The sequence below is a fragment of the Trachurus trachurus genome (genome assembly GCF_905171665.1).
Source record: "Trachurus trachurus genome assembly, chromosome: 12".
Lineage (NCBI taxonomy): Eukaryota > Metazoa > Chordata > Actinopteri > Carangiformes > Carangidae > Trachurus > Trachurus trachurus.
This window is the reverse complement of record NC_139908.1, coordinates 15,955,378-16,027,466: the sequence shown is the minus strand read 5'-3', so window position 1 is coordinate 16,027,466 and position 72,089 is coordinate 15,955,378. Positions and strand designations below refer to the sequence as shown.

The following is a 72,089-nucleotide window of genomic DNA, read 5'->3' as shown; positions in this document are numbered from 1 at the left end:
CTGCCCGAAGGTTTGTCCACTGGATTCACCAGGCGCTTTACAGCCGAGGAGCAGGTGGGAGCAAACAGGACGGCTTAGAGGAAAACGGGAGAAAGGTCCTGTTGGGACAAGAGGGCAGGTATAAACGTGGAGGTCATTGAGGAGACACGAGACAGCCAGAGAGAGTTAAGAAGGGAAGCTGAAGACAAGAGGAACCAGGGAAATCACAATCATATAGCCTACCCAGTGTTAATGATGGGTTCTTATAGAGGTGAATGGAGAAGGATCTAAGTGCCGGTCAACAGCACACGGAGGGTCAAGTGAGGCTGCCGGCAAGAGCCTTCTGCCTTTCTCTCTCTTTTTTTCTTCTAGAAAATGTCAGAATGATTCAGGAGTCCTAGAAATAGACACGGCCGTCGAACATGCCAGGGATTATAGATATTTATTGTTTCAGAACTGTCATCATAGGGCCAAGAATTTCTATTTGTGCCCATGGTTGTTTTTGAACGACTTACATTTTTAGAAATGGCCTCAATCCCTTATCCTTATTAGATATCGGATGTCTCAATGCTGATGACAAATCTGAGTCTGGCCGGGCCCCATCTTAAATCTCACTTCGACGGACAAACGACGTCCTTTGACGTTTCCAAGATCTAAGAGTTAGGGACAGTGCTATTTCTGACCAGGGTTCCCTAAACGTCGCAGCAACCTGTCCGAGCTTGTGATGTAAGTGAATGCGCATTACTGTAAGATGGATAGACTCCTAATTTATTGATACCTACCATCTAATTGTAGAATGGTGTATTCCTGGGACCTGGATTTCATATCGGCACACACAGCATCATAGCACACGTGATGTTTTTGTCTTTCTTCCATACTGTATCTTATCACATCTCATTGTTTGATTGTCTCATGGCAGTTGACCCGTGTTTAACATAATATTACCCCCTTATGTTATAGTGTTACTATAAATATCGTCATAGCTCCATCAGAAAACTTGACTCCTTCACGACTCTTTTATCGTCCCTGTTATTTGTTCACCTTTTGCATATGTTCTACCTGTATTTGTATATTAGTTGGTACAATACACCCTCTGCAGTGCACACTTTGCCTCTGAGGTGTTATAAATTATATTATCATTGCTCTTACGATGTGTGACAGACAGTGTTTACTTTCCTTTAGTTCCTCTTTCTTATACAGTAGCTGCTGAGCTTTAATTTAGCCAAGCTTCAATTTGTGGGACAACCCCACAGAAGATGCGGCATGTATTTAGTATCACTGGTTGTGCTAATTCCCCTCAGACTAATGTAGATCAGTCTATTAGCTCAACGTCAGCTGCCTAGCACCACCTTGTGACAAACAGTCCTCAGAAAACCAGTCCCACCAAATTACAACTTGCGCTTAAAAAATTCACTTACTCCCCTATGCATTTGAATGAACAGACAGAGAGCATGTCTACACCTCCTTTTTGAGCATCTATCCTCCTGCTGCTCTGTAACTCAAGTCATTTTTATTGTTGGCACCAACTCTTACCACATGACAGTCACAAGGCATGATTTCAGCGGAACGCTCTCTTCTCAGCAGTGGATTTTATTTATGTTCATCTCTCAAACAAATTCCCACTGTTGCTTAAATCAATCCACAAAAGAACATCCCCATGACCTGAGGACGTTTTTCCTCACAGGGATGTAAATAAAGCTTAAAAAATAAGATGTATAAAAAATAATAATCATAAAAAAAAATTAAAATCAGCCACACAGCACTGTGATGTTTTATGTATGAACCCACCCAAAGCCTTTGTCAGTACTGTGACGATGTTAAAACATGAAAAATACCATGACTATAACAGAGAGGTAACATGGTAGCCTGCTGGTTAAAAACATCATCCTTTATTTAGAGCATGTGCAGTGTTCTACATTACACCATTCTTCAGTTTTTTTAATGCAGTGGTTGAGGTTTGCTGCGTAAATATCGTGTCACAGTAAATAAAATCTAATTTGTGTGAGAGTTAACTCTTTGAAGACTAAGAAAATGAGAGAACAAAAACATATATTTGGGGACGTCAGCAAACCCGCTGGCAGACACGTTGGGTCAGCTGGGGTCTATACACTAATTAGAGTGGAATCTGTATGGCAGTGCATGCTGTCACCCCATCACATAGGCCAAGTTCATTCAGGACTAATTTAATTGCATACTTTATGTCCAAATTATTCTTGCCCCAGCGGCTACATTGTATGGACAGGACAAACACTTCTTATGTCATGATTTTTGGACACCGAGGACGGAAGCAGGGATATCGGACGATACGCTCTTTTCCAGGTTGCAAATCATTATTATTATGAAAGAATAAGAAAGATGAGACGGGCACACTGAAAGCACCAAACCACCACCCAAAGACACATATACTACACCATGAAAATTTGCATAAGTTGTTTTATTCATAGTTGTTGTTCTTTTTATATTTCTTTTTTTTTTTTAATTGTTTTGTCTTTTGTTGAAGTGGACATCCCATAAAGTCAAGCCTGAAGCCCTTTGCTGAGTTGTTTGCACATCACCCTCTGAAATGAAAAGAAAGGGTAAGAGGAGGAGTGGAGTGGGGTTTTCCTCCGTCTCTTTCTCTCGCTCTCTCTTTATCTCACTTACAGTATCCCAACTCAACCTTTATTTTCATTTGTTTGAACAAAGAGTGTACCTTACAGTATATTTACACATCATACTGACTGACTGTTTAACAATTTCCACTTAGGTAATGCGAGGAAGATTGAACTTTCGTGGTTTGCTTTTCCGTTTTTCATATTTTTCTAGAGTTCTTGTTCTCCTTTGATCCTCTTTTCTCCTCTCATGCTAACTTTGTAGTTGTTTGTAGTTTTCCTTGTCATCATCACTGCTATCATCCTCATCATCATCATCATCATCATCATCATCATCATCATCATCATCATCATCATCATCATCATCATCATCATCATCATCATCATCATCATCATCACATCATAATCACATTATATTGATATAACTCTTTTCAATAGATTCCTCTCTGACAACTGTACAATCGTACACAGTGTTTGACTTTTATATATATTTTTGGGAATATATTATTTAAACCTAATAAAAGAGGAACATAATCCAAAAGAAAATATATTAGTATCCCAAAGTAACAAAATCATGCATGTTTTAATGTATTTGTCCATAAAAACAAAACAAAACAGAAAAAAATGAACGTAATGGATGGGATCTGGTTTATTTACAAACTGATCTTGGCACTGGTTTTGTTGTCTCTTGCTGGAAACTGGAATGGTCATAAAGAATACTTCTTACTCTACCGAGTGTAACACTCCTGGTATCGTAAGTCAGTGACCTGCTATAAAAGGCAGGTTTGAGAGACATATTCTTCTTTTTTTTTAAAGCACAAAAAAGATAAAAGAAAGTGGGAAACAGAACTACATTAGAGAGTCGACCAGAGGGAAAAACAGAAACGGTGTGTAGAAAACGTATTTCACTTCAGCTTTAGACTGTGGCAGTTTCCTCTTTTAGGCAGAAACCCTGTGACATCATGTCTACTGACAATTTTTTTATTTTTTTCCCCAGAAATACAGGCTCTCTCTACATTTCTTCAGGTGCGATCACTGGTTACCATTGTTAGGGTGAAAATCCAAAAAAGAGAACATTGATTCTGTCAAAATTCATCTTGTAAAGCAGCATTAACTGACTCAGGCAAATAAAATAAAGGAGACAAAAGTCACCGAAAACCACCGGCGCAGACCTACTACTCAGTCCCAGGTCTGGCAGGCAGGGAGGGGTAGCTGTCTAAAATTTCCAGTGTTGCCTTGCACAAACAAGTGCTTGACTGTTGATCCAAAGATCTTGTGTGTGAGCAAACATAAGGTTGTGTTGTGTGTGTGTTTGTCTGTGTGCATGTGTGTGTGTGTTTGGGTGTCTCTGCATACTCATATTCAGTGCAAACACATTGGGTAAAAATCCCATCTTGGCCATGGCCCATCAGCTCTGTTGTTTCAACTGAAACAGTTTAATCTACAGAATCGTCTCTCCCTGACCACCTCACTACCTCATTTCCTTTGCAGTTGTCTGTTGCACCTCTTCAAAGAGATAAACCGCCAGGCACACTCACATGCCTTTTGTTTATCCAGCCTGATGGCGGGCCAACCGCTGCCAAGCAGCCCGCTTTACCCACCCTCCCGCCCCCACACCCAGCGTCAGGTCCTAGCACAGCCCAATGTACTTGAGATTGTTCTGGATGATCACGTCCGTGACAGCGTCGAACACAAACTGGATGTTGCTGGTGTCAGTGGCACAGGTGAAGTGCGAATAGATCTCCTTGGTCTCCTTGTTGCGGTTGAGGTCCTCAAACTGCCGCTGCACATAGACAGCCGCCTCCTCGTAGGTGTTTTGACCTTTGTAGTCAGGGAAGCACACTGTCAGAGGAATGCGTTTGATCTTCTCAGCCAACAGGTCCTTCTTGTTGAGGAAGAGGATGAGCGACGTGTTGGTGAACCAGTTGTTGTTGCAGATGGAGTCGAATAGGCGCAAACTCTCGGCCATACGGCTCTGTAAGACAAAAAACAGAAAGAAAGAAAATCAGACCATTAGGAGACATTTTAACTGCTAAGAAACGTGATCTGCTCAACATATCCCACTATCAAACCTTTCACATAATCTGAGTCATATGATGTGTCAAAAACCTAAGAGAGAAAATGAGTCAGGATTCCAGGATGGAAATTGAAGACAATAGGCTATAAGAGGAGGTCTAAAGTCATCCAGCACATTTCATATCCACTCGATTGGCCAAAGGTACGCTCCTCTGTTATGTCAACAGAGACTCCAGACAGACAGACAGATGAACACCTGCTTCTGAACTCCCATTCTCCTGTGGAGCAGCAGATTCCTTCTTTTACCACCACTCACTTTCTCTCAAGTCTAAAATGGTGACTCCATCAGTCAGAGTAGATGAGATGAATCTTTATTCTGTTACAGTAGCTACGGACATATCTCACTCCACTGTGAAGAATGGCTCTTTAAAAATGCAGCGATTGTTTTATATGGAAATGTGAACGTGCCCAGTGGCGACAGGGACAGAGGCTGTTGACAGACAGGCTGTTTACACTGAGGACACACTGGTCTGACCTTATACAGTTTGTCGTTACAGAATCACTCAGCCACTGGGACTTCTAAAAGCTTACAGACGGACAATAAGAACAACACTGACTTCTACCTCTTTAGCTTCTCCCGCTGCACTTTCAGAGTTCATTTAAATGCTCAAAATCTAATTTATTCTTTGTTTTTTTTCTGGTGCACCATTACTGCTCCGGCACTAAGGTTTCTTCCTCAGCATTTAATGTCCTAAATAAATGTCTGAACTCCTCCAGACATTGGTGCATTATCATCTCTAGCTTGTAGGATCACATTAGGTGCCACATCCCCCCCTTCAAAGTTAAGAAGAAATCTGAGATTTATTTGAGAAGTTTATTATGGAAAACACTAATGTCTTTCATGTGAGACAAATGAGTTAGTTAGAAGACACAGGAAGGGGAGGACTCAGATGAACAGGAGCAGGAGTCTTCAACGAGAACAGAAATATGAACAATGTGACTGGTATCTGCATTAAAACACAGTGTAGACACTCAGCTGTAATTAAAATGTTATTATGTTTTTTTGGGGGGGTTTGTCCGTCTGTCTTATTCTCATGAAGGGGGAAACATGTTGTGTGAACTTTATCACATCTGGTAGAAAAATCCACTTAGATGAAATGCACTGATCAAGTTTTGGTGGTCATAGGTCAAGGTCACTGATATAATGCTTTAATGGCAGCAACTGACAAGAGAGATGTGTTAATTCCCCCTCTTTTTATGATTATTTATCTTTTTTTTCTACATTTGATTCCACCAGATATTTCCAAAATATTTCCACTAGATATCTACGTATGATAATCTATGTTCAAATCTCACTAGATTTGCAGAATGATAAAATATGCAGTTTTTGGTGCAGAGGAAAAAGTCTGTGTGTGTGTGTATGTGTCAGTTTGTGAATGTGTGTGTGTGTGTGTGCATCCATCCATGTGTTTCCTTACACTCGGTGCTCATGTGACGTTGAATGTATAAGAGAAAAGAGAAAGAAAAAGGGGGAAAAAAAGTTGATCTGTTCATGGCAGCTGCTGGCATGTGGCGACTGGCCAGTAGCTTGTGACTGGGAGGTTGTCAGATGGAAGACTGCTGTTTAAAAGGTTACAGAAACAACATGATGCTCTGAGCAAATCACAAGATCTGCACAGCGTGAAAAAAAAAGAGAAGATACCGAGGCGAATAGCTAAGGATTAGACAATCATAGTGCAGATTCAAAGTAAACCCTGATTATTCAGTGGTGTAAGTGCACTATTTTTGGATAATGATGAAAAGGCTACAGTTATGAGAAGCTAAAGTTGTAGGTAACCCTCACACACGGCCCCAAACTTGTCTTAACAGCAGCTAATGGAGGTTTAAAAATACATGACCATTACCAATGTTCCACAAACACAATGAACAGTACTTGAGGTCTGCTGAAGTATTGCAAACTGTAAACTGGATACTGCATTCAGTGTCTCCAGAAAGACTTTCTGTCCTATGAAAAAGAGTGCATTTTTAAAACACTAAAATGAGACACTGTAGGAGGAAGGTAATAAACTGAGGTTTTGTTCAAAACAAATTGCATAAGCATGTGTTTGCAAGAATCTGTCGGACCACAGCTCTGCACTGACGTGTTAACACTGCTCTTTGTTTATCCATATGTCTTTCTTTTTGCTCCCGTTCCCTCACGTGTTGTTACCAGATGAGATTGAAACATAAGCTCTCCTTTCTGTGGAAGAATATGTCCTCTGGGACCGAGGCTGGTCCCTAAACATTGTACACTGCACAAAGTCATGTCAGACTGTTTGACCTCACTCCTCCTCCTCCCTGGGTGTCAAAACAAGAGCCCAGCTGTTAAGAGAGTATGGCAGGAGACAGCCAGCTGCGCCCGGGGGGGGGGGGGGGGGGGGGTGTTGGCTGGGGGGTGGGTGGGGATGGGGGGTCTCTAGTGTCTTTACCTGGCCACTGTGCTGCTTGTACAGTGAGAGTTTCTTAATGGGGAGCGGGAGGATGGGGGAGAACAGCACTCAGGGGTACTAAAGCATGCAGACCTCCTTCCTTTGCTTGAAACACCCACTGATACAGATGCATGTGCACACACACACACACACACACACACACACACACACACACACACACACACACACACACACACACACACACACACACACACACACACACACACACACACACACACACACACACTGCTTTCCCCCCATCACCTCCTCCTGTCAGAGTACTCCAGAGGCACAGGCCTTAATTAAGCTTAAGTATTAATGAGGAAGTTCATCCCAGTGTCATTGCTTTGTTTCCCATAAATAAAAATCGAGCTAAGTGTGCAGCCAGTCACCCCATCCTAATTCATTACGGTTCATCTTAAATGTCACAGCTTTACAAGGACAAGGGTTCTGCTCTTATCTACAGAGTGAGATGAGGGTTTTTTTAATTTTTTTTTTATGTCACCATGTTTTTTTCCTGCTGCACCTGAGAGTTGCATTATTCAGGCCGCTCCCTCTCTGCTTCCCCCTCGCTGTTTAATTACTAAAAAACTCTGCTACTGTGGGCAGCCACACTGCTGCGCTCAGGCACGAAACAAACAAACACACACATTGCATTTGTACATAATATTATGTTGTGGAAAATATCCATTATCCTCGCATGCTGTATCATTACTTGTTATTCGTATGAGTTTGAGTAGGATGTATCAGAGTCTATCCTGTAAATTATAACTAATGATTGCTTTATTATACTATTAGGGATGAAGGGAGGCTAGTAGTATGGGTGAGCTAACTTAATTCTACATGTCACCTGAGTAGCTGTAGTAGCATCCTTCAGACTAGAGGCTATTGTTGAGTATTTCAGCAACTTTTTAGACAAGATGTGTCTGGAAGGAAAACGATAAGCTGTTTCTTTGTTAATGCTGTCCCCATTTTGAAATGCTAAACCCAGATAACACAGCAGAGGCACTGAGACCTATATGTGAGTAAGCACTGTCTTTTAAGGAGTGGGTAAAAAAAAGAAAAGAAAAAAAGCATGACATGATCTCTTCACTGTCTCGTCATGTCATTCCACTTCCTGGAAAGCTGATTTTCAAAACACCAATGTGTCATATGGAGCAAATCAATTATATGACAGTGATTCCTTTGATAGAGCATTAATGCTGTGACAGAGGGAAGGAGGATTTTGCAGAATACATTTTGAGACGCAGGTCTGTGTGCGCGCTGAACAATAGTCGATGTGATGCATGAGTCTCTGATCAGGGAAACTGTTGTTTAATATTCAGATCAGTTCATGTGTTTGCTGCAGTGTGAAAGGAAAAGCACACATGATGGAATTACAGAATTCATTGAGACAATAGCAACAGAGCTGACACTGCAGTCAGTGTCAGCCTTGATGTTTGGCTTAAACAACCACTAACCTCATATCTCATCTTTTCATTTTTACCACACACACACACACACACACACACACACACACACACACACACACACACACACACACACACACACACACACACACACACACTGCAGTGCTCTAATGCATATAAACCTGCACAACACATTCACAATCGCACACGCACAGCCGCACAATACAGTAGATGCATGCACATATACACCTCATATCTATTCTCTCCAGCGCTGCTGTTTGTTGTACAGCCCCCTCCTCCCCCTCCTCTCCTCCCCTCCTCTCCCCTTCTCATCCTGCCTTCCCTAGTCACAGCTCACTGTCAACAGCGCAGGATTAGGAGCATTTGACTGGCCTGTTGCTAAGCAACAGTAACCATGGCAACCGATTCATTATGAAGACAGGGATGGGACAGGGAAAATGTATCAGGGAATGGGTAAATGTTGTACTGTAATTATTATGGTGTATTTTCGTTCCTGCGGTGCATCGAAACTCAACCGTCGTCGCTCTGGATGGAAGGAGTTTGTTTTCTGCCGGTGTGACATTGTAGGAAGCTTTGAAGGTTAAGATCACTAAGACGATCACAACAAGCTACAATTACTAAAATGACACCTCTCCTTCTAATGAGGGCGCTCAAAGCCACTGAAACAGTTTTTGCACATATACTGTACACAGATGCAGTTTTCTGGAGATACTGAGCAGCAATCATCCAAACCAAGGCGCACACAGACCGACAAACTGATGACAGTGGTAGAAGTGGCTGAATTAAAAAAACAAAATGGAACACAAAGTTGTGCTCCTTCTGGCTAACCCATCAAGTTTCCATCATCAGTAAGTGCTCTGTTGTTTTCCATAAGATAAGACGATTCATGGAGCCCCTATTCAAACATCCTCATCAACAAGGCATAGTGCCACTAGGGTTCACAGATTTGCAGTACTTGCAAATAAGGCTAAGAAAAAGATGAGTCAGAGGTGCACTTGAACAGAAATTGATGAGTCACCTATGACTGTGACTTTGTCGCACTAAAGGATTGTTTCATTTCAAAGATTTATGTCAAGTCCATTAATTAACAGTTTTTCATGCCTGTGTTCAGTTGTGCTCATCTGCTCACTAGTGGTTGTGCCATAGATTTCCACGTTCATATTCTGCTGACATGGAGTCATGGGGTCAGTGTTTTTATTGAGTCAAAGAGTAAATATCGCTGATGCTGGAGGGAAACAAGCTCGACTGCTAAGGCAGTTAATTAAAGCAGCAGCTCGTCTTATCAATGCACGAATTGTAATTATAACACTTTGCTAATTTAATTGCAAAAGACACATTAATTAGTTATCAATATATACAAGGGAGGTTTAAACTAATACATTAGCACTACTTTTCCTCTGCGCTGGTCCAACCTAATGAATATAAAAATGAAACAGCTTTTTCGCTCTAGTGCATTTTTTTTATGGTTGAGTTCAGGTTATGTTCATGTGTTGACTGTTAATCAAGAATCATCTTGCTCTAGCTTATCTGACCTTCTCTCTCAATTAGTATTATTTGTCTTTATGTAAAAACTGAGTCATCTCTTGTGCAGGCTGAATTAATGGGTGGAAAACATTTTCTTAGAAATATCTACTCATTTCCTCTGAGATCAATCTGCGTTAACAATCTGTTGTTAATGAGAGGCTTTTTAGCCAATCACCAAGATCTGCTTTCTGCTTTCTGTAAATGTTTTTTTGTTGTAAGTTTTGTATTATGGTTTGTTGCCTCTATATTTTTTATTCTCTTGTATGTTTCTTTCATTTTCTGTACTACAGTAGCTTGTCAGTCTTTTTTGTGAATCGGGGTTAGCTTAACAGCCCACTCCTTATCTTCAGTCATACCGTACTTAATCTTAACCAACTTAAACAGAAGCCAAACTGTGGTTAATTGCAAATACGTATATTCCCCTATATATGGTAAGCCATGTAAAACAGATTTACAGACACAAACACTCATCTATTTCTCAAACTGCAGATCATATTGAGCATGTAGAGGCTAAACTATGTGTTAGGTAACAGCTGTTCAGCAGTGTTGTGTCAGCTGACAGTGGTTATGGAAGCAGGCAGCTCCAAGATGCAGGAATTCACGTTGGAGCTTCTGTAGATGTTGAAGTTACAACAGCAACGATAAAGTACCTGCACTCAGTCCTGATAGCACTGGCATTAGGTGTAGAGTGACTATGGCATTTAGATTCTCTGCTGCAATATGCTGTCTGTGTGATCATCCTGTAGATTTATGAGGGTGTGGCCAGATGTCCTCTGTGGCCTCCATTTGTATGCTAGTGCAGCACTGCTTTTATGAATCTCCACTGGGCTTTTGTATAATTGACCAGCCTGTATTATATCACAAATGACAGCAGCATCAACTCTGAATTTATGTTGCCGTTTAAGTACTTTATCTCTGACTGGCTCAAATCTACAAATGTAGTCAGCATTATTGTGGTGTGATTGCATCAAACTAAACACATCCTCCATGCACTATGCAATATTCATTTGGTTCAGTTTAATCACTTTATGTGTGAGTAAATCATCGCTTTTGGTCATGCTTTGACTTGCACCGATACACTTATTCTGCCGTATTGTTCATCCTTTGTATAGAGCTGTAATGATACTTGTGATGAAATATGAACAATAAAATAAGGATATGAAGTTGTGTGTCTGCGATAGGACCACCTATGTAATGAAGTTATAGCCTGCTAGTTACATCTTGACATACACCCTACAAAATGTTCATTTCTGGATTTGTTCATAATTTAACCACCCACATATTTGTTTTAATGCCCTTGAAAGTCATGAATATTGGATTTTAATTAACGCACTATTGCCATCAGTATCTGTACTCACTGATTGATTGGTTTTACATTTGGCATTGACATTTGTTTAAACTTCATTAACTGCTCATTACTAATAAAACAGTATGTTAAGGATGTTTGCATCCGCTTATTGTGACAAATGTTGAACTACAGCCAACCCTGGAAAAGTTATTTATCTGAAGGGCATTGTCAGTGTGCACTGTGGAGCCACTGGTTTTCCTGCTTTTGGTCTTTCTTACAGTAAAGTTGTAATATCTTGAAAGCGACTAATGCCCTTGCCACACACATGCAAGAAAACGGTTTAGAAAAGCCCGATCATCACTAGATTAATTTGTGGCGTCCTTTCTGTTCCATGCTCTCATCAATAATTTTGACAAGAACAACTATGGGATGCGGTTCAGTGGTTAGTGCTGTTGCCTCACAGCAAGACAGTTAGACTACAGACTGACAACTTTTTCAGCATGTACCCCACTTATAACTAATTACATGCTGGGATAAGCCCTAACTTCTCACCCTGAATAGATTAAGTGGTTTCTAAAATGCATGAATAATCATTTAAGGAGTTTTTTTTTTCATCCTCACACAAGAAAAGCGTATGACCGCATGTGAATAGCACATCTTGTAATGAGGGATAAAGCTATGCATGCATGCTCATCACAGACAGCAATGGCCGACCTAAAAAATACCTCCAAATACATCTAAAAACAGACAGAATGTACCAGGTGGACTGCAAGTTGAAGCAGTCGATAGACAAAAGACAAACACAAGTTATTTGCTAAAGGGTTTCACTTGAATCAGATAAGGCTAAATGTCAGTAGATACTTTTTTTTTTTTTTTTGGTAATGTATATGTTCAGCAGGCTCTGTAACAGGATGGCTGCTCCAGTTTCAGGATGTCTTTCTTCTTGGTGCTTCTGATCCCTGGGTTTCTTCTTGCAATAATAAAAGTTGTTTTTTTTCCTGAGTACCTGTGAACTCCCATTGCTACACAGTGCCTTCACAATCTGCTAATTCTCACAGGTACAGCCTCACACTTTATTCTGTGAACTCAATTAACACCATACTGCATTCTTCTCCTCAGACTTTATTTTTAACCTATAAAACTAATTGATTTCATGTTCCAACCTCGCACAATGTACACCCTGTTTTATCCGGGTAACCCACGAATTATCAGGCCAGTTCAGTTACAGAGATGACGAAGTTTCCTGTGTACTCCACGCTGCTATTTCTAGTGGAGACTGTATAAAGACACCAAGGTGAACCTGGATACTGGAACGTCTTCTGGGAAAAAAATGTAATCATCCCTGTGAAGAAATAGAAAATAGCTGACCCCTCATAGTTGACCTAGTCATAAAAAGGTAGAATACTATCCGTTGTTGACCTTCCATTATCAAAAAAGCAGTTAAACAAGCAATAACTACTCAGCTATTCCAAAACACTCAGATAAGAGGATGGATATGCTGTGGATAGGAAATTGTTCAAATTCCACAGCCGTGAAAAGGAAGATAACAAACACTGGCCACTCTCTTCAATCAGATTTAAAATGGCTTTAATTGTGAATGCATTTCACCCATTTCTACAAAATTAGCCCACTCATGCCCCTAGTCAAAGACGTTGGATAAGGACCATAAAATCTGGATAAGGATTTCCTAATTGTTTTATTAGACAAAACTGAATGGGCTGTACAGGATCATTTAGGTCCAGTGGATACAGTGGTCATGTTTTTCATGTGAGGTTATTAGAGGAACTACCCACAGCAATTTGGTCTTAAAAACATGGAGGAATAAATTATGAAAATATATTGGGTATATAGTAAAGTAGAGTTTTTTTTTTTTTCTGTGGCCAACCTCTAAATCAGTTCTCTCTACAGAAAAGATCATTCATGCAACTTCTGGCCCCCCAAAATTGGGTAAACAAGTTATTTCTGCTTAGACTTAAAGCAGTACAAAGCTGCATCATATAGTGAAGATCTGTTCAAGTCAAAGTCAGCTTAGTAGAGTGAACTCATGCATGTTTGTTTACCTACTTAAAATGATAAGCTGCTCTGCAGTTTTGCGGTTTCAAACTCTTTCGGCAAGCTAAACACTGTGTGCATTTGTTCCCAGCAAGCTGTCTCCATTTGACGTTATCAGTGCATCAGTGTGTTGAGCAAGGTGCTATCACTGTGACATGACATGGTTTAAAAGAGACCAAAGTAAGTGTAAGAGAGTTAAACCGAAAAAGGCAGATATTATGTTGTTGACTGATAAAATGAAGGGAGTAAGTCTTCTGTTATACAATCATGGCATTAATTATTGCAACTGAAATCCGCTGTTTCGAGCTCTCTTCCTTCCTATTTTTTTTTTTTTAAGTATTGCTTTAATTGAAAGTAATAACCAAACAGCGCAGTTTGCAAAGATGATTTTGAAAATAACCTCTTTTCATCTCAGATTGTCCCTATAAAAGTGCTGTCGCAAAGAAAAGATAAAAGGAGCAAGAATGCGCTCCCTCTATCAGTGCAGCCAAAGCACGGCTGCTGTGTTTTAGACGGGGGTGTACAGAGAGGAAGTGACACAGCAGAACAGGCCTGCGCTCCCTTTGCTTCTCAGAACTGTAAAACCATTTGATACAAATATTTCTCATTTGGCATCGATATCTGAAAAATCTTTGCAGTAAATCAGATAAGTACTATCTGTCTCACAGAAGTGATGTATCCCTGCCATTTGAGTTATGTAATCCTGTGGTGAGATATGAATGTTCCACCTCTTCTCACGAATGGTGTAAAAACTTAACTGGAGAGAATATTTGTATAATTTGTGCTAATTGGGTGGTGAGGGCCTTGGACCTCTTCAAACCACTGTGTTAGTGCTGATGTGTCACGCAGCTGCATGTAAGTGATTTTTACGCATACAAAAGTTTATATGCACAAATGTCGACCCTTTTAAAACAAAATTTTCTTACCGTCTGGTTGTCCTCGTAGAGTTTGAGGTCGTAGCCACTTAGCTCGACACAGAAAATGATTGCAGTCACGCCTTCAAAACAGTGGATCCACTTCTTTCTCTCCGAACGTTGTCCGCCCACATCGACCATCTTGAAGGTGAGCTCCTTGAAGGTGAACTTGTTCTCCACAATGCCGGTGGTCATGTCGCGGGATCGCAGGATGTCCTCCACGGTGGGGATGAACTCAGCTGCAGAGATGCGGTCCAGGTCATTCAGGTAGTAGGCAGTGTTGTCCTCTAAGTGGTACTCGTTGGACCGTTGAAAGCACTCCTGGACCCCTGAGTCAGCCCACAGACGTTTCATCACCCCCTGTAACTCTAGAGTGATCTCCCCCTTGCTTTCAGCCGGCCCTGTGAGGGCAAAGAGCTGCACGGCGTCGTAGGCGCGGTCAGGATTGTGAAAGTCGATCTTGAGGGTGGTGAGGGCCCGGATAATGCGGGTGAGGGAGTCGATGGCATTGTACAGGATGAGGGGCTTGTACTCCTTGCATGCTTCCAGGTTGAAGCCACCACTGTGGATGATCTTCATCTGCTTGACGATGGTGCTCTTGCCCGAGTTGCTGGTGCCCAGCAGTAGCAGCTTGATCTCACGCCGCTGCCGTTGACTCTCTGAGCGCAAGTGGCGGTCGATCCGCCGCGAGCGCCGCGCGGCTTCCTTCTCCTCCGAACTCTGACGGCATCCCATGGTCCTCCACCACGTGGTGAGCACAAAGGAACTCGTGCTGCTGCTCGATGTGATAGCAAATTATAACGAAGCGGTGGCTAAAAAGGTGCTTGTGGAAGAGTTGGAGAGGGTTTTCACTAAAGGTAGGAGGTTGCTGGGGAAGAGGCGAGACGAAACTTCACAGCGGACCAATTTAACACTAGACAGGAGAGCCACCACACAGAGGAGTGACTCAGGAGTATTTCATTCTTTTTGTTCAGGGGCAGTCTGTGAGTCCTGTGTGGGCAGAACCCAGACTTGTGGGATGCCCACACAGCGCCTGGCACTGAGGTTGGACTGCCTGCTGAAGCCAAGGGAGCTGGGGTTCATAGCAGGGGCTCCCCCTGAGGAAAAACTCTGGAGGAGGGCTGGACGTGAAGCGTTCAGTGTTTGTCAGTAGAGAAAGTGTTTGGACTTGATGTGTGCGGATTGCAAAACCCCCTCACTCTCCTCCCACATGGCTCTCGCGGTGCGTTGCCCTTGTTTGGCTTCTGCAACCATCAACTTCAGTTCGATATTTGGCCTGTTCCGCTCTATCCTCCAGATAAAATCCTTTCTGCTTCTTCTGCGGTGTGGTATCTCCCCGAGAACTTAAGGCCTCTGAGTCTGCCAACACATAAGACAGAGAAGAGACATGAATAGCAAGTTTAAGATCAGATAAGACCACATAAGACCAGTTTCATTACTTTGCGTCTTATTAATAACGTGTGATGTGCATGTGCTAAAGGAGTAGCTCGCTCTTGCACAAATAAACACATTTGTGTGAGAGGGACATGTGAGGATTGAAACCACTTTTATATGTATGTGTATGGAGCTGGAGGCACAAGTTTGTTAAGCTAGTGTATCATAGAGTAGACGCAGGGGGAAAAAATTGTCTGACTCTCTGTTAAATAAAAGAAAAGGCAACAAACATTTCTGAAGTTTGATAAAGACAACATTTCTTGTTTGTTCAAACCCTGAATAAACATGTAAAACTGACAGTGGTTAGTTTCAGGGGTGTTAGAGACGTTTACCAAAATCTTTGGAGAGAGCTAGGCTGAATGTTTGTATCGCTCCTTCCAGTCTTTATGCAAACTGTGGCTAATCGCCCCCTGGTTTTAGCTCCATGCTTAAAACACACATGTAACAGTGATATCAATCCTCTTATCCCACACTTGGAAAGAAAACACATTTCAATCATTGACCTACTTGTTATCATTAAAACAGCAGAAACAGAAATACTTCACCTTTCTTCAACAAATGGAAATGAATCATCCAAAAATCATTACAGTAATGATCATTGATAATCCGAAAGAAAGCATCACGGGTCACATGCGTACACTTCCCATTCAGCCACTGCCATGCCACGCTGTAGTCTGTGTACACTGCCTCTTCAGATTTCTGCTCCAGTCACACACCCCATCTTGCTCAATCTGCAGTTCTGTGTTACCATAGACTCTGAGCCAAAGTAGATCTCTGACCACGCCTATCCATTTAACACCACTACACACACAGAGACTCATTATGTTCACAATCAAGGTCAAACATACGCTCAGAAAGAGGCAGAGAAAAACAAACTCCCCGCTTTGGAAGGAAACTGATTTAGGATAAGCAAGATGAATGTACTTCCTTGTGATCGGTAGCATCTTCTGCTATTCAGCTCGCTGCCTCTCGCTGTCCTCTGTCTGGTCGACATCAGGTGAAATGCTTATTTACTATCACAATGGAAAATAACAGGCTCAAACCAGCAGGTGCCTCTCATTCTTTCATACCGCTGTAAAGCCCTGTCTCCTTGCCCAGACATCTGTGTTGTTATCCTTCAGATTCCTTCAGATTCACACTGTGATCAGAAAAAGAATAAGAAATATTCTGAGAATATTTGGTTTCATTCTGCTCTCGCTTTGATATGTCAGCTTTCCAGGAGGCTGCACTTTTACTCCGATAGAACAAATATTGAATGCTAATCATTTTGGGGACATGAAATCGAATAAAGCGCTGCCTTGTACTACGTGATAAATTTAAAGCAAAAACCAATCTGGAGCAGAGAATGCCTCTGGGATTCTGTGATAAATAGATGCACATTGAAACAGGCTGCATGCTATTGGATGAGTAACGAATGTGAATTCATACTGTGGCCTAGTTTTGTTTGTTAAACTATACTCTGTATGATAGATAGATAGATAGATAGATAGATAGATAGATAGATAGATAGATAGATAGATAGATAGATAGATAGATAGATAGATAGATAGATAGATAGATAGATAGATAGATAGATAGATAGATAGATAGATAGATAGCATTTCTCAGTGACTGAGTGAGGTCGACTCTTCAAAAGACTGAGGGGACAAACAGAGCAGAACAAAGCCATAACAAAGCATCACAACACAAACAGAGTGGAGAGCATTGTTTCCTGGCTTCAGGCACCTGACTACCCTCTCAAAATGGCATAGCCAGCCAAACCGGTTAATGCACATCACTGATTTCCGAGAGCCTACGAAACACATTAAAGCCGCATATGAAGTCTTTTCTAGTTTCTAGTTTCAGAAACATGCAGCACATGCGTTTCTGAAGTTATACCACTTTAGATAAGCTGTGAAGCCATGTGCCACCACTGCAAATTATGTACATATTATTATCATGTTACATTCTTATTCATCACATTAGCCATGCCATGATAGGAGAATCCTAATAACTGGTAGGCCTACATAACTCAGCTGGAATAAAGCTGTGAACTTTGAAATGTATAACTAAAAATACATAAAATTAATTAAGAAAGAGCCCACAGCATCCTTGTTCTTTGTAACACACATACTAGGCTAATTTAGATTTGCAATATGAGTGAATGTGAGGAACTACAGTTAACTGTGTAAATCCAACGAAATCCCATCTGTAAGGCAGGATTTCACATGATGCCTTCAGTGTCATCGTCCTTACTTTCTCACGTTTATCTGTCCTCATAAATGTCATCTTCCAAAAAAGTGGACATGTGTACTGTCACACAGTTGGCTCTGGTACGAAGAAGAGACGTGTCACTTTAAGAGTAAATGAGTGGAGGCAGATCAATGGGGGCCACGGAGAGAGGCCAGCATCTCCATGTATCATGAGGGCTGAGGTAATGTGATAGCCAAGATGAGGCCGAGCCTGGTCACTCTCCTGCCTTCTCCTCCACAGCCTCTGCTGCACGTGGCCTCCATTACTCTCCCAGGTGCTTACCACCTATTATTAATTCACCATGCTGCAAATAATTACAATCACGCTCTTTATTAGAGATGAGTACATGTAGTCACAGTGAGTCTCTGTTGTATAACGCTCTCTAATTTTCCTGCTGCGGTTGCCGAGCCCACAAAAACGCTATTAAAATTAGGGTCAATCACATTAGATTGAGTGGTGATTTTAATCCATCAAAGGCTGGATGTTATTGCTCAGACACAAAATTTCTATGTTAAAGTATAAAGTATTAAGTCTACTGATGATTAAACACACAAATGAAGTACCTGAGTGTTTGAATAGTGTGCGTATTTTTCTAGATTTTTAACCACTTTACACCTGAGGAGATAAAGTGATAAGCTATTTGGGAAGTTAGTCACAATGTGCCGTTGTGATTCTACCCAAACAACCAAAAACATAACTTTCAAAAAGAGGAAATGAAAGCTCAGTGGGCTTTCACACAGTTAACACCTAACCTATTGTTCCAGGTCAGTACAGCCACTGTAAAACATATATAGACACTGCAGTTGTGAATAATAGCAGCTACAGTACACAAGCATGTGTTGGTGTGGAACGAATCCCATTATGCCACTGGCAACGTGATTTAAATCAAATTAAATCAATCCACCTATGATGCCTAAAGAATGGGGCATATGGAGATGATAATGTGGCACAGCTGAATGTGTAATGATGGGATTTACCGAGAAGGGAAAATCCTGCCTGAACTCAGGTGTGTCGGAGATGAGGAAGAACAAATGCGGAAAGTGCATTATTTTTGTGAATGGAAAGCAAAAGTGTGCAACGTTCAAAGAAGGGGTGAGAGGCACAGGTGTGCTTTTAGTCACCTTGTAATGGTTTATGAATGAGATGTGCAGGTGTGTTTGTCAGCGCTGTGGTCAGCAGGCTTGCATTTCAAGAGGTATCGGATGAGGCGCTCCAGCTAGAATAAACCTGGTGGTGGACCGGCGGCAGGAAGAACACTGCACCTCAAAACATCTGCTACTCAGTCATAAATAACTGTCGTCTTCAATGGGGGACCAGAGAGCAATCATGTTTCCCATTTCAGTAGCACCGATTTACATCAAAACTAACTAAAGCAAGAAAATAGCCCATTTATCACAAATAAACAGGCCAACGATTTTTTTAAACAGCGACCTGGGGACTGGCACCTGCGTTGTTAAAGTGGAAGAAAACACTGCTGAGTATTCGTTATTAGGGTTGAATGGAAGGACACATGCAGACCAATTTAACTGTGACTCTTCAGACTAACATGATACGAGGGAAACGTGACTCTTTGATGACTGTACAGTAATTCATATCCATATAACCGGTGGGTTAACAGGCCCATTGAACCCTGTGTGTGGCAGTCATTCATGCATCAGGGCCTGGGGGAAGGCTGCAGGGATAGGGACCTGCCTACATGGGCCCTCGTCCCCCCTATTGGATGACAAAGAGTTTTCAAACAGAGAGAGGGGCATACACTGGGCCTTGCATTGTGTACTAAACATGTTATTATAAGTACTAACAGAAAGTGCTATGTTATCTCAGTCATACTGATGGATGTTGGTGATGGTTAAAGTAGCATTCCTCCCTCCAGCGAACTAACATACAGTACATGCACACAGAGGATGTAACCGCTCACATGCCTTACGATCAGCTGCACAATGCTTATGCTTTCTTCTTCCACAGGCAGCTGTTTCAGTGGCTGGAAGGTTGCTTCCTGCTTCTGACTAGTTTTCCCCTGGCTGCCTGACAAAAAGAGGTTAGTGAAAGACTTAAGGCTGTCTGGTCAGTGTCCATATACAGTGTCAGAGTCTTACTGGAATCTAGCACAGTGATTTTGACAATAATATCTGAAACCCCGGGAGTGAAACAGTAGCTAATCCCCAGATCTGTATTAAGTCCTGCTATTGTGTCAAGATTAAGCAGTTAGAGTGAAACCGTGATCAAACCTTTGGGCCGTATTGCAGATTTATGAGCTCTGTGGTGGCTGTCGAGACCAGCCATTCGTCTTTGTTTTTTTTCCACTTCTGTATTCACAGTGTTTGTTTTCACGACTGTATGAGAGCTCAAATGCTCTGGATGAAATACAAACTGTCCTGCTGTAATAGGCAAAGAGTTGTATAGACATCAACAGATAGAAATATGCTGAGGTGAAAAAAGAGGCAGGGAGGGAAGGTGGGGGGACGCAGCAGTGTAAGACTCCTGGGACAGAGAGTTGGCCAGCCGAGCAGAGAGGGCCTCTAAGCAAGACTGCTGAAGAGACGTTATTAATTTATGTGATGCCACACAGGCAGTGAATAAGCGATGCATTAGCGAGAAAATCTGAGGTGATCAATAGGCGCGCTTGTCCTCAGCTGCTACTGTCTTCAACAGCTTTTACTGCCACCACAAGGTCACAGATAAGACTGGAGCTACGGACAGAAGTCAGCAAAGGCATGCACACAGTTTATGGTTTAGTTGAAAGGGGGTCAAAAAAGAGGAATACATGGAAAGCTTTAATTCTCAAATGAAGGCATATATAACAGAAAATCTGGTAAACGGATGTTCAGGCCAACTAATCCTCTTTCACATAGACATAATTGTTGGCATTTTTTCCACACAGGGCAGTGATTTGAAATACGCCAGGGAGGCACTGGCTGACTGTAGTTTTACATCATGATCAAATAGAATAGAGGAGCTTTTAAATAAAGCACCGAGGCGGTTCTCCGCATATGCATGAGGCTGCCGTTGACCCGGTGGGGGAAGGTCAAGTTTGTGCAGATCCTATGGAGCTGTGTTGATGGTAATAGGCTGCAGTGGAGTCATGGCACTGCACACCTGCAGAGGGGTTGAGTGAAATTTCCATGGATGTTAGCATTTCTTTGAAGGGGGCTGAGGAGCTTAAACTGTGGTAATGACAATTGTTGACAGTTGAAACATACGCTATGAGAATCTCATCTGCCGCTGTAAAAACTGTAAACAGCGCTGCTTTTGAGAGAGCGGTGTGCCACCTACAAAACAGAAGCACAAAGTCATTTTTGTGGGAGGGTAAAATGTTGCATGTGATATATATACAGTGCACTGGCAGTGCTTGGTTGGTCATTGACAAAGCAATCTTAGTCTCGAGGCTGTAGTCATTGGAGGTTTTTAAATATTTAATCAGGAGCAGACATGTTCTTGCAGCGCCCGCTTTTTCAATAGAGCTCTACAGAGGTAAATATGCCCCAAAAGGTCCAGTTTTCAATTTGCACATTCTGAAAGAAATACAAAAGTATTCTTTATAGCTTTGTGAAGAAATTGAATTAATATTAGATCCACATGCAAACAATTTTACAGCTCGCATAACCTGATTTTTTTTTGGTATTTTTATCTTTTCCAAATGAATAGTGTGACAATGTAATAAGATTAAATTCTTCTAGGAAAACAATAAGCCATCTTTCATAAATGGGGCTAAAAAAGGGGGGGGGGGGGGGGGGGGGGGGGGGGGGGGGGGGGGGGGGGGGGGGGGGGGGGGGTTAATATTAAGCAAGCCTTTACATGGCTTAATGTAAAAGGACAAGCCTTATATTAGGAAGAAATATTGGATTTTATCTTTATTTTAAAGAAAAACTCAATTTTGGATTGAAGACATGAGGTTTCAATCTTTGCAGTAGCCTACTATGCTAAACATTGTGGACCACACCATCTTTGTGGTTGATGGGTTACACATGACTCAGATCAAGTATTTAAAGCTCAAACTCACTTTTAGCTTCTTCTGACTTGAGATTTCCCGGAGTATTTTTGAGTGGGCTGGACATCCATTTAAGTAAGTCAGAAAATACTTGCTCTGATAACAGGGTTAGATATATGGGTTAGTTATATGTGGTTGTTGTTGTATGCATGGGGACATTATGTGCCCATTGTTCTACATAGTTACAGATTTATTACCATTAACCTGCTACATGTATGATCTATATTACACATTTTGTATCAAAATCAGCTCAACTCACACAAATGTCATATTTAAAGGTGTACTAATGGAGATGCCTTATTTAAAGTTTCTGATATTCTCATATACTACAGTAGTAGGTCTACATGCACACCTGATGACACAACAAAGTACCGCCTCAAAATGTAAACCCAGAGTTATATCAACACTCCTCTGACTCGTTGATAAAGGACAGATTTATTGCAGGGATACTGCATTAAGTATAAGTAAACCTTAACTGATGAAGATTGTAAGTAGAAAGAAAATTAATTGGTTTGAAGTTTACTATTTTCAAATTTGACAGAGACTGAAAGGTCGGCAAATACCTTTGTGTCAACTTAAGATCATTCAGTGTAGCAGCTCTGTGAACAACTGTAGCTACGAGCAGCTACAGAAAGAATTACCATCATCAATGGGGGGGGGGAAATGATAATACAATCATATCTTTAAGGTGAGAATCTTAAATTGAAATTATTCCGAGATAGGCCTTGTTAAAAAAAAGAAAAAAGGTTTTACAGACGGCAAAACTGACAAATTAGCTAGGAGCGCTACACAGTTATATAACCCAATCTAATAAGAGTGTTTGAGAGTAAATCACACTCTCTTATTTGTGTGCTCTCGTTTATCCTAACTGCGTTGTGTTTAGGCCGTCTGCCTCAGAGTGGGGCCGAGAGGAATCTTAAATCATTTTTGTTACAGCTACTGTACTGGGAAGTCACACTGGAGATGCGACCAGTCTGGCACAGTTTCCAGGAATTCTTACATCAAGCGGCTAATACTGTACATGATAGGAGTTTCTGATAAGATGAGGCTGGCTACTTCAGCGATTATACTCTTAATCTGAAAATCCTTTTCTACCACCCCGAACGAGGAACCGTGAATTCATTTTTTGAAAATGGGGCTGCTGTGATTGAACTCCTTCCAATGTCCCTGGTGGGTTTTTTTTTACCACATCATATTCACTGTATCATGCTCACTATGATCAGTGATGGGTTAATGGCATTTAAAGCCGATAGGAAATTGACACAAACAGGGTGGATGTTTTTTTTTTCAGCTTCAATAGACAGAAACTGGGATTGATTTGAATTGACAGTTGCCTCTTTACTGTAATCAGTGTTGAGCCGAATGTAAAGAGAAGCAGTACACGCACGGCAGAAATCCGCAAATCAGTTTATGATTACAGAGAGATTTCGGATTTGCAACAGCACAAAAGGAAGCTTTAAATTATAGGTGGGTGATGTGCAGGGTGATACTCTGAGTGGTTTTTGTGTGCAATTCGCACAGTGGATGTGCTGTAACTGTATAATGTTGTGGAATCTGGGACAAAAAGCAGTCAATTTCATGCTTCTAGCAGCAGAATGATCAATGTCACCCCCAGTGACAGTTACTAACACAGATCCTGTAGATAACACTGTGTCATGTGATGCTCCTGAAAAATATGTTGTGCTTTGTTGCGAGTAATAACCAAAAATGCACGCTTTGTAGTGCATATCTGAGCAGAGAGGGATAAAACCAAGTATTCCAACCTAGAAGGCCTGCTTCTGTGTGATGAGTCAGAGCTTTGTGGTCGCGCCAGCCTGCATCAGAATCATATGAGATATAGGTCGCAGGCAGAGTGATCTGCAGCACCATTCAACAGTTTTCACCACTTTATGCAAGATCAACCACATGATCTGAAAAAAAGCGGCGTAAGAAATGCCGGACAAGCCCTCATTTTCCTCTAATAAACCAGTCCATCGTATCTGATCTGGGCCTGAGAGAAGATTTGACTATAGAGCAGAAATTGAATCGGCATTCGGCCTTGTCATTTAGGCCTTAAAAGGATCGCTAGTTAAATATATCCGTACAGTGAAGACACATTTAAACGGGGCTGTCAAATAGTCTCAAGAATGAGCCTGTCAGTAACTGTGTGTCTGGGATTTCTCTGCAACAAAACCCCCTGAGGGAGACGTCTGAGAGCCTCTAATGGCAGATAGCACCTTTGCTTTAAAATTACATGTCAGCTGACATTGTATCTAATGGATTACCCAGGATGCTTGTCACAATTTATATTGTCATTACGGTCTGAGGCCATCAGAGGGTTGTTTGTGCTCAGAAAATGGCTGTAAAGCTCAGAATCTGCTGCACCCAGTTGTGTGTATGTAAATGCAAAAAAACATCTAAAGCCTGTGTCTAACAATGCTTCTGATGTGTATCACTGTGTGTAATGGAAAAGTGGTCACTTGTAGTGTTGAAATCATGGAAATTATCACGCTCCCTTTCAGCTGTACAGAGCTTTATATTGAATTGTTAATCGTTTTGGTTCTGCAGCCTCTACATTCAGTGTATGGTTGAGCCTTCTGCTGCTCCCATCACCACTCATAGGCAGCCTCTTCTAGCCAAAAGGAAGAAGACGAAGAAAAGCCTAGCATTAAAATGGTAGGAAGAAACAGAGGAAGAAGAAAAGCCAAGTATTAGTATTAAAATGACAGATCCGTCTAGGAGTTTAAACTAAATCCAATATAATCTGTTCAACTGAATTTCCTATCAGTCCCTTTAACAAAAAGTTCTATATGTAATACAATGCTCATACTTAGCTGTCGCTATCTCTTCATTTGGCTCTCACAATTGTTTGTTCAACATTATGTGTCTTCACTTACTGACAAGCCGCCCTGAATGCGGACTTCAGAGAAAGATGCCTGTATACTGCGCACATGTGAGGACACTACTCATTCATTATGGAAAACAATGATGGGCAGTGTTCTCCTTTCTAACCACCCCACCCCCCCCAAAACAGTGGGCTGTTTAGAGGGTGGAGATGGGGTGGTGGGGTTGGTGGGTGGTTATTGTCGGGGTGGGGTGGTGGCGGAGGGAGTTGAAGGCTCTGTATGCTAGATGCTCTTTCGTGATAATGCTCTGTTTAACGTTCCTGGTCTCGATGGCTGTGTTCCCCCTTCTCCAATCCAGCGGGTCACACTGAGTCACAAGGCCAACCAGCAATGACAATGGCATGTTTGTGCACAGGCTGAGCTATGGGTAGGCTGTCTGATGTGAGGGGATAAGATGGCACAAGGTGGACACTAGAGTCTCGTGTGTGTGCGTGCGCGCATGCACTATGGTGTACATGCAAATGTGAGTATACACGTGTGAGCATCCAGACACGTTTTTCTACTTTTTCAGAGAAAGATTTCCTCTCACGTTAGTGCATATTGTACAATACAATACAAAACAATCCAGGTTAGTGCCACAAACATCTAAATCTACATTCAGCAACATTCACTCCAACATGATATTCATTTAGGTCACAACAGAGTATGCAACAGAAGGAAACAACAGAACGGACACTTTCAGGCTTCACAAAACCCACAGACATTATCAGCAGTTATCGATTTGATAACTAGAACAGGAAAAGGAAAATATGTCAAACTGCAGCAGATGCAACAGCAGTAAGAGCCATTAACAAACAAACCCAATGAGCACTTTAAGAAAATTCTGTGTGGCATAAAACAATAAAGACTGAGGGCTCTGACATGTTGCATAGGGATGGTTGCTTCTGCAGAGGCTTAGCAACATCTACAGCAAATGATGAAATCACCTCCTACAAAACTAAATCTATCTTTTAATCAAATGATAAATAAACCTTTGCCGTGTTGCCAAGGCCCCCAAAAGAAAACAAGTGGCGCCACAGTTTTACTGCTTGTATTTTTATAATGAGTGTGTGTGGAGGGAAGAGATATTAGAGAAATGAGATATGAGAAAATGTCACCTGTTCAAACAGGGAAAGGGAATTATACTGCATGTTAAACACTGGAAATTAGAACCGACTTCTCCACCAGACCGTAGCACTAACACTATCATATTCTGTGTTAATAAACCCCCCCCCCCCCCCCCCCCCCCCCCCCCCCCCCAACGAAATTTGACTTCATTCTGCAGATCTTGCACACCTTCATCAAAACAGACATCTAAGCTCGTATTAGTATCACAGAAGAAGAAGACCAACATCCCTCATCAGTGGGTAGTACATAGCACCCCCCTCCCTCCGTCTCCCTCCCTCGTCCTCCCTCTCCACCACCTCCTTGTTGTCATATGACCGCTGTTATATGTGTGCAGTGGAACACAAAGTTGCTCTGTTAGTCCCCTCTGCTCTGCCCTCTCAGATTTGAGTGCTGGAAGTAAGGCCCTCTCACTCACCGGCCGGAGGCAAACAGACAGGCCCCTGTATGTGACTACCAGCACAGATTAGAAAGGAGGGCAAAGAGAAAGACAGGGATGAATTGAGCTGATGTTGTTTTATGTAACACTGAAAGATAACTTAATCTGCGCTCATTCACAGAGCCCCGCCCTAAGATTCAGTTCGATTCCCACTGACAGCCGTCCTCGCCGATGCTTGTGAGTTAACTGTTGTTAAGTAATTTATTAGCCCTCTCTGCATCAGCGCCTGTCTAGAATAAATGGCTGCCAGAAAGAGTCAGCCGTTTGTGTGGAGATGACACTTTGTCCCAGTACCTGGCGAGGATTAAAGACCCAAAACAAACACAAGTGCTGAGTTAGCTGAATCGGAGCAATGCCCCTGTCTTAACACACAGTGACAAAGCAGCCGATAGACATGGGCTTTAAGGGAGGCAAATTTCCTCTGTGGCTTTTATAGGATCTTCAAGTTGCAGCTGCACAATGTTAAGGATCCATTTTTCATGCGGAGAATTATGTGATAATTCCGCTGCTTATTTATTTCCAGGAAGTAAATGACATCTTGGATTAATCATTTCATTAAGTAGGCTGCAGAGGGAACGAGGCCTCACTACGTCGGCCCTCCTCGGCGCGAGAGCTGCTACCTCAACAGCCACTGTCACTTTAAAACCAAGTCTGTCCCTGCTGTCCCCTGCCATTATGTCACCCAGTAGAGTGGATGGAGCAAGTAACAAAAGAGGTGGAAGGAGGTCAGTTCAGCATAGGTTTTGTCACACTATTGCACTGGTTTTTATATGCATACATGTTGGCTGAGTGGAAACACACTACAAACATTAGTAGTGGCTTCACATGAGGCCTGTTCTACTGATTGACGGTATTTGGGCTCATGAAGCCACTTGATCAAAATCAAAGCTATCTTATGTGTACGTTCAAATGGTCTTTACAAGGGTGCGATGACATTTTATTCCTAGGTGTTTGCATATATGGATGTTTGTGTGTGAAACTTGGTGAAGGCCCCTCATGCAAGCATGTGATTAACCTTTTATATTTCACACTGGAAACCTCGTCGTCCATCATTTTAAAGCCAAGGTCACCAGTGACCTCTGAGATGTGACACGTCGCAGAGGAAAACTGAACATTTTACAGCTGAAATTAAAAAGATGGATCAGATGTTAGTGCAGCTCGCAGGGATGATTAGAGCTTTTGTCACAGTGGATGTGACCTCAGTTCGTCTCGCAATGGTTATCAACCAGTGGCTGAGGCTGTAGTGTGGCTGACACTGAGGGGTGGACGAGGAGAATTGTGGGTGCAAGACACAGACAATCTCGTCCGTTGTTCGCATCCACAGCTTCTGCTGTGTGTCTGATTCTGTCCGCCGTGTCATAGGCCACACGTGTTTTTTCCACCACAAACTGACATGCTCTGATAGCAATATTACCTTGACTGTACGGACGCTAATATATTTAAGTTTTGCCGTGTTTTCAGTCACCTGCTTCTTGGAAAAGATGTAGATATTAATTTCATTCATGGACAGAGCTCATTTCAGATTTGATAAGATATGATTTGATGAGAAAGGAAAATATACAATATATAGCACATACATGTATGTGTGTATGCAAAAGCTGCTTTATCTGAATATGAATATCTAACAAAATCATTGAGTAAGAAGAGCACTTTAACTTGAAAGGCTTCTCCCAATCTCTCAGCTAAATATTCCCACCAATGTCTTTTGCTTTTTCTCACCAACCCCAATGGAGGGTTCAGCAGCAGTACCAATCTAATATCGCTGATTTTGTTTTTCCTCCTTTTCTGATATCAGTGGGTGCTCAGGAGATAAAGGCAAGGAGGAATTCATCCACCATCTTTGCCTTGATTCACAGATGTCGGAGGGCCTCGGTGTGAGCAGCTGCCGGTGGAACTATCACAGACACATCCAGCATTCTTTCTGTGTCACATGCTCACAAAATTGCTGTCTTTCCACCACCGTGAAATTATCACGGTCCCCCCCCCCCCCACCCCCACCCCCCCTTTCTTTCATCCAATCTGTTCCAAATCTTCTCTCGCCTTCTTCCTCTCTCTTGCTCTCTGCTGCATCAACCTCCGCCCCTCTGCCCCATCTGCCTCCCTACTGTTAAACCCCCCAGCCCCTCGACCCCTCCCTGCACTGGTTCTCTCGCTCTCTCTCTCTCTCTCTCTCTCCCAAGCATGTAACACAAACACACATACAGTACACACAAATACACATGCTCTCCTGATGCTACACAACCCATACCAACCCCCACTGGGAAAAAAAAAAAATTGATAACGCTATGTTAAAAATTAGAAAGATTTTTGAGACAGAAAATGTCACAATTCATCCTCTTTGCCTGCTGAGTAATGACCACACTCTGCTCTCTCCCTCTTTCCCCCTCTCACTGTTAAGATATACATCCATAAACAGACACAAACAGCTGGACACAAATGAGCCAAACAAACCCCGGCTCCAGATTATTAATCAATGTCGATGTAAATTTCCTCCTGTCGAGCTGCAGACAGCAAAGCTCCAGTGGCAAATCCCACAACGTTCCTGTGCCGCTGTCGGGCCACAATTTGCCCGCTTATCACAGTGCCTGCAGAGCCTGGCTCTGTGGGATTTGTACACCTCCCACTGCACATTCACATTCAGTGTCTCGTAAAGCCAGTTGTAAGTACTGAACACCTGATTGTGTGTGATGGTGTTTTTTTTTACGCTCTCATTTCCCCTCATTCTATTTCATAGATTATGGACAGAGCGCAGCGTTCAGGCAAACACACGCACGCACACACGCGCGCACGCACGCACACACACACACACACACACACACACACACACACACATCTTTGATGCATCCGCTACTTTGTCCTACATACATTAATTACATGAACCAAGCACTGCATTCACATAAAAGCATTCTATAAGAATCAAGGATGCTCTGGGGAGATGATGAGTCAAATTGCAAGCAAGAGATAGCAGCGTCCGTTGGCACAGAGCTAGCAGGGTGGAGGAGGGGACTGGACAGGCTGCCTGCCTTGGTGCCATCTCTGAACATCACCTTCCCCATTTTATCAGGAAAACACTCTTCCCTGCTACAAGATCGCTATAATGAACTATCATCCCCCCGCCCCCGCTCATCTGTCTTGTCCAAAGCAGGCAGCCTTGCAGTGATTATAAAAAAAAAAAAGAAAAAACAGAGGAAAAAAAAGAAAGCTGTGTGAGAGAAGTCAAGCTTACCGTGTTCACAAGCCAGCATCCATTTACAAAGGATACTGCAGACAAGCCCTTGCAGGGAGAGAGAAAGGCTGTGTGCAATCCACCTTTAGTCCTGCTGCTTCATCTTCATATCTTCCTCATATTCACAGAGTCTCGCACACACACGCATGTACATCTCTCTCTCTCTCTCTCTCTCTCTCTCTCTTTCTCTCTCTTTCAGCGCCCCTCTTTCTCTGTCTTATTAACGTCTGTGTTCTATATCCTCGCTTGTTTGCTCCAAGGCAGTTGAGACACTGCAGCGATGGGGGTGGAGGGCGTGTATATATGTGTGCGTGTGTTTGAGTGTGTCAGAGACAGAGAGGCAGAGAGAGGGAGTGCAGGACAGAGATGGAGGGAGGAGTCAGCAGGGATAGAGAGCGAAGGGGGAAATGGTCAGGATTAAATCATGAGAGTAACAGAGAGAGAGAGAGAGAGAGAGGGAAAACAGGCTTTGATGGGGTAGCTACAACATCCAGCGTATCTTTATTTCATGCTATAATGATAAAATATACATTGGCCATTAAGGAACCCGAGCCCTGCTGGCTGGAAAGGAGCTGAGACAGTGAGGAGACGTGTTTCTTGAGGTATTATATGCTTGATGACAGGCTAGCAGCAGGATTGGTTTTGATTTCATTGATGACTGAAAAAACCATACAAGATAGGGAGAGAGCAGGAGAAGGGGACCAGTGAGAAGAGGAGAGGAGAGGAGAGGAGAGGAGAGGAGAGGAAGGGAGGGGAGGGGAGAAATGACGACAAAGGAATGGGAGGGGGATTGGACGATGGTGTAATGTGCTGTTTCCGTGCCAACTGTTTCTGTGACAGTGGGACCACTTCCTTTATTGCTATTGGCTATAACCAAGAATTGATGGAGGCTTGGGCAAATGAGGCAGTATGCCATGGGGTGCGAATGGGTGGTTCTTTTCATGTGTTTCTTCCACTTCTTGTTAATCTCTGGGAACATTAAAAAAAAAAGAGAGAAAAAGAATGTGCTTTGCTTGACTGCAGCTACAGAGAACACATGCATGAACACACAAAAACACAATGATCACAGTGTTGGGGTATGATGTGAATTATTGCATTGTCATTATGGATGCCACCAGTGTGTAAAGAGACTCCTCCCTTCTTCTTGACACACTCAAACATAAACACACACACTGTCCAGCAGGAAAAAATCCCCCAGATCAGGTTGCTCAGGGTGTGTGGTGTAATGTAATTGCCTGGACACCGAGCCTGGTGTCATGAACTGTGAGATAATTAATTGGCTATAGGCCAGCGCAAGTGCACATCTGGTGGGGGGTGAACAACTTTGCCTCTCCCTGACCTTTCATCCGGGCCTTTTAATCTGGTCTGGCAGGCAGGTGGTGCATTGTCCCCGATCTTTCTCCCTGTCACTCTCTCCCTCTCACTACGTCTCTTAATCTCTGTTGCACCATTCAATGCAGAGCATATCATTAATTACCTGAAACGGACGCTCAACCTTAACACACAATCACTTCCTCTTTAGCAGCCGTTTAATACTGCAGAAATGTATCAGCTCTCAGTTTCAGCCGAAGTGCACCGTCGGAACTTCTCAAAAATGAGTAACAGAAACTACAAACAACCGTAGAATAACACAGTGTACTGTAAGCACATACCTGCCACTGCCACCAAAAAAAAAACCCCACACTGAAATATCTCTGTCTGCATCGCTTGTATTTAAACACAGCTGACAGTCAACAGAGTGCCGTTTCGCCATTTTCAAGGCCCCGCTTTGGCTCATAGATGACAAAATGCAAACCTAACATCTGTTCGGACAAAACGTCACTGCTCCACAGCGTTGGCTCTAAATTAGGTCAGTGTTTCCACTTAGGCTCAATAGTTGTTGACATTTAATCTGAAAATGTCAAACATGTGACGACCTATGCGACATTGTCACAAAGCAGATACTTCTCAGGTGTGGTAGAAAAATCACACGTTTTATGTCAAAAAAGTTTCAGAGAGTCGGAAGTCTTTCCGTCTCTCTTGAGATAAGACACATCACTGAAGATAATAGGTGGTGATAACATACCACACTGTTTCCCTTTTGAAAGGCTTTCAAAAAGTTTCCCAGCCTTGAATAACATAGTTACACACAATTAAGACTCTACTGTATTTGCTTATGTAATTCTTGCCAGAGTTCCTCCTCCGGTTGCAAAATCATGGCACAAATGAAGAACAAAAGATCACACCACCACACCCTTGTTAAGTAGCTCTGTGCTGGTTGCCTTTTAGTTTTAGAATTGATTTCACTACTAATGCCCAGCAGGGTTTGTCTCTCGGCTACATATCAGACTTAACACTTCATGAGCTGCAGCACAGCCCGGTCCACTGGGAAAACTTGGTTGGTAACAGAAGGAGACTGAGCTCGCACAGCCAGGAAAAATTGAAGCTGCAAGATCTGTAGAATCACCACAACATTTATCGTGTTCTCTCTAATGCAGTTTTTATGTGTAGTGTGGTAATTTACTTGTTGTACTGACATGCCCTTGTGCTCTTGTCTTTTGTTTCTCTGCCAGTGCCTTATGACCCTTCTTTCTCCTTCAACGTTTCTCCATCCCCTTCACTCCCTATAAACCTCACTATCCCTTTTTGTCTCTCCCAGATTGTCTCTGTGCCTCTCCCAGCTTCCTGTCTCCCTAATCCTTAATCCTGTGGAAATCGGTCAGGCAGAATGAGCCAGCTTTGATCAGGCTCTCATATCAGGCGTGCTAACAGTGTCAGCACCCCCGGATCCCACAGAACCCTGGAGCCTAGGGGGAGAGCTTCAAACGCAGGCGTTCACCCCCCGACTCTGCTTGAGAGGAAGGGGAAAGGGAGGCTGCAGAGTTCCTGTTTCAACTGCCAGCCACAAACTCTGACATCAGTCTCCTCTTTTTTTTTTCTTTTTAATTCAGCCACACACACACAACACACAAAAAAAATTGCTGCTCAAGTGGTTGCATCATAATTTGCAACCACTTATCTGTGATAACACCTAACACCCATTTCACCAAACTTGCTGTGTGAATGGAGATCAGCAGCCGGGGTAAACCCACTTGCAGCTGAGAGCAGTGCACAGTACAAATATGTGAAAGTAATTTCTGCTTTTGTCAATGGTGTCCATGACAGCAAGCATGGGATCTGTGTCACTGGGGTTTCTGTATTGTGATCCACAGCCGGGGGATAATACCTGTCTGAGTGGGAGGCCTGTCACCAAGCACCTGGTGATCTTGTGCCACAAATGCATCATTAAAGGTCAGGTTTGTACATAGGGAAACAAATACACAAACTGAATTGCACTGAAAGCAACTACTGCTTTGTGCTCATGTTTTTGTCCAACCCTGAGGATATGTTTTGGAACACCCTCTGTAATAGAATAACTCAAACATGCTGCTTTCACGTGAGGTTAATGATTGAAGGGTGCAACCTTTTTTTTTTTTTTGAAATAAATAAATAAATCACTGCACTCTTTTAATAATTGCTTGTCTCTGTATGCAGATGTGGGAAGATTATCCTATAGATTAGGATTATGTCCTCGAGCAATTTGCACAGTGTACAACACGTACAATGAAGCAACAGAAATTGTACATAAAGGTTTTCCCTTCTCACAGCCACATGACCTGGAGGTTGGAGCTCTCACACAGATATACAACAATACTGACAGTGTACTCAGTCTCCCCATTTAATCAGTTCGGAAGTGTAATCAGGTGCTTTAAATCAGCCAGAGAAATGAAGCATTTAGCTGAGCCAGTCTGCCGGATGTGCAACATCTGATATGTGACCACCTGTTATAATGAGCTCTATTCTTCAACTGAAGATGGCATAGGGAAAACATGACACTTTTGTTATTATCATGTATCATGTCATCAACACTTTAAAGTGAGGAGTAAATCAAGCAAATAGGCCTCACATGATGATGATGATGATGATGACGTGTGGTGAGGTATCTGTGCATCAGTAATTGCACTAAACAATGGAGCAAATATGAAATAAGAAATGTGGCAAGTGGCACTGGACTCTGGATGTTTTTAAGTAGAAATACCTTAATAATTTTATAATATATATCATATCTTAGTTCTCTTTCTGTAGGACTCACTACCGTTTTATGATTGGTAGTCAACATGTGTAGAGCTTCAACTACTATTATTAAAGTGAACACTGACATCTAGTGGACATGCGTGTGTGCTACAATATTTAGTGGTTTATTTCATGCTACAGTACTGTATATTATGCTTTTGTTTTAAGTACAAAAAATATTTTAAAGAAAATGATGTAACTTGTAACTTGAATGATTTTCTTTTTAATACGAAATCGGTATCAGTTCAACATCAAATGATGGAATTTCAACTTAATGTAAAAGTGAGAGACTTCTGCTTATTGGTATATCCTTTGTAGAAATACCAAATATGACAGGATATCAGATTACTTGCTCTTGTTGCTCAGATGTGTACTTAATGACGGCTGCACCCCTCTATCTTATCTTAGTGCCCTTAACACACAACAATGCAGCTAGTATACTCTAATCTAGTTTCGTTTTTACCGCTGTTTCATGTACACCTATGAGTGATGCCTTTCTGTAACTGTTATGTAGCAGACATCAATATAGGATCAGTGCACGTTAAACTGAGTTTTTAAAATGAATGTCATCCACTTGAGGCTAAAATGTCTTGATTCACAGTCTTTACGTAATGCTCCCTCCTGGAGTGTTTGATATAGAGACCAGTGCGCTTCTCGGAGGCTCCAAATTCATCAAGCATCCACTACAACATGATTATCATCTGCACTAAACTGGGTAATTTTCATTATTTCTGATGTTACTGTGAGTATCATGACACTCATTATTATAACACTTCCCCTCAAAATCACAGAACATTTAGCTCTTCATTGGCTGGATGCCTTGAACACTGAGTAAGTGTTGCTGATGGCAGGTTAGCTGCTGCTTATGTCTGCTATGAGTGATTGACACTCCAGCTGCAGGTGAGTAATACAATCCACAGGATTATTATGTGTGCACCATTGTCAATTTTATTTTTATTAATTTTTTTCGGTTTGTTCATTTGTCTAATGAAAAACACAACAGGCGCTGAAAGATTTTTTCCAGACACAATGGGGTGATGGGGCATGGACTGGTGAAAAGCCCATTCAATTTTAGGGCAGCTCTGGATCATTTACTATGAATTTGCAATCATTATGTCTGATGTATGTGTGTTTGGCATAGGCCTTGGCAGAGGTATGTGCCTACCCCTCTGGTTTCTAGTCAGTGTTACTTTGTCTCTTTTTGTCTCCCAACAACTTGATGGGGCATGGAGTGTTTTCAAACTGACCCTTAAGCAGAATAAACGACAGGAACGAAAAGTACAGACTAAATATTTATTTTTATACATTTATAGTGAAAGGTTAAACTGTCTTTAATAACCCTCAGGTACAAAGTTAAGTCTCAAAAAGTATCTGAGAGCAGGTGGATGGATGCTGCTCTAAAACCTTAGTTGCTCTAAAATTAATAAGGTTTCTGGTTAATGCTGCTCCTGTATCTTGAGAATATGAGGCTCTGTTGTTGATAACAGATTGTACATAATCTGTAAGAAAAGCAGCTCTTTGCAGACTTTGGTAATCCCCACACTCTTTGGTTAGTGGGAATCCCACTGACCCCTTTCTAAACCCTAATGCCATCTTTATCTACAGGAAAGGCACTGTCTCGTCTGGCATCACTAAGCCCTAATAGGAAAGTTTCCTATTATCCAGCACAATCATTCATTCCACTGGACTTAAAACAGTGTGTAAAACTTAACTCAGATCAATACACATATTTAACTGCAGCAATAGTGGAAAGGAAAAACAAAGCATTGCTGCACTTTTCTTTGTGGTTTTGACTTAATCAGGATGGGAAATTAAAAGCTTTGCATTATTATACCCACAGGCCTGTATGTTGACAATTTGCAGTGTTCACATGGGCTTAAACAAACCCAAATGAGAGTGTATTTTGTTTTACTGATGATGGGAATATCAGACTGAACAGGGATAAAGCAGAGAAATTACACTTAAATTAGCCTATTTTACACTGCACATAGAGATAATGATAAACCTACACTTGTGATTTGTGAGTTTGTACCTTGATTTGAAGATGAGTGCTGAGATTTGCGTGATCATTTGAATTGATACGCGATTGCATGCACAAATTTGTAAATGTGTAACCAGATTTTAAATGTGTAATTGCATCTTGTGTTTTTGATATGGCTGTGTTTTTTTTTAGATGCTCTCAAATCTGCATCTGCATATCCAAAGGCAGATCTTTCCACATTAACATGAAATTTCGCATTCATGAGTCTGAGTGACACATTGTGAAATCTTGGTGCATTTCACACTCACAAATGTCTTGTCAGGTCGGGTCTTGACCTCGTTCATGACTTGTATGTATTCTTTTCTCAGGCTTTTACCAGGTGTAAAGTAGATAATTCAAAAAGATTTCATTGACACCCATGATCTTTCGTCTAATGACACTAGACCCAGAATTTACCACACTGAATCCTTTAATCCGCAATAAATTATCTCTAAAACATAGAGATTTGCTGTGGAGAGCGAGTCATGTATTTGATTGCCTGGTCGTTTTTCTAGTTACACTATCAAACTAACATGACCACCACTTGACCTTAAGAAATCTAATGGGCAGATTTCCAGCAAAATTACAGATAACATTCATGGGCCCATGGGGGCATATCATTTATGTTTGTGGCATTCAACCTCAAGGTCAAAATGTTAGTTTTAAACACATCATTAGAAAAGTAATTGCGAAATCTGGTTGACATTTTCTGTAGACTTTCACAGTTCAAAATCTAAATGTACTGGTGACCCCTGCTGACCTTTCCTTACAGTTTACCATCTGTGTCAAAGTATCCACTTGAAGATGTCAAAGATGAATGGGCAGATAGCCACTGAATGCACTGAGCATATTTAATGTATGCCAGCCAGAGGATAATACTGACTTTGAACACATATGGTCTATCTCATAAACTGATTAGGATATTCATCGCATAGTTTTAGAGACATTTCACAACAACAAGCCCACCGGGTCAACATCATAGTGATGCCTGAGGAAACATCAGGAGGTCACCGAAGTCAGTAGACTTCATCCTCTGAAAATCACAAATTGTACAAAATCCAACAAGTTGCTGTTGAAATATTTCCATCTGGACCAAAGTTTGACTTGCATTGCTATCCCTAGAGCCATGCTGCTGATGTGGCTAATAGAAATTGTATGTTGTTTGCTCCATCCAACACTTTTTCACTGGGGGGTGCAGTTGGGCGTGCTAGTGGGGCTTGATCCAATTAGCCTAAGTAGGTAATCACAGTATTTTTTTTTATAATAGTCTGATTAAGACATGTCAACAATAAGTAGGCCTACCTTTCCTTTTCCCTCAGTAGCCTAAATGTACAGTATGTACAGACTGGGATGTAATTTTCTACAAGAGCTCTCACTCTAAAGTTCAATCATCTTAAACAGCTTTACAAATTAAATACTACAAAACTAGGAACACTGGTTTATCCAGTAATCATAGAGGAAGAACAAAGACACATCTGAATGCACCAGACAAAATGTGTCTTATTGCTCATTATAGCAAGTTCTGCAATCAGTGAATTTTGGGATTACAAGACTGAGGGCTCTACTCTACTGAACTGATGATGCCATTGCAGTGCTTCTTTACCTGTCAATAGCCTATCATCTGTAAAATTGTGACTGCAATTGAGTTGATAGATTGTAAAGCCTAACATATTTGCTGTATATTTCTAATTGCCTGGCTCATTACAACATACTGTTTTAGGTTAATTGTTGTATGGGTGTTAGTGTTAGTGTATTTTGTTGAGCATGCGGGCTATATGATCTGGCCTTTCACTAGAGGTCTTCAAACCCTGTGTTGAGTGGACTGATTCAAAGAGCATATTTCTATAACCATATTTGTGACTCTGAGCCCAGGCCACATTCATTACTAATTATTTGCAAAATAATATTTTCCATGTGCTATTTACAGTTATTCTTTTTTTTTTTTAAATATAAACCAAAGGATTCGCTTAGGATATAATTTGTCCACAAAATGTTATTTTGCATGACCCATTTCCCAATATTATTTAAGGGTGGCCAGTTTTTTTTCAGAATTTTGTCAATTAAAATAATCATAATCAATAACCATAAATTTCATTTTATGATCGACGTAATGCTCACGGCTTCAGTTGTAGACGTGTGTGTGATAGGCTGCAATGCTGGCAGCTGAAGGGAAACCATTGCAAGCATTTTCAGTGCACAAAAACATTTCAGTGCACGTCCTACTTGTAAACCTCTACAGCAGGGCGATTTTGCGCGTTCCCGTGACTCTCGCCATAGAAAACAAAGCTGAACGTCTTCCATAACAGCTAGGGGTGCAGACTTGAGGAATATCCGAAATTTATTCTGGATACATCAAGCTGAATATGGATTTACAGTGGGTGTAGCATCGTTGGAGACCGAGCCTTCTTGGCTGGGGTGACGGCAGGACATTAGCGAAACCGACGAAAATAACATCAGTGTGTTTTTTTTCTCGGGGTGCTTTGTCTTGTCCACCTAACGATAGCAAACCATCATCATTCCCGTTTTCAATCGCAAGATATTCAGCTAGTGATCACTAGCTGCCGCCGCCGCCGGGATGTATCATCATCATCATGTTGTCACCTAAAAGTAACTACTAAAGGACGTCGGATTGTGAAGGGAAAAGCAGAAAAACCACGCCGAGGTCCCCACGGGTTGTCACCGGGACCTGAATCTGTGTGTTAGCCACAGTCGCAGAGCCCACTGTTTTCGGCGATATGGCGGAGCAGGGCTACTCATCTTGGTGAGTGCGCACAGGCACAGCAGCTACCGATTAGCAGCGGGGGCTAACGCTAAAGCTAAAGCTGCTACAGCTGCCAAGCCCCGGTTGATAGATATAGGTCACTAAACCAATGAATTATAAATCTGACAATTCATACAAAGGCTTGGCTCTTCACGCCGACGCTATTAGACACATTTATCACCATGCAGAGAACCAAATGACACCCATTTTTTGTATTTTTTTTTTTCCAACTGCTGGGTCTGATGTTGCTAATAGCTAACTTAGCTTATGCTAAAGCTAACGGCTTTGGTGCTGTTGTGATGAGCTCCGGAGCTAGCTGCCTGGCTAATGGTCTGATAAGCTCACTGGCGTGTTAGCAAGTTGGTGAATGACTACTAATGGTGGTTAGCTCCTAGAAAAAATGTATTTTTTTGTTTAATAAGATCAGTGTTGCATGGAGGCGGTGTGTGTGTGGTGGGGGGGCAGATTAGTGGACGCTAGCTATGCCAGCAAATTAGCGTTAGCTGATTAAATGGCTAATGGCTTTCTTCGTCGTCGACCCGCTGCTCACAATAACAAAGGTCCTGCCGTAGAGCTAGGCTGAGCTAACTTGCATCGCAGTCATGAAAATAAAATGCCAGTTTAAGGGCTGAGCTTGGCATAGTGACACACGACAGGTTGTTAGAAATCGTCTTTACTAAACTGTGGGGGTACACACACACCTAAAGCCAGATTAACATTATAGCTGAATTTTAGCGCTTGGCAAAGGCAGACAGAGATGATGTGATCACTGAATTGCGTTGTGTCCCCATGAATGAAAAGGACCTGACTTCTTGCTGAGGCCTTGCTAATTAATGAAGGCTGAATTGTTCCTGTTTACTCCACGGGTTCAGTGTTTGTAACGATCGTTTGTATAACAACATCCTCTTGTGTCTCTCTCTGAGTGTGTGAATATAGTCTAAAAACCAAAAGACTCCCCCAGACCAGAGAAGAGTCATTGAATGGTGGGGGTCCACAGGGATGCAGCGTGTTGATCTCATAGGGTTTAATGTCAGCGTTTTGGGTGACTTTTCTCTTTCATCAATTGTATTATATATATTGCGAGAAACTGCTGACAGGGAGATAGATGAAGCTCAGCCACTGCAAAAAAATGTCCACTTTGATGTAGGATTAGGTCAAAGACTTCTCATCAACACAGACACATCACATTTATGAACTAATAATCTACCATGTCCGTCATCTGGTGTGGTGATACAGCTCTATTAATGATGTGTTTGACCTGCATCCTGCTAAGGTTAGAGGGCAGCTTTTATCACATCCATTTTAACTATCAATATTCAGCATGCAGGAAACACCAGTTGTTTTATAAGGGAATTGAAGCGGACAGTCATTGCTTTAAAAAATCCATCTGCTAGGTTCAGTTTTTGCTCCCCAGAGTTCTTCTCCAGTGTTTATTCAGTCATGTTTGGGTGATGTTTAGTTTTCATTTTGTATTTCTTTTTGGAGAGGTTCCGTGTATTGTTTGACTTGGTCAGTGTTAACACGTGACTGCCACAGAGACACTGACAAAATACAAAAGAATTTTGAAGACTGAGTGAAGTGCACTAGTTTCTAGCCAATAACAGATGCTTCTACGGTGTTAGGATGCTGTATGGCTTTGTCTGAAACCCCCAAAACAGAGCTGATATAATAGTTATTTGATAGTTTGATAGCAACTTCAAAATTGACTTGTATACATGTGTGTTGATTAAGGTTTTTGTTGAGCTCGGCTAAACATGTCTAACAGTGTACTGATGTTAAATTTAAGTTTTCTGATTGCAAACAATGATTATTTTCATCATTAATCATTAAAATGTCTTGTTTTGTCCAACCAATAGTTCAGAATCCAAAGATATTCTGAGCTGTGTGTAAAATGAAAACATAATATCTTCATCTTTAAGAAAGTAGAAATGGTGAATATTTGACATTTTTGATTCAATGACTGAAACAATTATGAGTATAGGTTGCTGAAGTAATTGTCTAAATGTAGCTAGATAGACCGTTTCATCTAATAATGCCTGCGAAGACAACAAATGGATGAAGGTCTTAGGTCGGTGTGTTTGTATAAAAATCACCTTAACCTCCCCTGGAGAAATAAATCCTGCCAGAATGGGGCTTGAGTGTGTGGTTGTTTGGGTCAATGTGCAAGCTAAGCAGAAAAATATTATTAAGGACAGTGACCATGAATTGTGCCAGAAATAACCTAAATGTCACAGAGGAGCCTCAGAGATGAATAATGAGTAAAGGCAGTGTTACCATTGACACTAAATCGATGCTGGAACGTTCACACTGTCATCATCTTTGCTTTGCAACCAAACTGTTAAAAATATTGCACAGCTTTTCACACTGTTCTTCAAAATACAGCCATCTGCAGTAGCCTACTGCAGTTATACAACAGTGTCAAATGACTAGTTGCTTTCCTACGTATGTCCTTTTTTAATTTGAATCAGGTCAGTAGAAACATAAAATTGCGGCCCGTTAAACAGAGCTGCAGCTGACAATGTTCAAATCAGGAAAATACCTGTAATGTTGTATTCAGAGTGATTGTGATTTTGGTCAAGAAATACTGATGGTGGTGCACCGGCTCAGTTAATTGTGCCATATCATCAAGCTCCATTAACTCCATATTTTTGTGAAGATCACTTGTGTAGTAAATGAGGTCTTCATGGGGCTCAACAACCATTACACTTGATTATCTGCTCCATTTTCTATATTTTATAATGTACAAACAGTTGTGATATTGACACGTCACAATAATGAGTAAAGCTGCTTTGTGAGTTTTTTATAAGATACAGATAAGTAACCACAGGCACAGATCATGCATTTGGTGGTATAAGTAGTATTTGGCTAAAGGAAGTATTTAAAGATAGGCCAGTAATGAAAGTGTGCATACAGACGCTTGGTTAGGGTGCTGCACTCGGCAGCATTTACAAGTTCTGTGCACAATTAGTTTTATAGCTACTGTATTGCTGCCTGGAGGAAATTTACTAATAAGTAAACCACAGCAACCCTTATTTAGCCTCCTGGTAACCTACAGGCTAATGTACGGTTCTTAAGATTTCTCATATGAAAGCTGGCAAGTTGTAGTTTGAGGCTTCTTTGAACTGCCTTCGCAGCAGCAGCAGGTAGCTTCGCAGCTTGTTTGATTCCCAACAATATGTGAGAAGCTTTTACCACCACACTGGTAAAATATAAGCGATGGTGAAAGGAGCAAGTTTTCACCTACTTTCACTTCCTTACTTTCAGTTTTGAGCCTTTTGCATGTGGTTGAATTCGACCTTATCAGTCCTAACATCCTTATAGATGAAAAGGGCACATAGCAATTAAACAGTCATACGAACATAATGGGAACGAGCAGGCCAATCAGTATTTCAATTTACTTCCCAGGAAAAATTTGCTGCTCTTCCCTCTGTATTTTGCTCAGGTAAATCTGATCGTTTGCTGCACTTGTTGATGCCATCTTGTGGAAACTTTTACTGTGTTTATTAGAACTTAAAACTAAAAAAATTGTTACTCCAGGCCAGGGACGTCCAGTATCACGATGGTAAAATATTGTTTTCAGCCGAATCACTGTGCCTTTGCTTTGGTTTAGCATCTCATTGCTTGAGAGCCCAATGGTTCAATCTTTGTTATCTTCAGGCGTGGTTGGTCAAGTGTGATTATGTGGCTGGCAAGTGCACACAACGATGCCCCAGTAAGATTTACAATAGGACTGAGAAAGGCAGGACTTTTGTGATGTGAAGGGGAAGAGAGAAAAGGTAGGCATGGCGATCATCATGTCAACAGTGATAGATAAATATGATGTGATCCTTTGGCGCAAGTGCTGCTGTGCTGTAAATGTTTTACTGAGTCTCATCAAGATGTTTCTGTTGTCACATCTGTTTACAAGAGGCGATATATTGACAAAGACTGATTACATGGAGTTACAGCACTGGGATTGTTTTAGTGTAACTACTTCCAGTACAGTCCTAATGCTGCAGGCTGTTGCAGCATTAGAAATACCTTGTAACACATGGATGGACAGCGGCATCATGACAAAGCAAGTGCTCAGTATGGGGCTGACACTCCTTGGTCCTTTGATTAAAAAATGAGATCATATAGTTAAACCTCTTTACAATTACAGTCTGCCATGTTGAGTCTCCAATGTGAAATCTGTAGCACCCACCCCTATTAGAGTAAAGGTGGAAGATTATGCTTAGTAGTATGTGAAGTATTTCCCTTTCTTACTCTAGGTTATGCTTGAGTGGAGAAAAGCTGCAAAGACACATTTAAGTTTTTACAAACTGCTGCAGGTAAAAACAAATACCTATAACCACAGATTCTGTGGCACTTGTTAAATTATCCACATACTTGGTTGTCGATCAAGATTACCATCATTTAGTTTTTATAATGAATTTTCCATCACTGGATGAATAAATTGATTGTTTTAGCAAATCTAGATTGATTCATCGATGTTGCTACACACACAGATCCTTACAAAATAAACACCAAGAACGATGCCACATTGGTTCAGTTTTCCGCCTCGCCTCATCTTGTTGTGGCTGCCTGCTAAAATCATCTCGTCAGCTTGTTTCTACTTCCTGTGAAGATGGTTTTAGAAATGTATGGGTCCTCTTACAGGTGTGGTGGAGGGTGCACTGTACATTGTTTCAATAAAGATCATGTTCGATTATTTAAGTTACATCAGGTTATACATAAAAGGTAATTAACTAACGTGCCAATATATTTGTCATTTTCAACAACAGACTTTCTTTTCAGCCAATAAACCTGTAGTAGAGTAGGGACGGTTTAAAGATGACTGTTCTTCGGTTCACAAACTCGTCACACCAATTGGATAGCGGTTTATTAGAAAATGAATCTTAAATGTTCTATTTAAAAATTGTATCAGATGATATGGCTTCATTCAGAAATGGTGGATGAGGTCTGTGTTGACAGTATCCTCTCTCTAAGTAGCAGTCCAAAAGTATATTTTTTCTTTCTTTGGCCTTTTATTAATGAATTCAAGAGAAAAACATCCTTCCTCAGGAAACTAATCCTACAATCCTATTATCAAGACCATTCACAGTACAATCTAATTCAAGCTCGGCCTTTTTAGACACCGACTAATCATTCACACAACTCATTAGGTAGGTAATGGTGAAAATGTTGACTTCTGCACATTTAAAATAAGACTATACATCATGAACAGTGCTATCTGGTCTTAAGAGGCTTTTGTAGTCCTTTTATATGGAAGCTGTGCTTCATCAAAAATGGTCAACCAACACTTTTAGGTCCCATGTCATTGGATGTTACAATTGCATAGACACATATTGACCAAGATGGCAGCTTAGAGCACACATTGACCTGTTTGACCCTGAAGGATTACTGAGACACCTGTTGCCTCCTAAACAACAGAAGCAGCACTAATGATTATTCTTCAGAACGTAAAGAACCTAAGTAGTTTTAATTTGGGGACACGGTAGACAAACTCATCTCAAATGTTGAGGCTGTGGTTTTGGCTGCTCAAAGAACATTAAAGGGATAGTTCAACATTTTGGCAAATTTGCCATAATGCCTATAGTCTTAGGAGTAGGTTCGTTACCATTAATTGTCGTTATGAAATGTTTTTAGAACTGCACAGTTGTTTTCGAGGCAAATGCAGGGACTGCTTACCGAAAACTGCCCCAGACGGTAACACGCATCAGTGGTTTTGCATGAACTTACCTTGAAAACAACCCTGTCTCGTAACGTTCTGTGTCTCATAGCGTGGTGAATGTGCAGGTCACAACTTGTCCATGAGAGTGTTTTGGAGTTGTTGGATTGTGTATTTGATGAGTTTGATGAGGGAAACCAAGAAATCCCATTAGCCTCTGTAGCTAAGCTCTGAGAAGCTCGTGGCTCGCCTCCGCCGTTCAAAAAACATCCTACACCAACAATTAAAGGTAACGAACCTACTCCTAAGACTATAGGGATTATGGCAATGGGCCAATTTGCCAAAATGTTGAACTATCCCTTTAACATCATGAAATCTGGACCTCAGCTTTGATCAGTGCTGCGAGCCGATATTCGATAGCTAATGTCTTTGGCCTAAAACATACTGAGGATGTCACGCTGACGTCTATCCTTGTGACTCTGAGCTGACGTGTGGACCTTGTAGTTGTAACATCATGGACAAACCCAATCCAGGACATTGTATGCTATATTACATGCTTTTTTGACCCCTCACAAAACAAAACTATTGCCACAAAAGAATGCGATCACACACCAGAGCTGCAATGCAGCGAGTGATGAGGTCACAGTTGATCACAAATGACATCCTTGTTCCTGAAGGATGTTGCCCATTACATCCATAAGTGGGGGAGAAAGTGGAGGCCGATAAATGTTGATTCCCCACTGGAGGTCCAACAGCGTCTCCACCCAGCGGTTACCACATGCTTACCTAAACAACCACACAAGAAAAAAATGATATCAATCCTTGGAGCTCACAGTTTTTCAGCTGAACATAGTGTCAACATGTGTGTTTCAAGACAAACCTGCGTAAGATATTGTTTTTGGACACTCGGCCCCTGAATGTCCATGCCGCCTCCTCGCAGGGACAGCGTTTGCAGAAGTCTTCATTGTGGCCTGTTGACCTGGCCCTTAGTGGTCAAGTCATGCATGCAAGTGGCTTGATGGAGGACGGTATTGGAATTGTGTTATTGAAAAACCTAGTCTGTCAGCGAACAAGGACGTCTTATGGCACTTTGGGCTGCCATCCAGCCCTCAACAGTCCGGGATTGTATTTTGTTTTTAAATGTTCCATTCATCTATCGCACCCATGTTCTACAGGCTTCTGTGCACAGAATTCAGACGAACCCGTTCGATACTAGAATATGAATTAGGGCCGTGGTAGATTAAACTTGCTGTCTATGTGCTCGCTGTGTTGACAGTGAGGCAGTGACATCATTAGTGTCTGTGTGTAGATGAACAAGGTCAGTGTCTTAATCACTTTCTTAATGCTCGAGGGCCAAACTGTCGGTAAGACATTTAACCCATTTAGGTTACAGCCGACAAAAGGAGGAGCATTTTCTTGAATACGGTGTCATATTTGGACCAACTACATTGTTAGATGTGTATTACAGCACTGTAGGTCTTGGGTCAAGTATTCTCGGCCCCATTGTAATTTGACGTGACTTAAAAGGTGATGCCTGCTGAGTGTGTTTTTCTCTCATTAAGTAGCGACCTGTATTGGACAAACATGACCTGGGCAGAGCTACATGATGCAGCATTGTCTTGGTGTCCTGTTTCCACAGTGAACTACATGTTACCCCTCCCCTTGCAAGACTCCCTGTAGTCATTCCTGTACTAGTAAATGAATGAAAGAGACAAGAGATTCTTGCTTCGTATTCCCCAGCATCCAAATGAAAAAACTATGAATTCCTGTGCCAAATGCGCACCAGAATGAAAAATGATTTTGAGTCTTTTTATGCAAGGGCTGTTTTCCATGTCAGTAGTTTGAAGAAAAACTACTATTGCAGCCCAGCGACAGTCAGAACTGAAACGGTATTCATTGCATGCCAGCAGAAAAGGACAGATTTCAATAGCAGGGCCTGATACGTCTACACATGTGGCCAAATACTTTCTGTAGCAACTTCTTGGTAGCTATTCTGCAAATTCTTTGACCAAAGCACACGTTATCTCATGAGACCTGTTCTTGTGATGACAGTATTTTATTGTGTTATTCCTTATGGTCATACCCTGGCGCCAGGACAAGCTATATGGTTATGGTGTTGGTTTATATCTTATCAGTATCATTAATGAGGCTGGCAATTGAACCTTTTTTTTTTTTTTTTTTTTTTTTGGAGCTGCAACGGACTTTGTTTTTTTTAAAGCAAACTTTATTGAAAAGTCAGATATTACAAACAATTAGTGAAAACACAGAACATTAAAACAACCCTGAGAAGTTTGCTTTTGGTTATAAAAGAGTCTCATTATTGTGGATGAATCTACATTACCCGCACTTGTTAATAGGTCCATTTTCGATAAGTATAGTTTTGTCTAGTTAGTTATTTTGATATTATTTAGTGGTTGACTCGCCCAGCATTTCCTAGTTTGGGTTTCCTGGACGCTGCCCGGTGGGTCATGGGAATAACGCTGCCAGATCGCTAGTTGGCGCTGTTTATGGTCGGAACTATGACGGTATCAGATCGTCTTCGAACCTCTGACTTTCGTTCTCGATTAATGAAAACATTCTTGGCAAATGCTTTTGCTTTTGTTCGTCTTGCGCTGATCCAAGAATTTCACCGTGCACGCGGAGGCTCATGGGAAATGTAGTGTGAAAACACTTCCCTTTCCGAAACTCCTCGTAGTCCCTTTAATATAATGTATTATATTAATGGCATTAAACCTCTTATCAATGCAATTAAACAAAAAAGAGACTCCAGTGAATATGGATTGTACCTGATCGAACTTTGCTAGCAACACATTCTGGTATGCGGCCTGCGTGGTACAGGGGTTTGCAGAGGAAACCCATTCATATTGTCAGTGTGTTGCCTCACAATAACAAAGTTAAGGACAGAGGAGACGGGGAGACATTTACGCCTTTGAAAAGATGAACCACAGCCGATCAATGAAAAAATAAAAACAAATGTCAAAGTGACACGGTGGAGGAAAAATACCCAGAAAATACTAACTTATTGATGTTAATTCAGCACAGTTATAGGTTGTGGCAGCAGTCAACTTGTGACTATTGTTCCTGTGCTGGTTTAACTGTGTGGAGCAGCTGTCATCAGGCTTTTTGAGACTTCCTCTCTTCTAGTTTGTCACCCTTTGTATATGAAAGCTGTGACCCTCATTCTCTCTCACTTCTTCTCTAAAAACCCTCAGCAAACATTCTGTTGGGAAAAACTACTCAAACATATCTTTGGCATTTCTAGTCCACTATCACTTATCGACCAACATATTCATCTACGGCAATACATTTACAAGCTTATATTGATTGAAACCTAACCACTATTGCAATCATGATAGGTGTAGGGTTACACAAGTGTAATTTTTCATGTGAATCATTGCATTGCAGGATTGCTGGCTGCTATAGTGTACATGGCTGCAATGGAGGGTTTAGATCAGTGATGATGGCATTATTCAGGGGTGAGGTTTGCTTTTTTTTTCTTAAAAAAAAAAGCTCCATGCCTGTGTGATGCCTCACCCCTGGCCAGTGATTCTGACAGGTTATGACAGACGGGTCAGGATTAGGGTCAAATCTGCACCTCTCACCTGAAGTCAGCACTTCACAGTGGCGGCCTTGTCTTTGCCCCAGAAAAAAAGCCAAGCATTATAAGGTTGCATGTCAAGTCTGCGCTGTGTCAAAGCTGCAGATCATTGATATGGGAACAATTTGGTGCTTACACACAGCTTCAGTGTGCAAACTAGCAGCCTATTTACACAGTGTCTGACAAAACAGCGAGATTACTTTATGCTGAATTTAGAAGACTAATTAGATGTGTAATTAATTAGATGTGTAATCTCAGAACCTCTGTTTGTGTTTGACTGATAAACAGACTAAAAAGGAGCTGGATGAGGGAAAATCTTAAAGCCTCACTCAAGACAGTGGAGCTCATCTCCCCTAGACCATAATAAAGATACGAGCCGTCTTCAAACTGAAGTGTATGGAATCTCTTTTAACAGCAACCCTGAGCAGAGGACATGCATTATGTTGTCCTTCATCAGGTCGTCTTTATTTTGTCTAGTCTGCCTCACAAAGCTCAATAACACACAAAACGACTTGCCTATCTTTTTTTTTTCTTAAAAAAAGCATAAAAACGGAACCGTAAAACGTAGGACCTTTTTGTGGTGAAAACATTTTGGATCAGGGCCACAGGTCTGAGCCAATTCTTTGTGAACAGCTGTTGCAGTGAAGTGAGGATCCAAACTGTACAGATGGATCAGGAGAGTTAGAGCTTTCAAATAATGTATGATTTATCAAGGTTGTGTACAGCTCAAGTCCAGCACACACACCAGAGCGCATAAGAAGTTAAAGCTACAAGGCCAAAGCTTCCCCAGGGCGGGATGTTGTGTCTTAAAAGGTTAATTCAGATTATGATTTAGAACAAGTCTCCATTTAAGGTATTAGCTAAGTTGAAGTATGATACAAACAAGACATAAAACAGTTTGTTTTTCAAAAAATAAAGACTTTATTGTAAATGAAAAAGAAACCTAAAAAAACCCAACCTTATTGCTGTCGTAAGCTTAGACCTCCTTCCTTTGTCGACAGTTTCCAATTTGCCTAGGACTGTATGGATCCCATTTGCCTTATTGATTTTCATAATCAATAACTTGCAACAAAATTTGCAATTCTTATTTTGCCATCGAATTGTCTCACTCTCAGTTCCTCACTGCTCTGTTGGGTGTAATTACGGGGCCCAGTGATCTCGGGGGAACAGAGTACGTTGGGTTCAGTGTAACACAGCAGCACTTTTTCGCAGCACGCAGCATTAAGCTCATTGCGCAGCGATACAACATATGTTTGATGTGTTTCCGCGTTGTGCAAGTTGGTCACTAAAATATTTGCTGTGATTACGATCCAGCAGTTTAATTGAACTCTGATGACCCAGTTCCTCTTGTATTCACAATACACAGGCTCTACTATCACTCAGTTAGTTTACACTTGCTCTTATAAACATACATGTATATACTTCATTATGTTCGTAGCTGCTGTAACAGATTCTCTGCCCGACACGTAAATTTGTAGTTGTCAGAATATTTTTTGCATTTCTATTTCAGAGGGGAACATGTGGCTTGTGTGTGCACAGATTGAAGCTGCTGCAGATAAAATTGCCACAACCAGTGTGAGATGGTGAAAGTACAGAATTTGAAACGATCGACTACAATTACAGTTGCATACTTGTCTCCAATTTTGTTATTTTCCACAGCATGGTTGGTATAAAAAAAATATGCAGAGAGGTCTGCCACCAGGATGTATTCTGATGTCAGGCTGAGGGTTGGTATGTGTATATGGGTGTGCACTCCTCAGCTGAATTGATTATAGAGCAGAATAGAGAAGAAAAACCACCTTTATTTCAAGAGAAAGGGACACTTGCACAATTCACCACAGTTAAACAGCTACAAGGGGGAGTTTGTTCTGCCCCTGTAGTTTACTGCTCTTCAAGTTCACTATTCTTCTATAATTCAAGTTAACATAGATGCCTGTGTTTTGAAAGGAGGCAAGTTAATAACTGTACTTGTTTTGTTTTGTTAAACCTGAACTATTGTGTGCAGGAAAAGAACACATAAATAACCTAATATTCCTTGAGGATAGAGGCAGTGGGCCAGAGAGGCTTATTAAATATTACATTGTTGATTAAAAATCAGACTATGATTGGTCTAAAGGATGAAAGGAACTCAAACATTTTTTTTTTTTTACCCTACTCTCCATGTAATGAATCTGTGCTATGCTCAAAAATTAAACAGTTGTGGGAGCAGTCAAAGAAGTGGCTCTTACACTTGGGAAGAAAGTAGTGAGGAAGCTGCAGATCAGCTTGAAGTTTGGAGTCTTTAGAGGATATCATTTTGTTCATAAAAATGCTTGTTGACTTTCTAGTTCAGATTAGTATGTTAATGGTGGCAACTTGTGTTTTAGTTAGGCCTGTGACAATTATTACATAACTGCCTGATCGCAATTATTTGAGCTGTTTGCATAATTGTTAACATTGTTTCCATTCATCTGTATAAAAACAGCTAGGTGAAAGAGCAGACGGACAGAACTGTCATATTTCCATCACTATTTGCTTGTAATTTTTTTTTTTTACCATTAGAGGTTTGAATGGTCCTCTTTTAATGACATCATCACGTTGCACCCCCTTCTTCTGCTGTAGTTTAATGGCACACGAGTGGAGCGCCACAAATTGTTTATCTCGAGGCACTTATTTTCTAATAATCATCACCTCGTTTCGATGAGCATCTATCATGGATTTAGTTGTAAAGCCTAAAGGCAAACAGAAATGCATTTTTTATTTTCATGTTCCAATGTTTAATGCCAATAAATGGCTTGTTTTCTTCATAAGGTGTATATATAATTAAACTATGCTTGGGGTTAGTTGCATGAAATCGTCAGAAAAAGACAATTCAATCGTTAATCACAATTATTTCTATGGCAATTAATCATCAACTAGAATTTCCTGATTGTGGCAGCCCCAGTTCTAGTAGGAAAGTAAACACTTCTAGTTGTTGCGTTGCTGTTAATCAGTGCAGTGTCAGTAAGAAGAAATTGTTTAAAACACTGTGTATGTTTGTCTTCGGCATTTAACATAAGATGAGATCAGTGAACAACAGAATCTCACATCGATGTTTCTCTCTCTCTCTCTCCTCCTCAGGGCGTACTCCCTAGTTGACTCCAGCCAGGTGTCCACCTTCCTCATCTCCATCCTTCTCATCGTCTATGGCAGCTTCAGGTGAGTGTCGGCAAATAAACAGTTCACCTCAGCTGTCAGGAGACAGTGACTTGGAGACCCACCTTGTTTTTCTTCAAATAAACAAAACTGAATATATCTGGAGGCCCAATTTCTTAAAAAAAAGTGTACCCTTCTAAAAGTTTCTTTTTCCTTATGAATGGATGTGTTTTAATAAACCTTGTGTTCATAGGGGGGAAAAATCTTTTGTTTGAGTGTTCCAGTAAATATGTGAAAATGCGACTTGCGTTTATTTGCCATGCAGGTGATTCGTGGGCCTGAGGTAAATCTAATTACATTGCACATCATATGATTAATGTAAAAAAAAAACACTTGTTGCAGCAGCGTTCAGCTCTCTCACAGTCCAAGTTTATGCTCTAAACAGTTGGCGTAACATGATTTTGGTGCATTATGTGCACCGAAAACGATCTACAATCCTGCACCTAATGGTCTTTTGATTGATTTAGTTGCATTAGGATATTGGCCAAAACACATTTGTTTTAGAGGAGCGGTATTATCAGGTAAATGGCTCCATAGAGTTTGATTCATAGGCAGAATAGAAGGCAGGTGTTTCTTTTTCTCTCCACATGTAAATCAGTCAGGTGTCTTTGTCTCTGACAAACCGTTTCTGCACTAACAGGTGAGCTGCTGATTCAAACCTGGGACACATTGGACAGAAATCAGTTTTGGGACACATGCTGGTCGTTGGGTGGAGGATTGTAATTATTGTTTTTGAGTCACAACTGCACAGATCAAGTTTCACTGAGCTCATTCTAGTCTGGGGCCGTTGCTTTCACGGAACAAAATCTGAGCTTTCCCTTCCACCTGCTTTTAGTGCGTTTTCAATTTTTGCATTTAAAAGTTTTTATGCTTGGCTAAGACGAATTTGAACCGAAGCAATAAAAAAAAGGAAGAGATATAGCAGGCTTTAATAGGAGACAGACATAGGTGCTGTTTCCATCAAGTGCTTTATGTTGTATATTTCTTTGGTGTCAATTATTCCAGTCTCATTATATCATCATCACCTCCCCCCATGGTTTGATTGCACCAGACTGGAAGATCAGCACCACCAGTTGTCAGATGTGCATTAAAGAGGAACTATGCAAGATTTTTACCTTTATTAAATTTAAATTATGAATTTATTGAACAGCTTCTAGTAATTGTGATGGTTAAATGAGTTGTTATTGGGAGAATGGACGCTCTCCACCTTTCACCTAGCATCACGTGGTCGAAAACCAAACTTGCAAGATCAGCGCCTCCGCCCCAGTGCCCCAGCTCTCCTCTCGGCGGCACCACGACACATAACCCGTAATCTCTTACTCAGATTAGACTGAATCATAACACCTGCATGATATATAATTTAATCGACCGCTCCACGGATTGCCTTCTCGTCGGCTTCATTGAAAACAAATGCACATGGGAGGGAGGAGGGTTGGCAAAACAGCGGAAAAACGTCCGTACTTCCATAGTTCCCCTTTAATCTGCATTTTCGATCATTTTCCTGGAAACTCAGTTTAAAACTCACACTAACACTCACACGATTATAGTAATGTCTCAAGGTCCTTTACTTTGCGCTGTAAATGAGAAGTTTCCTGTCATATGAGAAACGTGACTTGTTAGGAAAAGCACAAACAATGACAATGACAGGGCGTCCCAGTACGACAGTGACAGAGCAGTAAACTGAGCTGACGTTGTTTGCATCTGCAGATTAGAGATAGACGTGGAGAATGAAGAAAATATTTTTGACCTCACTCATAAGGGTCTTTCATAGTACGACATTTGTTATGACTGTGTGCAGGAGTACCAGATGTGAACAGGAGCAAAAAGAAAAAATGCAAAGCGGGAATATTTTTTGGGCTGGTGTGAGGAAAGGGCTTTGTTACTTTTCAGCGAGGAGACAGAGTTCACCTAAAGTTCACAGACCTCTCTGTCTTACTTGGCTTTACTCTGTACTTACACTCTGCATTGAGTAATCAACACAAAGGAGATGGAGATGTGTTTTGTATATATAAGTCAAACTTCCCCAAAGAAAACTTTTGTCATCTTCCACTGACAGAGTTATTTGTATGCAGCAGGAGTCATCAGCAGTCGGCGTCTCTTCAGCAGCCTGTATCCTTACATTAACAGTCCTCACACTTTCTTTTTTAGAGGTTTTGGTAACTGACGCTGTCTTTTCCCTCTCCGCTGCAGGTCATTAAACATGGATTGTGAGAACCAGGAGAAGGATAAAGACGGTAACCCCACGACAACGGGGTCTTTCAATAACAACACAAACAACAGTGAGTGTTAACATACATGCCAAGGCCTGAAATACACAGACAACATGTTTTCCTGGATTTGCCGGTAATCACTCATAACCGGTTGTCTGTTCAGCTTTTGGCCGCATCCTTGAAGCCAGAAAGCCAGTGTATACTGTATGTGTGTTCTTTGGTTTCTTGTGATTTTAAAAAAAATTCTTCTCACTTTTATGTCCATGTTGCTTCACAGGTATTCAGACTATAGACTCCACACAGGCCCTGTTCCTGCCCATAGGAGCCTCCGTGTCTCTGCTAGTCATGTTCTTCTTCTTCGACTCAGTACAGGTGGTCTTCACCATCTGCACTGCAGGTAACTGCGGCTCTCGAGCACATCACGACAGCACTACAGCTGTAGAATGAACTCCTCACATTTCCTGTTCAGTGGTTGCGCTCAGGGGAAGTCCTCTTCTCTGTGCTGATTATTGAAACTGTAAAGACCATTAGCCACCCCATTAAGCTAACAGAAAACAACTGGAACGAGTAGTCGAGGCGTCTGAGGCCTTTGGTCTCAACTGCGGTGTTGTTTGTTCTTCTCCTCAGTTCTTGCAACAATTGCGTTTGCATTCCTCTTGTTGCCAATGTGCCAGTATCTGACCAGACCCTGCTCCCCACAGAACAAGTAAGGAAACCATGTGGATTCTTTGTGTTGTAAAATTGAGTTTGCTGCTGTTGCACAAACTCTCCCATGCTGTTTTGTATATCGCACGTCTTTTACAAATATCCATATAGCTCTTTGACAGCGTATCAAGGTCTCCTCAATTGTGCAACAAATCTCTTTAATTTAACTTATTTTTTATAGAACTGTCTGTGAGGCTTTATGGCTGTAAGTCAGAAATGTATTTTGTGATTTGATTTAACCAGCCCTTTAACAGTTGTATTTTCAATTGAGCGCACAAAAAAAACATTTTTGATATCTTCTGAGCCCAGGTATCTGGATGTATCAGCTCTTTCAGTGTCAAGCAACAGTAAAACCAACAATACAACCCACCTACTCAATACCTGATATGAACACCTCCTCTCTTGTTACAGATTCAGAGCCTCTGATCGAGTTTCAGGCAACCTTTGTCTGCTTCACAGACCCAATAACCATTTTCTGCAGTCTTTAGTTTGGTCTTATTTCGTTTGTCATGACCTGCTCTTAAATAAAGGCTGCACAGGCTGTAGTTTTTGTATCTTTATGCTTCTCAGGGGCCATTTCATCCTGTATTAAGATAAAAAATCCAGATGAGAGCAAAGTCTTTGCCTTTTGCACCCCACATATATGTGTCTCAATAACCCAAATTAGAGATGAAAATCATGGTCTGCCCCACTCCAGCCCAGAGCGTGGTGGTAATACACCTGAGACACACAGGTGGGTCTCTCTTTTGAGAGTCTCTCACTGAGTCAACCTCCTTCACTCAAAAGGGAGTGGACAATGCTACGCTTCAATAGGAAAAATCATACAGCCTGTTAAAGTTTGTTGATATCACTTTGGAACAGCCCTGATTTTGAGCGTATTTCTCCTTTATTGCAGGATATCATTCGGCTGCTGTGGGCGTTTCACTCTGGCCGAGCTCTTGTCCTTCTCCCTCTCGGTTATGTTGGTGCTCATCTGGGTGCTGACTGGACACTGGCTCCTTATGGACGGTGGGTTGCCCTGTCATGACTCTCAGAAAGTTGTGTTAAAGTTTAAAGACAATTTACTGTGCAGCAGGTCGTGTTTTGTAGATCCTCTTGGCACATTAATCTGAGCTGCAGGGCAGTTTGTAGGTCACATTAATGACATTAACAGATGTTGCAGTAATGAGACATGTTAAAATCAACACAGAAGAGTCTTTTAGTCGTCCTGAGTAGCCAACTATCAGGACAGGATGAATGCTGTTAGCATAGCTGTTAACTGGGATGTTATCAGGAAATATATTTCTATTGAACCATCCAAATATTCAATAAAAGCAAAGGTCCTGACTTGAATTCAACTTTCATCATCTCCTGTGGAGGAAGGAACTGGTCATGACCGTTTTAGCAGCACGATGTTCATGCTCTTGCTGCAGTGTGCTGCATACCAACACAGGAAGAAGACATGTTTCTCAGCTGCTAAACAAAACATAACTGACATTTAAATGAACTGGTTTTGATCAAAGGTGGTGACGAAGCAGAGAAAAAGTGAGTGGGCGTGTAACTGCAAGAATTTCAAACATATTCCTGGCAGTCTTCTTCAGTAATGTGAACAATGCAGCATGACAGAAACGTTTCTTCATTAATTCCAACACCCAACCCCCCCCTAGAAAGCAGAAAACAAATACACACACATAAATGAAATCACTGGCTGCTCTGCTTTGATGAGTCAATTTGGGACATTGTTCAGACATGAAGAAGAACATGTGAAAGTGTCTGCATGAACTTTCTTTTCCTGCCGTGTGTCACTGCAAGTTTTTTTGTTAATAATAAACAACTGCTCAATAATCACAAAACAAAAATAAAAACCCAGAAAAACAAAAGAAAACAAAATTCTCTAATTCAGACCAAAATTGGATGGAAAGATGCACAAAGAAAAACATTTGTTTTTCTTTTTATAAAGATGTTTCAGTCCAGTTCCTGTTGTCATTACACCTGTTTGGAATAATGCAAAATGCAGCCATCATAAACGACATATATCTGAGGTTTATCAAGACTTATATTCTCTGTTTGAAAAGCCTGACATGCCCCGTGATTGACCTCCTCGTCTCATGTGTTATCAGGTCACACCACCTGCACCATAAAATGAAGTAGGACACGAGCAGAGAGTTTCCATCAGAATAATCTGTCTAATTAATTAGGCCTGCGTGCACAGTAATTAATGTTACTTAAATAAATGTGATAAAATCACTCCCTGTGTTACTGTTTCAGCTCATTTCTCATAGAAAAAAGTAGGATTCTGTTTTTAACTCTATGGTGTTGTGTGTGTTTCTCTCTCTCTCCTGCAGCTTTAGCCATGGGCTTGTGCGTCGCCATGATAGCCTTCGTGCGGCTTCCCAGCCTGAAGGTGTCTTGCCTGCTGTTGTCAGGACTGCTCATTTATGATGTGTTCTGGGTATGAAAACGCTCCCGTCTCAATTCCCCATCATCACAGCAAACACACGAGCCACGGCCATGAGCTACAGCAAGCATACTGCAAACCACTCAGTAGTATCAATCAGTAGATTTTACAAAGCAGTAATAGTTCCGCCTTTGTATTTTTGTTCTTAACATCCTTGAGCAGCATGTTATGGCAATGCTTACCACAACAAATACAAGAGAGCTGCTTACACAACCTCAATAAAACTAGAACATAAAAGGAAATGACGTAGAATAATCATAAAGAGGAGGACAAAAATGTCTCCTTGAGCCAACTTTTGAGAAATACACTCAAATGTTTTCTGGCATCGGTTGATTTAACCGTAGTTTATTAGCCGCTATTGAATTGGCGCTACTTTGAATCGGCACCTGCACTGAGCACAAAACAAGAAAGTATTGGCCACTTAACAGCAAATGCATCAGCACCAATGTAGCAAATTCTTCTAGCCATGGAAAAGTTGTATGTGATGATGAATGACCATTTGAATATGAGTATGTTTCAGTCGATTAGTGAGCTACTAAGGTAGAAATTCACGAGTTTATGCGTTGCTTTAAAAATGAAGGGTGTGTTTTCCCTAATTTCTCCTATGAAACCACTGAGCCTAGCAGTCGGCTGAAATAACAGATCGATATGAGCATATTTAAATTCATGGGGATCAAGAGCAACAAATCGCAGTTTCAGATGCATTTTCTATTTCATTCATGTAATAATAGTTATGTCATTACACCAAGTGCTGCACTTCCCTCTTACCTCACTAATAAATGTGTGATATGTAACATTAAAAGAGAGGGAAAACACATTTTCACACGCAGACACTTGTGGTTATGTTCTGCCACCGAGTACGTTTCTTGCAATTGCTCCTGCTCGTTCGCACACTGGGCTCCTAGCAACCTGCCAGCACAGTGTTATTTCCCCACTGACACTGATCATTTATGTTCACAATAATGTCAGAATAGAGAAAAATTAGATTCATTAAATGGATGAATCTCAGCTCTTTATTATCTGCTGAGAGTGTATGCATCTGTGAGCTTTATGGCAGTTAGTACGACACAATAGATACTAATAAAATGCCATTTGGGCTCCGGTAATGATGGTGTTGTGAGTGTTTGTCAAAGTGGCAAGCCTAAATCGCCTCTTTACTGCTTTACTGCAGGTGTTCTTCTCAGCCTACATCTTCAATAGTAATGTGATGGTCAAAGTTGCCACCCAACCTGCTGAAAACCCAATAGACGTTCTGTCCAGGAAGCTCCACTTGGGGCCGGGGATGGGCCGCGACGTCCCCCGCCTCTCGCTACCCGGCAAACTGGTCTTTCCCAGGTAAGACTGATGTAACATATCTTAACCACTGTTGGCATGTCAAACTTTAATTGTATGACTGTTTTCATACGGGTTAGTGCAGCTTCATGGTTGACTGGTGAGCTAAAAATAGAAAAGGACAAATCAACACAGATAAAATAGAATTAAATGTAATAATAAAATTTGTCCAGGAGGATGTATGTTTGCTAAAGGGGTTGTTTAACCCCGTGACTTTTGATTTAGTGCCAAACTCCATTCTGAATCTGTGAAGGTCCAATACAGGACACCTCAAAAGGCACTGACTAGTAGTTATAGTAGTTTATTCAATTGTTTTGGTTAAATAGTAACATACTTCTACATGCTACCTGCTAAATGTCACCCAGTAGCTGATAATAGGAAAATAATAGAGTAAATAAAATCATTTTAGAGAAAAGGCAAAAAGCCCAAACATGTTTTTTTGCTCCTTTGTCTTGATGATGTCTGTGATAATAAAGTGACTATATTGAAGTTGTGGATTGTTGGCTGAACAGCTGAGTCTCCAGCTGAGGATGACAGTGCAGGACAATGTTAGGACACTGATAATGGATAATCCCTTTCTAACACAAAATCGTCTCTCCTTTGGCGCCACCCCAAGGCCAAACATTTTTTATGTGACTTGTGGTAAGATCCTCAGAATCCTTAAATAGTCTGTCGGTTTTTCTTTCCTTCATTCAGAAACATAGTTTCCTGTTGCAGGGAAAGTTACAGCGTCATGGTGCAGCTACCGTACTTAGACTCTAAACTTGTGTCTGGCTCAACTGGTTGTAGAAGTGTTGAAACATATGATGCACATGGGATTCAGGGGTACTTGCATTGTTCAGCCACTATGACCCTTCTGCTTATGCACTTAGCTCTACTCATGTAAAACCAATCTCTGCCCTCTTTCTTTTTTCATCCATGCAGCTCCACAGGAAGTCACTTCTCAATGCTGGGAATAGGAGACATTGTGATGCCGGGGCTGCTGCTATGTTTCGTCTTGCGGTATGACAACTATAAGAAGCAAGCAAACGGGGAAGTCCCAGGGCCTAACATGTCCGGACGCATGCAGCGCGTCTCCTATTTCCACTGCACTCTCATCGGATACTTTGTGGGTAAGCAAACAATCAATGAACAGATGGATGTAAAAGGTCAAGGGTGTTATTGTCTCAGAGTGTTTGGAGGCGATGGTCTCGGATGTTGGCTGCCATTATTTTTGGTGTTTCATAAACATCTTTCAGAAGGGAAAGGAGGAACCTTTGATCTCACTTATCCCGTCTTTTTCATTTTCAAGATCTTAAAGGGATAGTTCAACATTTTGGCAAATTGGCCCATTGCCATAATCCCTATAGTTTTAGGAGTAGGTGCGGTACCTTTAATTGTTGGTGTAAGCTATTTTTAGAACCACGGAGCGGAGCCGTGAGCTGCTACACTACGGAGGCTAATAGGATTTCTTGGTTTCCCTCATCAAATATACAATCCAACAACTCCAAAACGCTCTTGTGGACAAGTTGTGACCTGCACATTCACCACGCTATGAGATAATATCGGAACGTTATGAGACGGAGTTGTTTTCGAGGTAAATGTAGAGACTGCTTGCCGAAATACCTCCCCGGTGAGAACGCGTATCAGCTGTTTTGCATGAATTTACCTCAAAAACAACTCCGTCTCGTAACGTTCTGTTATTATCTCATACTGTGGTAAATGTGCAGGTCACAACTTGTCCACGAGAGCGTTTTGGAGTTGTTGGATTGTGTATTTGATGAGTTTTATGAGGGAAACCAAGAAATCCCATGAGCCTCCGTAGCGTAGCTCTGAGCAGCTCGCCGCTCGGCTCAGCCGTTCTAAAAATAGCTTGCACCGACAATTAAAGGTAACGAACCTACTCCTAAAACTATAGGGATTATGATAATGGGCCAATTTGCCAAAATGTTGAACTATCCCTTTAAAGGATAGATGAAATAAGGAAGATGTGACTGACATGTGCCTCTGTCTTCAGGCCTGCTGACTGCCACTGTGGCCTCCAGGATCCATCGTGCTGCTCAGCCAGCTCTACTTTACCTGGTGCCCTTCACCCTGCTGCCTCTGCTCACCATGGCCTACCTGAAGGTGAGACGATTGGATTGGACAGTAACGGTCTGTAAAAGAGCTACTGTATGTGTGAGGCTGTGGCCAAAACTGTTGCTGCAGTTAAATTCCAAATACTGCAGCGTGTTGTTTCCCCTCCCCCTCCAACCCAGACTCGAGGTTGCCAGATAGCCACACGGTAACTTCTGCCCTGCTCCAGCTTTGTGGCCGTGGTACCCCGAGACTCACTCACACAGTCTCTACGCAACCGGAACCAGTTAAATCTGTATAAATGAACTGGGAGAAACTGTGCGCAAAAAGCTAGGAGTGTGTCCAGCAGAAAACTAGGCCACTCCGGCATCTGTCCTCAAATTCTTCCCCGCTTTCAGTCGTCTCCATCTTTCAAATGCATCTCCTATGCAGATCCTGGTTTTGTTTCTGCTTTTGTCACTAGTTTTCAAGAGTCATAGCGAGGTCTTTTAATGTTAGTAATGTCAGACATAATCCACAACGCTTAACACTAACTGTCAGCCTAGCTGCCCAGATGTCACTGACTTTGTGATTGGGAGAGAGCAACTGGCCAAAACATAAACATGTTGTTGTCAGCTAGATCAGTATTTATCAGTATTTCAAGTTAACATGATTCCTTAGGCCGCGTTCAGACTGCCAGCCAAAATCCGATTTTTAGCCCATCCAGATTGGAACTGGATGACTCTTTCTAAGTCTGAACAGTCCCAAATCACATGAAATCCGATTTTTGCAAAACGGATCGAAACCACCTCCAGGAGGTAGTTTCAGATCGCATTTGGACAGATGCGTCTCAGTCTGAACAGCTCCAAACACTCAGATCGGTTTTGACTGTCCGTGACGTCACTCCCCGCGGCGCTGTCACGGTGTTACAGGTCCCGTACGGTCCCGTGAGCTCCAGTTAAATATCAATTTCCTTCTTATTACTTTTATTTTATGCAAACTACCGTGTTGTCGGCGACAGGAGTGACGGCGACGGCGCGCTCCCAGCTCTGGGGTGCTGGAGTTTCCCGTCTCTGTGGCTGCACGCACACACACACACACACACGCACACACACACACCAGTCTCTGGTACACGTACACACACACAGACACACCAGGCGGGCTGAGGTTGAAACTAGCGGGGTAGTGCGGCTGCAGCACCGGGCAGATCACTGTGCAGCAGCTGATCTGTCCGGTGCTGCAGCCGCCGCGTCCGCGAGGCATCGCCTGTCACATACGGCGGAGCCTCCGCTCCGACGTCGTTGCTACAGCAACCTGTCAGATGGGTCAATAATGTGGCCCAGTCTGAACAGAGCCAAATGCGATTTGGACACTTGCTAAAAACAGTGTGGACAGTCAGCCCTAAAAATCGGATATGAGAAAGAATCAGATTTGAATCAGATATGCCTGCAGTCTGAACGCGGCCTTAGTCTCTGGTGACATATTGGGTGATTTTATGATTACTTGCCGTACATTTCTTACATACTGTGTAGCTCCTTAAAATTTTGCAGAACTGAGCAAGTTGGAATTAAATTGTGTAATTTCTGGGAAGAATGACGTAATAGTTCTTTGCTTTAAAAAGACACATAAAAATAAGAGTTTCTGTAGTTTGGTACAAGTTGGTATCGAAAATCTACTGTTTCTGTCTGTATTTCGCTGATGCAGCTCACTCATGCATCTGTTTCTTTTTTCATGTTCTAAACTAGTTCTTCAATAACTACGGTTAGATTTGCTGGTACATGAACAGGAAATTGATTAACACATCTCATCTATTTTCAGTCAGGCAGTGGAGTCACTAAACTGCCGATCATCAGTGATCCCTTTTCTGATAAATAATTATTCAGGCCAGTTTTAGAAAGCCACATAGAATGAGAGAAAATGCGCCACAGGGGTATAAATGGTAGAGGAACAAATGTTTTCTTGGCAGACGTTCAGTTGAGAAGATGGATCGGGGAAACATTAGATCGAAGCCTCATGACTTGTGTCTGAACTGGTGTTTGTGGTCCTCAGGGGGATTTGCGGCGCATGTGGTCGGAGCCCTTCCACACCAAGACCAGCAGCTCCCGCTTCCTGGAGGTATGATGCACCCTGGGATAACCGACCAGCGCGGGGAGGACTGCGGATCCTTTCCCTTTAATTAGAGGGAAGGAGAGAGGGTGCACTCACAGTGAGGCCATGTTGTCATCACTTGTTCATGCTTTCCGCCAATCTTCTGTGAAAAACCCTCAGAAGGACACCAGTGTGTGGATCACAACGCCCCCCAAACACAACTCATCTTTGGTCCCCACATCCTCCCCCGTTTCATCTCCGCTTCCTCTTTTCCTTTTTTTTTGTTTTGTTTATTTCCTCCTCATTATAGCACATCCTGCCTGTGCTGTTTTTGTTCTGCCCCCCGCCCCACCCCCCCGTCTTGCTCTCTTTTTTTCCGCTCTTCTATACTGGTCTCATTTGCCACTTCCCTCCCGTGGCCCGCTCCATTCGACAGGCCTCTTCTCTCTCTTTCTCTACATCTTTGATTTCCTCTGCATCTGCTCGCCACCGACTCAGATGAACTTGAGGGCCAGACCTCCTCCCCCCTTCCCCCTTTTTGTGGACTTACAGTTGTGAGACATGGCTGGGGTTTATATATATTTTTTTAGCATTGTCGTGGTCATCATTATTATTATTATTATTATTATTATTATTAATATTATAATTATTATTATGAAACGATTGAAACAAACGTTGAAGAGGCGGAGTGCTGCGGTGGCACAGGACAGTGCTCTGGAGCAGCGACACAGTGAAGGAGAAGAGTCTTCCCCCTCCATCTGCCCCCCCTCCTCCTCCTCCTCCTCCTCCCCTCCCACGCTTTCTTCAGCTGTTCTCTTCTTCATCGTCCCTCAACGACGGTTTCTCCCCAGCGCTCCCGCCCTCTGCCGACACTCCCTGCGATGAGCTCCACCCTCCTCCTCTCTGTTCATCTGCTGTCCCCATTCCCCACCCTCACAGATAACTATGTATTTTATTTAGAAAAGTTTTATTCTTGGCATATACAGAAATGATGCATTATAAATTGTTAAGCTGCCCCCCCTCCCCAGTGTTTGAGGGGCCGCTTCTATTTGTATATATGTGTACACATGTATTTGCGGTATCTTGAGTTTGTATTTGTGTTTGGGAGCATGTTGTATAGGGCGGGAAACTGACGCCAGCCAATAGCCTGGGTTTGGTGAAGTTTGGTTGCCAAGGCGGCCGGTGAGCATCCATCACTCTGAGGTTGTTTTCTAAAGTTTGTTGGCTTGTGTGATAGAAACATAGCTGATGGATTTTTGGAAGAAAAAAAAAAAAACAAAGGAAAAAAAAAACGTCTTCATCAGTGGCTGGTTGATGGAAAAGTTAGTTTCCTGCTCTAGTGTTAAAGTGTGTGGTATGTGTGTGCGTGCGTGCGTGCGTGTGTGTATGCGTGAGAGAGCAAAAAAACAGATGAGTGAATGTTTGTTTTACTTGGTTTTAATTTGAAATCATGAACTTGTTTAAAAAAAAAACAGTGACAATAGTCAGGTTTCCAGTGAGCTGGGTGTCAAACTGTCACAAACACACGACGTGTCTAATGGAAGCAGTTTGTGTTTCATCTTGTAAAATTTACTGAAGATTTATTCTCAACAGGGGTCAATTTTCTTTTCTTTTTTTATCAGTCTTTCTGCAGACAGGTGGAAATGTAAACAGTGTTTTGTTTTTTCAAATAAATGAATGTTGAATTAATTTTAAAGTATGCTATATTTTCATCATGAAACCTCAACATGCACCAAGCTGGGTTTTGTACTGAATTTTCTGTTGTGCACATCCTGAATTTACACATCTTTGCGGCCAGGGTAACACTAAAAGCATCTTATGTCGGCTTTCACAAGTCTCTCGATTATATCAAATCTTTTTTCTTTTTTTTTTCTATATTTTGACAAAAGACAAGCACATTTCATCTGAACTTTGTAAATGTCAGTGTTTCACCTCAGTCGATGAAGACCTGACTATTGTGAAATTTTGGACTAGAAGCCTGGAGTTGAAGTGGCCAGTGGGATATGGAGACGCACAGTGGTTGGATTCATGTGTAGTTACAGATAAAGGGTTCTCTGGGTGGACAGATGAGTGTGTGTGTGCATATGTGTGTGTATGTGTGTGTGTGTGTGGGCCTGATGAAATAACATCATTACGTCTGTTTGGACCTATAGGGAGGAGAGAGAATCAGTTGTGCCCTTCAGAAATCAAAACTGAGAATTAGAGATTAAAGCTAACCCATAGGATGTTTTTACTTTGACCATCTGGTACCCAACAGTCTTACATCCTTCTTTTTTTTTTTGTCCTTCCACTGTTTTGTGGTGCTTGTCAGTTAATATCTAATGTATACTGGAAAAAGTGCGTGAGAGTGAGCGCACGGCAGAGATGTACGGACGACGCAGTTTGCTGGCTTTTTTTTTTTTTTTTACTTTTTTAATGCTATCTGGCCGTGCATGTGAAGTGTACAGTGTATCATTTCTCAGACTGCGTTAACAGGGCTACTGCAGTTGTGAGTCTCTGCTGGCAGACAACGAGGCACTGGACCTATGGGGGCTTGCAATTTGTGGGGTGGGACGAAAGGCTGCAAGTCAGAAAAGACAGCGATTGGTCAGCTCTGACCTCCTCTGACTGATTCACAGAGACTAAATATTATTATGACCTGAATGCTGTCAGGTTGGGACGTCCCGCCTGCCGCTCAATGCAGTTGTCAGCCTGGACATTAAGGAACCACGAACCCCCATCACCTCTTCATGGACATGGAAAGAAAATATATAGCTTTATATACATATACATATATATATGTGTGTGTATATATACATATATAAATAACTGATGACGATCATGGAGACAAAAAAAAGTTTTTTTATAGAAAATGGAATTTCTTTTTACCCCGTTGTTTGTAAAGATTTTTTTTCTTTAGTGCTTTAGTTTGTTTTTTTATTTTACTTTCCACCTCTTCTCCCCTCCAGCAGAGGACTCAGCTCTGTTGGTGCATTGATATTACGGCTGAATGGATTCTGTATAGAAAAATGGTGAATAAAATAAATTAAGAACTGTGTAGTGAAACATGAATCCTGAAGTGCTTGATCTAAAAACACTTTGTCTCCTTTTAACCCCCCCCCCTCTTCCCTCCCTCCCTCTCCCCTTCTCTCCTTGTTCAGGATTCTGCTGTAAATAAACATGACTAACTGTAACACCGGCGTGTCTCTTTCATTGTCTGACTCTCCTGGTGAATTACGCCTTGTTTGCATCATATAAAAACTCTGCTGATGACCCTGTACCTGTGTAAACCTCTGACTAAAAAGAAAACCATGTTACATGTCTACACAGACAATTTCTTGTGAATTTCATAAGATTAAAATAATCAACAAGGCAGGAGTTCTCTTTTGACCTTTTTCCTGTGTTTATTTTGGGGAAACGTGGACAGTCCTGTCATCAGAAACACCGAGGTGAACATACAGTATTTTGTCATTTTTTAAATCTTTGGTTTTAGGAAAAAAGATATCATGAATGTGCTAAATTACAGTAAGACACCTGCCGTGCAGTTGAGATGTGAAGGAACTTTGAACATCGTTTCTTAGCAAAAATCTGTAGGTGTGATCTCTCTATGTCCACGTTGTTTTTTTCTGTCTTAAAAAAAACTCACCAGACCTGTGGTTTCTGAAAATGTGCATGCTCGACCTCAGTTTCGACAAAAACATTTTTGAGAGGTCAAATGTGACGACAGGTGACAAGGTATCATTGTTGTGTTACCGTGACAGCTCATGAAATGTGCCTCTTCAACTTAGAACTACAACTCCGGTACATAAAACCTTCTAAAAATTAATTGAATTAAGCACATGTTGAGTTATTTATAGGACACGTGTATCTTCAGCACCATGTGTCCTCTCACACCCGCAGCTTCACGTCAAAGTCTCAAAGTCTAGTCATCGTCTCATCATCATCTCTGTGGTTCTGATTATGTCAAGTGGCTTTTGCTGACAGAAAGATTTTCTTTCTTTCTTTTTCTTTTTTCAAATTAATATCTGCTTAATTGAATGATTCTATTTATTGTCATTACATGTTAAGAACAACAAGGCAACGAAATGCAAATTGCATCCAACCAGAGTGCATATACGCAGTATAATAAATAGCATACATACAATAAGTGCAAGGAGATGATATATAATATAAATGTCTACTTCTCTGTACAGATGTGCAGTATGAATATATACTGTACATATGTTGCTTGCATTTTCTTTTATTTTGACATGAGAACATCTTATTGGCAATTAGAGATACAGAGCTAAAAAAAATTCTACTTTGAAACAAGCATCAGTGTTTTTCTTCTGAAGCTTTTTGGAGGAAACATTACATTTTAGGTAGCCTATGTGCAGATGCCGGACCTCATGATTCCTGCCTTAATGTGCATTTGAAGGTCTCGCCATGATATATGGCAGTTTACATGAGCATATGTTCAGTCTTGTCCAGCAGATGGCGACACAGTACAAAAATCTGAAAACACTATGAGAGATTTACCAGGCCTGATGTAGTTTTTGTACTCAAACGCACCATACTCAGTTTGTTATTTTTCATCTAATACGTGAACATCAGAACCAATTTATCAGCTCATCTTCCAGTGTTAACATATTAAGGAAGTATTACTGAGTCTTTTCAGCTAAATGGACTAAAATACAGACAAACCACAGCGGTTTGAGGTTCAGATTTCCACAGTGAGCCTCATGTGAGACATGAATATCTCTAGAGTCAGAACAATAAAAGAAATAAATCATCCCTGGATCATGAAGTTAAAGTGAAATGAAAGGTATGTTCTCATCAAAGTATGGTAATTGATTTCTGCAGGGCACTGGGAGGAGATCTTGTGAGCCTATAGGAGGGAAAATGGCTGCCTCAATGACAAACCAAAGACGCTGAGTCAAGAATTTATAGACAGGCTGCAGAACGGGAATAACATCCAGAAAGGCTGAATGCTTGTCTGTTGGGTTTGAACTGCACTCGTATCTGTTGTGCGTAGAAAACCTTTTCTCGTCTGTCTGATTCACTTTAGCTGCTCGGTGATTACAGATCTGTGGAGAATTGGTGTATTAAAATGACAAACGGGGGGATAAATGGTTGTGTATGAGCAGAGTCAGGAATGAGGGGAAGCATAAAGAGTGACACTTTTCTGGAAAATGTGATTACACTCACTGAGCAAATCCATTTATCCTCCCATGAACAGTCAATTTAATGAAATGAAAAGATGTCATGAATAGTGATCTTAATTTTGATGACTGTGAAGTTTTAACGCTCAGAGGGAATTTGAATATTCAGTGCGGAGAGAGACACACGGACAAGCCTGACCCACTGACTGACTGGAAGAGGTGGATGGCGGTGGGGGGATGAGGAGCAGGACACTGGGTGGATGGGAAGGCTGGGGTGGGGTGGGGTTGGGGTGGGGTAGGGTAGGGTGGGTCGGATGGGTGGGTGGGGGGAGGTTGGAGAAGGTCGGTGAGGTCAAGGCAGGCAGGGTCCACCCCTCTTCACCTATTGGCCAGACCGCCCAACGAGTCCTGTGCAGCTTTGAAGCCCTGAAGTGGACAGAATTCCACCACGGCCATGGGGATTGTAGCATGTCATTTGTAAGAAATTTTGGCGAGATGGTCCTAAAAACGGAGAGGTTGGCCCACGCCTGGAATGCAGGGTTTTGTATTTAGAGGCGCTCGCAGGGTCTTTCTCCTATTGATCCTGAAATTTACAGACGGGCAGGTGATAGGACAGCCCCAATTAGTGGAGAGCTGGTGCAGGAATCATCTGTGGGTGTGATTTAGAGAGACAGAAGCTCCTTAAATGGACAGTTTTTGTAGATGACTTCTGATCTGCAAGTGAATCGCTTGAGTTTAAGGAACATTTTGCTCGTATCAAATGACAGAAATTGTGTGAAATAAACAATAAAATGTGCATTAATCCTTTTTGCTGTTGCTTTTCTTCTTTCTTTTTTTGAATCTCTAAAGAATGGGTCAATCATTACAAAGCTGTGCCGTGCAGCCAAACATCGTTCAAACTCACAAAACTTTATTTTCATTTCTAGTAGAGATCCTAAAGTTTCCAAGGACGCCAAATATGTTATGCTAAGCTTTGAGGAAATCTGTATAAAATTAACCAAAATACAGAGAGATAACTTCAATTTTATGGTGTGGTGCAGCCATAAAATACAGAGCAGACTCAGTTTCAATATGTTACTTATAAAGCTCCTACAGCTTCAATTAAGAGCTGCAAAAAGGTAAAAAACAGAATATAATGTGAGACGGTCGGTCAGACAGGGTGTATGATGAGGATTTGTGCAACTTTAAAGCTGCATGAGAGGGAAGAAGGTAGGGAAGTGTCAGCATGTGCATGTGTTTAACACATTAAACACATGCAGTGATTCTACAGCAGCAGAAATCTATTCCCAGTCTAACTGGTTGAGTACATAACTGGGAAAGGGCTCATAATAAATTTCAGAGTCAGTAGCACATGAAGTCAGCCAGTGCAGGTAATTTAAAAAGTGCTGGTATTTATTGGCGGTGCCCCCTGCTCATGTTAATGGCACAGAGGTTCCTTCCCCTTCTTCTTCTTCCTCTTCTTCCTCTACTTCTTCTTCTTCTTCTCCCCTCTTCCAACCAGGCATTCCTGGCTTGTTTAAATAAGGCCTGCCTGGGCGCGGGTGGATTCCCCTCTGGCCCTTTGCCCTTTGACCTAAAGTGCATTCCGTATGTAAAGTGAGGAATTCCTCTGAAGTTCAGTTAATGGGGTTGAGCTTTTTCATCCTTTGGACTCTGCTCCTGCACTCGCCCCGGTGGAAAAGGGTGAAAAACAAGCTCGATGTACACTTATCGGGCGGCTGTGAGTTATTGGATGAAGTCTGCTGTTTATTGTTTGGTGGTTGAAAATCATCAGCAGCCTCCTCCTCCTCCTCCTCCACCCCCAGCAGCAGCAGCAGCAGCAGCAGCAGCAGCAGATCGCAGTATCTGGGAGCGTCGGGGAAACTTCTGTAATAATCCTGTGGGATCATGACTAATTGATTTAATGGAGGGTGTTGTGGTGGTGGTGGAAGTGCGTCGCGTTGAGGAAGTGGAGTTTGTTTAGTTCTTCCATTGGTTGCTTCCTCTGCGAGTCACTCGGTGGAGGGATGTGATGGCTATGATATTAATTAAATTATCACGGTTACATAATCAAGTCAGAGGGCGTATTTTGGGGGGAGTTTTCACATTTCTAGGGATAAAGTGAGTTGTGTGAGGTGCATGTTGTGAAGCCCTTTGAGGCAGGTTTGTGATAGATATATTACTAAAATGTATATATTTGAAAATCCTAATCAGAAAACATTCAAACAACAGTTAAGTACGCAAAAAAATGTTTCTATTTGTCAGTGAAACCAGTGTTCACATAATTAAAAGAAGAAAGGTTCAAATTTAAACTAATTCAACTACAAATCATGTGTCAGCCTCCACTGCTGTGTTAAAAATAATTACTATGATTGTGATTATGAAATGAAAACAACTTTTTCTTTTAATGTTTGTTCCTGTTCTCCTGACCTTATTTAACTCCTATGTGGTGACTGGTGCTGAGGTGTTGGTGTTTGATGAAGGTGACAAAACACAGAACTGATCAGAGAGTTGCTATTACATCAGATACTACAGAGATATTTGTTGTTTAATTAGTCAAATGGACGTGTTAAAAAAAAACTAATCTTCCATTCAGAAAACAAAATCAACACAGTGACATTACTCTGTTCCCTGTTATAAAACTAAATTAACAGAAATCTAAATGTACGTATTGGAGATGTGTGAGGGTTGGTGCTGTGTGCAAAGTTCATCAATCACAGATACAAAGCAGATGAAAATCCACTGGGCGTCTTCAACCACATCTCAGGTCCAAACAGAGGAAATGTGTTGTTTTCCGTTGAAGACTTTTGGATCAAAATCATGTTTCTGAGCAATTTTAATAAAAACGAGAACATAAACTGAAGTGCTGAAGTTAAGTACAATTTCCAGGCACATTTAGATACTTTTCAATTTTAGATTAAAAAAACATGGGATGAACTATCACAATATGATGCATTTGTTATAGACTGAAGTACAACAACAGCATGGTAATTATCTAAAGGGATCAACGATGGCATGTCATTCATAAATATTTGTTAGAAAACTGCAATAGACCAACCGTCATAATTAGTGCTTTTACTTTTGATTCTATCAGAACATTTTACTGATTAAACTGTACTTTTATGAAATCAAAATTTGACTGCGTGGAGTATTTTTTACAGTTACGTTACTACTTTTACTTGAGTAAAGGTCTGAGAGCTTCTTCTGTTGTTGAGGAGAAGTCATGAAGTGAAAACACAACAATCCTGAGAATGTTTTTGGAGCTGTTCATGAGGGTCTGGGATCCCCACACACACAACGTTGGGGTGTAAGACAGAAAAAAAAAGAAGAAAAAGGTGTTGTTTTACACATCCTGCTCTGTGAACTTCTGGTAGTCTGTAAATAACAAACCATCAAAGATTTCTGATTGGATTTCACCAGGTGAAATGGTGGATCATGGAGGAAGTGGAGCTCCAGGGTGAAGAGAGGGATAATGTGTGTGTGTGAGAAGATGGATCATGGGTTGAGGTTCCTCTGCTGTTGTGCTTTAGGAGCCCTGTGTACTGTTGGAGACGCTGTAAAAGGCTGTGCCACCCACACAGCTGGAATGTCATGCATGCAGTCCATAGAGTCTGTTTCAAGAGGGAGGCAGAGGGGGAGGAGGAGGAGATGGGGGAGGACGGGGGAGTGGAGGGGAACCCTCTTTGGAAGGGACAGGGTGCACAGGGTGCTCGGTGCTCGAGGTGGGGTCTGCTACCTCTGCTACCACTACTTCATTAAAAAGATGAAGCACAAAACTCACTTCCCACCCCCCAACCCCCCTCAGAAAAACTCCATTAACCTTTTTTTTTTTTTTTCCTTTTGGGTGGGAAATTATCAATGACGATCCATCATGGTTGTTTGGTCTTCGGCCGATGAGAGGAGAGGGGAAATGTGGAGAGAGAGACGTGAGATGGAGGGATGGGGGTTGGGAGAGGTTAAAGGGCAGAGGAAGAAAGGAGGTACATTTTCGGAGGATGGGAGGTTGGAAAAAAAGAGGGAACAATAACTCCCATGTTTAAAAGGCTTTTCTCAGCCCCCATGATACCTCACACAGGCAGCAGTTTTAAAGTCAGGCCGTTCAGCAGGGAGTGGCAGTTTGTGGCACTTTCCCCTCAGGCTCATTTTAAGAAGAAACATTTTGCAAGACATGAGGCTGATTTTTCTTTTTCTTTTTTTTTTTTGGTCTTTTCTTTCCACTCTTGATCTGCTTTCAGCTATAGCTACACATGAAAACCCTCCACGCCTTGTGTATTTTCCTGTAAGAATAAATATATTAAAATACTCAAATTCACTGTTTTTATTTCTATTTTTTTTTAACATTCTTGTTGCAAAAACTTCCTAAAAATGCAACCAAACAAGAAAACATTTGTGAAATTGTACAAATATAATTGTTAAAACTCTTCAAACATGATTGCGTCTTTTTTAAAAGAAATACATTGGTTCCAATGTGTAGATTTGATGGGATCACATCAGTTGTTTATATTACAGGGACGTATAGAAAGTGAACTAACAAAGGCCTTCAGATATCTGAGGAAGATGTTTCACAGCTACATGAATTATTATTCAAATCGTAGGCCTGTTTTCAGTGGAAGTTGCTTTTCCAGCAGCAGTGAAATATATTTACTGCCTTTACTTTGAAATTACTTTGTAAATTATCTATGTATTTTTTAAATGTTAGAGTTGTGAAGTGTGTTTTCATTTGGGAAACGTCATCAAAATGAGACAAATGTGGCCTTAAAATCTCAAAACACACAACGTCTGAAATTGTTTCAGTGTCTTTCCATAACCTGTGTTTCTTATTTTTTCCAAACAAAGGCACTTTGTTTTTTTATAGAATTAATCATTAATAATTTTCTTTCTGCTTAAATTCTTGTTATTCGATGGCAGAGAGATGTGGCTTTTTAAAGAATTTAAAAACATTCAGTTTTGATAAAACACAACTGAGCACTGAGCTTCAACACACCGGCACGTACACACAAACCACAGGACAACAACAGTAACGAAAGCTGATTTGAACACCTCTGTAAATGTGAGGGAAAAACTGACAAATTAATAAATGAGCTCCTTGTCTCCTTCTGCTTGATGATATTTGATTAAAAAATGTAAACATAATAATTCACTGGATATTTAAAGGACATAAATGTGGTGAAAAATCAGGGTGTATCTTTGAATAGATCCTAAAGTTTGTTCATTTTTCTTTGCCAAACTACATAAACCAACATGAGTGAATGAACTTTCACCAAGTTTATACAGTTATTAAAGCCACAAAAAAACATATTAACAAACAACCATGAGAAC

General features: G+C 41.5%; 2 protein-coding genes across 2 annotated transcripts; one reads left to right on the top strand and one right to left on the bottom strand.

The window, feature by feature from the left end:
* Positions 1-4,200: 4,200 nt before the first annotated feature.
* On the bottom strand, positions 4,201-14,997 carry gnaz (guanine nucleotide binding protein (G protein), alpha z polypeptide; the record flags this gene model as incomplete). Its single annotated transcript, XM_083983121.1, has 2 exons — positions 4,201-4,545; positions 14,275-14,997. The coding sequence occupies 2 exons, from the start codon at positions 14,995-14,997 to the stop codon at positions 4,201-4,203; spliced, it is 1,068 nt and encodes a 355-aa protein (XP_083839247.1).
* A 22,918-nt stretch (positions 14,998-37,915) lies between these two features.
* sppl3 (signal peptide peptidase 3) lies at positions 37,916-64,923 on the top strand. The gene is made up of 11 exons (XM_083983441.1): positions 37,916-38,443; positions 50,791-50,868; positions 53,056-53,144; positions 53,353-53,472; positions 53,703-53,781; positions 54,676-54,788; positions 56,105-56,211; positions 57,389-57,552; positions 58,474-58,661; positions 59,546-59,655; positions 61,633-64,923. The coding sequence occupies exons 1-11, from the start codon at positions 38,418-38,420 to the stop codon at positions 61,702-61,704; spliced, it is 1,146 nt and encodes a 381-aa protein (XP_083839567.1). The 5' UTR covers positions 37,916-38,417; the 3' UTR covers positions 61,705-64,923.
* The last annotated feature ends 7,166 nt before the right edge of the window (positions 64,924-72,089 follow it).

Coding starts and splice junctions, on each gene's coding strand:
- sppl3 (XM_083983441.1), top strand. CDS start 38,418: ATGGCGGAGCAGGGCTACTCATCTTG. Junction 38,444..50,790: donor GAGCAGGGCTACTCATCTTG/GTGAGTGCGCAC, acceptor TCTCCTCCTCAG/GGCGTACTCCCTAGTTGACT. Junction 53,782..54,675: donor CCCTGCTCCCCACAGAACAA/GTAAGGAAACCA, acceptor CCTTTATTGCAG/GATATCATTCGGCTGCTGTG.